At 37.1% G+C, this 72089-nt stretch overlaps 2 protein-coding genes across 2 annotated transcripts in view; both read right to left on the minus strand.

Annotated features, from left to right (window-relative positions):
- LOC103477708 (ubiquitin-conjugating enzyme E2 E1-like) overlaps positions 1-8511 on the minus strand; it is a 15706-nt gene extending 7195 nt beyond the window's left edge. Inside the window, exons 1-4 of the mRNA XM_008430992.2 lie at positions 8262-8511; positions 5305-5488; positions 1998-2048; positions 108-240 (exon numbers count right to left, since the gene is read on the minus strand). Coding sequence (XP_008429214.1) covers positions 108-240; positions 1998-2048; positions 5305-5459 — 339 coding nt within the window. The 5' untranslated portion in view covers positions 5460-5488; positions 8262-8511. The remainder of the gene's footprint in view (positions 1-107; positions 241-1997; positions 2049-5304; positions 5489-8261) is intronic.
- A 4222-nt stretch (positions 8512-12733) lies between these two features.
- LOC103477709 (ubiquitin-conjugating enzyme E2 E2) lies at positions 12734-56269 on the minus strand. The gene is made up of 6 exons (XM_008430993.2): positions 56091-56269; positions 51939-52122; positions 50195-50245; positions 22465-22597; positions 18204-18351; positions 12734-13573 (listed from the first exon to the last, which is right to left on the minus strand). The coding sequence occupies exons 2-6, from the start codon at positions 52112-52114 to the stop codon at positions 13476-13478; spliced, it is 606 nt and encodes a 201-aa protein (XP_008429215.1). The 5' UTR covers positions 52115-52122; positions 56091-56269; the 3' UTR covers positions 12734-13475.
- Between the last annotated feature and the right edge of the window lie 15820 nt (positions 56270-72089).

Here is a 72089-nt window from a genome sequence, read left to right on the forward strand (position 1 = left end):
TCACTCTGGAGTCGTTTTATTTGAGAGGTTTGTATCGGTTTTCATGCCCTGCGGCCTCTAACTGGACTGCCGTTCTGTCCTGGCGGACGATTAGCTGCAGTTTGTACCTTTGGGGGTTTGAATGGGTAGTCGGGTGTGAAGGCGATGTCCAGGAAGAAGACTCCTCCCTCGTACACGGAGCCCGGTGGTCCCAGGATGGTCGACCTCCACTCGTAGATGTTGTCTCCTTTTGGACCAGCACTGCAGTCACAGAGACGATCAGAACCATCATTCAGATAATCTTCAAATTGCACTTTGGTTTCCATCTGTTAACTCTGGTATTTATCAGCAAGATTGATAAAAGAACATGATCATTCTGTTTAAATTAGGGCTGCAACTAATTATTATCATCGTAAATCGATTATTCTGATAATTAATTGGATAAAAAAACTGGCACATTATGTAGATTTATCATGCAAGCCTTTTTTATACAATTAAAATACATTATAAACAAATAACTAAATTTCCTTTTTAAATAACACTTTAGTGCATGCTTGATTATTTCTAGCAAAGATTGCATCTGAAGTTAAAATAATACATCAATATGTGTATAACATGATTTACAGACAAAATGGTTTCATCTTCAATGCAAGACGGTTCCATTTTTGTACAGTTTTGGTGTAATTACTGCTTTGAGTATGTTCTTTTAGCAGATGGCCATTTTTTTAATGTTTGTACTCCAGTTAACAATTAAACATTTGCTAAATTAGTTGACTTATTTCAATAATCGATTCATAATGATTAATATGATTAATCGTTTCAGCGCCAATACAGAATTTATAGGAAATGTGACCTTAATGTGATCTGGCACCGTTTAGAAAATAAGGTGAATAATTCAGAAAAAAATTAAAGGACACAAAAATATAAAAATATGTGAATCTAACATTCAAAAGCTGTAGAAACCAATAAATTCATAGTAATGTTGTATTTACTGCTACATGAAGGACTATAAATGTCACCTTTCATTTAATATTTCCCTGATCAGTAATTAATTAAAGATAAGAATTGTTTTTTTTTTTCATTGTACGTGTCCTTTAAATAAAAAGGAATATGGATGTTGGTATCCCCACTGAGCTTTATTCATGGACGCTGAAGTTCAAAGTAAATCCTGTGCTCTGGGTTTAGTGATCCTTAATAATCTGTATTGATCTTTTCCTCTTCAAAGCAGCTGAACATGCAGTTTTGATCGCAGCGATGGGGGAGAGAGGGAGGGATCGTTACAATCAGACATATTGATTTCCTTGTTTTTGATCATGTTGACATCGACCTCTGGCTGTTTCATAATCAACAATGTCTGGAAATTTCAACACGCAACTCTTTCAAATACACAGCAGAAGCCAGAGGTTAAGTACAGTTATCTTATTTGGATAAAGATTTTCATTATACTGCATGATAGCATGCAAAAGCCGACAGACCGCTTTAGGTGGAGATGATGCCAAGCTGATATTTTAGAGGATTGGTAATATTTAATAGGATTTTATCCATCATTACAACATTTTTTCACACTAATTATGAATTAATTTGATGTTCGCTGTCTCAGATGCACTAAATAAAGAACAAAAAAAGAAGACACTTTGAGAAAACTTTCAGTCATACACAAATAAAGATTTAAGTAAACAGTTACAATTTTAAAATTGATGGATTCAACAATAATTTATCTATTTGCAGTATTTTGTTTATTTGAAAATCTATTGGTAGAAATAAATGTAACTTGAAATTGGCGCAAGGTGGATAAATGTAAACCTGAAAATGTCAAACTTTTACAACCAACACATTACAATTAATTAAACCTTTAATGATTTCAGTTACTTTGCATTTGAAACTTTCTTGCAGTTCGGTCACATTTCTATCAGAGTTTAGGAATTTAAGTAGATGGGTGTGTGAGAATGAGTTACAAATAATTCAGACTCATTTGGTATGCATTAGTAAACAACTGAAAACAAAAAGAAGAACCGTACCTGCAGTTTGGTGGAGGGTCCAGTGTAATGTCAGCCAGCTCTTTCTGAATCCTGCACACAGAAGGAATAGCTTCAGAAACCCCACAGATTTACTACGAAGCAGTGACACAAATGTTTCTCTGCAAACTTTGCCTTTTTTTTTTTTTTTGCACCGATTCAATTACTACAAAGAAACAAACATAAACCTACTATCATTGTATATTTTTGCACTGAATCATCAACTATCTTTGTTTGGTTACAACCTCGGCACAGATTGCCTTGTGAAATCAGTAACTGGTTTCTAAATAATAGGAAGAAATCACTGTCCTCTTGTGTCAGGAACTGTTGCCTCCGGTTTATCGGTTTGCATCAAAATGGCTTCACATGCAGGAAGCTGCTGCTAAAAACGCCGCAGCTGAAAGAAGACGTTCTGGTTCATCAACAACTTCAAGAGGAAAAGTTCAGCAAGATGAAGACTTAAATATGTTCAAAAGAAACTTGTAGAATCTTGATCGTAGATTAATGGTTTATCAGACTAAAATTAGCTCCAGTTAGTGTTGTAGTTTGGCCGCCATCCAGCAGAGGGCGATGCTGGTCATCCTGAAGCTAAGCCGTTCGTCGAGACACAAAGATGGCGGCAGAGCCAGGACAGTAAAGAACGGTCCAAAAAGAGTTCGGTGTGGGATGCAAATTGCACTTTATGCGGTTCTGTTTCGAAATAAAAACACTCAGACTCCTTAAGTTTCACTTTAATAGAGCTTCATTCAGCCGAGCTTCGTGGCGGAGCAGCTTCAACGTCTCTTACAAAAACTACAGACATGCTACGAAGGCAAGGATAATATCAGAAAAGCGGAGGGGAAAAAAAAACATCCGCCATTAAGGGCGGCTGATTTTGAGGGCGGTAAGTTTTAACTTTCCTTTGAGAGCAATTACAGATGGTAGTGCTATATCGTCACCTTCCTAAAATGACAGCGGTACGTCATTTTTTGCCAAATGCGTTTTGTGTATGTGTGGGAGTGTGTTAAAATCACTTTTGGAAAAAAAAACAAAAAAAACCTATATTATAAACAATATTATCATTTATTGAAGTAATTTCTGGGACAATTTATTGTCCAGCAAAAGTTTATCTCTGCTTAGCTAACATAAAATGCTGAAATTTAATATTTTTTTAATGATTTATTTAATGGGGAAAAAAATAGTCCACACTCTTGATACAAGAGAAAACAGATTTTTAAGAAAATTATTAATCGTTAGTTGATCAGTAGGATCAGTCAACTTTAGATAAACTCATTAATCAATAAGCTGCATCCCTAATTGAAGCAGACCTGTAGTGTGAACAGAAAGCCACCAATCAAAGCAACTTCAGGATATACTGGAGTTCTGGGGCAGGAGCAGAGATTGGCGACAGAAGACTGTCATCAGAGTAATTTTTTATATTTTTTTTGCGATCTTCCTCCTGAACATCTGGAATCCTGATTCAATCCATGTGCGGTGTTGCTTTTCCACCGAGAAATCCGATTTCCTCCCAGTTCTGCTCTTCAAACACTACCAAGAATAAAGCCAGGAATCGGATATGGATCCAGAAACAACCTCGTGATGATTTCTCATGAATCTAAAATAAGATGTCACGGCGATCAAAATGTAAAAAAGAATTGGAAAATTTCCCAGATTTTAGCGCCAATGAGAACCTGTGTTCAATTCTCAGAAGGTTGAAGAAGAAACTAAAGCAAACAAACGGATCAACTCCAAGACGACAACAGAAGTTGTTATCCAGATTGTTGGAAGAAAAAGTAAAGAGAAACATACATATTCATATATATCTATCTATATATGCTTAGTAGAGAAAAAAACAAAAACAAAACACTGAAGCCACAAAATACAACTGTTAACCATACACTGAACACTTCAATAGTCAGAAGCAAAACACTAAAAAGCTCTTTGTGCAAAAAGAAACAAAAACCACAATGGAGAAAATAAGTGGTGATCGGTTTTATGTTTTCTATCTGAAAAGGAAGCTTCTGTGTTTCCTTTAAAAACACCACAGATCTCACACTGCAAAAACACAAAATATTACCAAGTATTTTTCTCTAGTTTCTTGGAAATATTTTAGTATACTTAAAATAAGACAAACTTAGCTCATAAGTAACTTTTCAGCAAGATATAGGAGCTTCTTTAGAGTCAATAACTTCTTGAATGAATAAAAGTACTGGTTCCACTGGCAGATTATTTCACTTATTACATGAGAAAAATGTCTTGTTGTAAGTGAAATAGTCTGCCAGTGGAACTTATTTTTTCATCAATATTAAGGATTATTCTATATCTTTATTGCAGAAAATTACTTCTGCAAGATATAGGAGCATCTAAATTAGTATTGTTTTATTTCAACTGTACTAAGATATTTGTACTAGAAACTCGACCAAAAATACTTGGTAAGATTTTGCATTTTTGCAGTGTACTGTATAGTTCTTGCATGCTAAACAGACCCGTGTCTTTTGTTTGATTTAATAAATAGTTTTATCATCAAGCTTTGGTGCACTGTCCATTGTAATCTAAGATTTCWATGCTTTTAGATGAAATTGCAATTTTAGTTTGTGCCTGGCCCCCTTAACGTAAAAAGTCTGGACACGCCCCTGGAGAAATCCATTGTTTAACTGACTCTTGTCCTTTTGCAGTTACAGAGCAAAATGTGAAGAAGTTTTTTTACACCTCAGCTCAGAAAACCTGGAGTTCTGCTCAAACGTACTGCAGGGAAAACTACCTTGACTTGGCAACGATTGAGAACCAGCAGGAAAACGCCGAAGCTGAGGGGACCATACCAAACTGGTTTTGCACTGGCAGATTATTTCACCTCTAACATGAGAAAATGTCTTTTTACAAGTGAAATAATCTGCCAATGAAACAAGTACTTTTTCGCCAATTTTAAGGTGATTCCTTAAATGAATAAAACAACTTCTATCTTGCTGGAAAGTTATTTGCAAGTTAGTATATTTAAAATAAGACAAAACTAAGATTTCCACTAGAAACTAGTTCAGAAATACTTGCTAAGATTTTGTGTTTTTGCGGTGTATGACTAACTTAACTCTACTGGAGCTACCGTTTATGCAAAAATTAATCTGCCTATCATATTTTCCAAATATATGACAACTGCAGGGTGGAAGTGCAATAAAACTCCCCCACTCTTTTCTAATTTACTCAGGGTAAATCAGATTTTACAACTTCTCTGCCGTCTGCAACATTAACGTCTCCGATTTATGCCCAACATGATTGGTTTGGATTAGAAATATCCTTCAGAATGAGCGACTTTACGACGCCGTTGTGTCATGTGAACCTTTTGGCGCTGGTGGAAAGCAGCTTGGAGGTCTTGCTCATGCTGGCTTTGCTCTCCCGTTTCTTCTTGCCCTGCGCGTCCCGATGTCTGCTTTGGCTGGAGGAAGGCGGAGATGAGGAAGAGCTGGTGCTGGCTCGGGAATCCTCATCCGACATTCCGGTTTGGATTGGAGAAGAGGCGCAACCTGAGAATAAAAAAAAAGACAGGAAGTAAGCCAGGGCAAATGTTTCACCACATGTGGGAAATTTGTTGTTCATTTCTACCAGAAAATCTTAATCTTTCCACTAAAACATGTGCTTCCATCACTTTAACATGTGAAATTAAACTTCATAACACCTGGAAAATATTAGCCAATCACAGGGTTTGGAGCACTTTTCAAGTTTTCAAACTTTTCCAGCGCCACACTTTGGAGATAAAAACAATACAGACGTACCTAAAAACACAGTTTCAATTCATACAATATCATTTGTTACTGTTATTAATCATGTATTTTGACTGTATCACAAAGGGAGAAAGTGAACTGGAATATAGCTACATTTTATGTTTTAAATACCTAACTGGTTCAAGAACAAAACACTAACAAATTAAATCCTTCAATTTTAATAAAGCTGTTAATTATATAAAATATGAGAAACCTTTTATTTCAGTTGCACATATCAACAAGTCATTGAGCCATTAGGAATAATAAATATTCATTACACTGAAACAATCCAAACACATCTTAAGGTAAATTACCTTCCTGCTCAAAGACAACAAGGAAAGTTACAAAAAAGATGTTCTTTTATTTAAAGAAGATAAATAATTTTCTATATTCTGATATAAAATAAAAGTTTAGTCTGATTTAACTTCAGACACAGAGATAAAAAATGTCTGTCTGATGAGGTGTATGAAAATATCTGGTTCCAACTAAATGTTTTCTAAAAGTTGGCTTTTAATCAAAGCCTAGATTTGCACTTTACGACAAAACTGTTCAGTTTGAAAATCAAGCACTTTCAATGACTTTCTACTTTCCAAACCCAATTTCCAAGGATTTCAAGCACCAACCCTTCAGCAACTGTTGCACGGCAAACGATTTTTTACCATATAAATATTACACAAACTGACGATACAGTCGCCGCATATCCTGCAGTTGACGTTAAAAATGACTAAAACGACAACAATCTGCGTCTGCGAGTGGCACAGTGTTACTGCGCTGACAGTAAACGTCTGAAACGCGGGACGCTGCAGCCTTCTGTCAATCAAACACCAGATCTGCACACACAGAAAAAAAAGCTGCTGCTGCTGCTGCTGCTTCAGCTGCATGCCCTAAAAGGCTCCTTCACCTTCCACCTCAACGGACAGCTAAAACTAAGGTAAACTTTTAAGATTACCTCTTATAAATAGATATTGGTATCAGTCCTGACGCCATTTTTTCCTACGTTTCTTATATCTGAATGCAAGATTGACTCTTACATTTAATTATTTTCCAAAAATGTTTTATTCTACTCAATATATTTGATTAAATTTGTGACATTTTATCTCTCATTGGACTTGGAGGAGTAGAATTGAAAACTTGTTAATTGAAAAAGAGGCCACTGGCTACACCTCAATGTCATAAATTGTGGATGTTTTTGTTGGCAAGTGAGAGAAAATATTCAATATGCTGTATAAATGTCAGTGCCATCATTAGAAAGTAAACTTTGTCTAATTTCCAGAATATTTTAATGTTTTTGTAACATGCAAATCACTTTTTCCTACTTTTTGCCCTGACAATGTAACATTTTCAGCCACTTAGTGTAGATTTTTATTCTTTCCGTAGAAAGTACTCCAATAACTGTATTCTTCGTCATAGAAAGTACTCAGTGTCAGTGGTAAGGTCGCCTTTTTCCTGGACAAATGTAATGGAAAAATTTCATAATGTGCTCTCATCCAGTCACTTGTTAAAGTAATTTCTTCAATGACAACAAAGCTTTTAATTTCACTGTTATCATAAACTATTGTTCTTTTTCATAGAAAGCAATCTTGGGTGAGTGAATGGGAAAAAGTCTGGAAATATAAATACCTCTTTTATTCTGGAAAATACTTTCACCAAATTCCATATACCTTTACGCCCACCTACCTTTACAAACCACACTGAAAAATTATACGACCTATTCTGTTTTTAAGTGAATTTGGATGACATTTGTTGATTTCAGCTCCATTAATAAAGTGAATTGAACCAAAGGGGCTACAGGTGTTTGACTGCATTCATTTGAATTCAGTGCAACTAATTATGAGGACAAAGCAATGCGCTGAGAAGTATCCAGAAGATTGCACACCTATCTTCAAAACTTCTTGAGTGCAGTGGTTTCTCTCTCTCTCTCGCGAGATTTGTTAACAAAATTAGCCTCTGCGGTTTTTTAAACGTTAGGTAACGTCCTCCGTTACGGTTGACGAAGTAGCCGAAGAGCTAGCTTCAAGATTTAATAAAGTAACCCAATCCATAACTGAATCCTCGGCGTATATCATCGGGATTTAATTGGTGATAAGTGTAAATAACTGCTGGTTTACCCTCACTTTCTTCATTAGCGGTTATTAATGCTAACAGACCCTTCAAGAAAACAGCTTACTCTACTCAAACTGGTAGCAAAGACTTAAAAAACTAGACTTCTGGGATGACATGTATATAATACAAATAGTAACTTTACCTCACTTTGTCGCCAAGTTCATAGGAATATAAATGAATACGTAAAATATTTAAAACCAAACAATATTCATTCCAGGAAATATACGGGACCGGTTCCACTCTCCAGCACGTAGCCGTGGCCCTTCCCCCGTGCGGCAGACTCGTTTTGTTTGTCTCATTTCTCGGTTGTTTGCGCAGCTGACCGTGACATCAACCGAAAAGAAAAACAGCCAGCAGATCGCCCAAAGAAACCAACACGGAATGTCTGGATGTACACGCCAAACACACCGTCGGTTTAGCAAACAAAACTTACCCAGTCTTATTGTGTCTGGACCTCCGCCACAGTCGAGGCTGGCTGCTGCCTGTCGCCCTCTGCGGAACGGAAGTAGCCTCCCGCGGCTGCAGTAGGCAGTGCTGCACCGGTCCTACCGTGGAATCGGCCCAGCCTACTGCACTGTTACAAGGTTCACATTGAGCACATCTAATTTAATTGGATTAATCCTCCTCAGGGACGTTAACATGTTGACCTCTTGGCGCAATGTCAGCATTTTAGAAGGAGAAGTCAAGTTTAATGGTCTCAATGAATCAACGTCATGTTAATCTGGAAACATTCCAAATTCAAAAATACGTTATTTTATCAAAAATGGACATTAGATGTTGTAACTGGTATCATCCAAGTAGCTACCAAGAGTCACTGGAGATGGAGATGCTGTGGGTAGGAAGGGTCTGCAGCAGCAGTCAGTCTTGAAGCGAATCTGAAGAGACCTCTGACTGAAGACTTTGACAGTCTTCTATCCTGAATGACCCCACCGGTTGTATGAAACCTCCTTTTCAACTCCTCTGGGATTTGGAGTTGTAGTTAATTTATAATTTGAGCTTTTCAGATGCTACTCAGCTGCTTCTTGTAGTAAAAACAATACACTGTTGAGAAAGACATCATGACTATTGCTATGGCAATAGTCATGATGTATTGCCATAGCAATACATCATGACTACTGTCCAAAAGTAAGAGCAAGAATTCTTCCAATCTTTGATTTATGACTCTGTTTTTTTTTTCCTTTCACTTTTCACCACTTAACTACTTCTGCATGCTTTTTGCTATTTCAGCCATTCAACTTTGACCATATTCTGCTCATTCAGGGCATTACATGTCTTTTGGTCTTGACATCTTCTCTGGTTTATGAAATATTCAGAGTTTTGTGATCATCTTGGACCTCATCAAAATGAATGGAACATCCCATAATTTCTGAAAAATTCTAAAAACTTGTAGATACTTTCATCTAGAAACTTTAAAATGTACTTCAGCTACCATACTTGTTTATTTCCGTTTTTTCATGTCTTACAGATGTAATAAAATCCCTGTTCAAGTTTTTGCTCACATTATGCTCAGTCTTAAGGGGGGGAAAAAACCTAATCTTCCTTCCAAACCTAATCCCAACCCTACTTCAGAAGTACTGCAATCCCAGCCTACGAAAGACTAAACTTAATATGTGGTTGTGCCTCCTTTTATTAAACTGGGCTCAATAAGTTTTTTTTTTTTTTTCAAAAGAACTTGTATCATGTTTTATAACTTAGACACAGGTTTGTTCTGTATACAAATGTTCATTAACATATTTAAGTTTCATTAAAATATTATGTCTTCAGTTTATTTTTACAGTAGATTTCTCTGCTTTTTTCATAGCAAAACATTTTTTTTGTGGCCCATGACTATAGTTTTAACATTTCAGACATTTTTATCAGCAATTAATAAAGACAACTTTTTAACTTGATATATTGTGATGTACCTATCCAGTAACAATGGACATAAATGTTTCTAGGATGCATCTGAAGTATGTTTTTTAATTTGAATTGAATTTGAACGCAACAACAAAACTACATTCAACTTGTTTTGAATATAAAAAATTGTAAATAGAGATTCAAATATAAACATCTATTCATATAATCATGTAATAAATTGTGTTAAAGTTTCTATAACATCTTAAATTGACACAACTCTAAGACTTATTAGCCTTTAGTGAGTAATTAAGATTGGCTGTAGCTATTAGTTTCACTCAATCTGGGTCAATTTACCATTTAACTCACTGTAACCTCATTTAGTCCCTTTTCCTCCCAACTTACCTCCACTCTGAAAAGAGGTCATGTTGTTGTACTCATGATCCTAAACTCTGAACATAAATAGTCATAAAATGGTCAAATCCCAAAGATTGTAAATTATTTTTGAGGACTTTATTATTACACCCTATTTTGGTTTTTATTCCAGTTTAAACAAAACTCATGAAATATAATATGAGATTGGTTTGGCCCTCAAACCAAACTAACAAGGCCACTTCCTGTTGGTGTAAATTATTCTTTGGAATCATAGGTGTGGACAAAGTGGCTGAAAAACGTATCTTGTTATAAATGTTTCATATCAGTCGATATCAATAATTATTGATTAGTTTTTGGTTTAAATATCTGAAATACTTCTAAACTGGTGACGTGACCTTTCCTGTTTTATCCGGTTTCCACTCCTGGAAGCTGTTGTTTATATTTTAAGCAGTTATGAGGCTCAGTGGTGAAACCTTAAACTGCTCCTGGGCCAGTTACTCAGCAGGCCGTTGCTAGGTAACCAAAGAGTGAGTGAGTTGCTAGGTAACCAAAGAGTGAGTGAGTTGCTAGGTAACCAAAGAGTGAGTGAGTAGTTAGGTAACCAAAGAGTGAGTGAGTTGCTAGGTAACCAAAGAGTGAGTGAGTTGCTAGGTAACCAAAGAGTGAGAGAGTTAGTAGATTCCACCAATCTTACCTTAGTTGCAGTTCTGAATCAGAGTTCAGTTAATATTCTATATATTGAATATTAGACGTACTATGTATTGATTATTGTTAATGATTTATTGTCCAGCACTGTGGAATCGCGCAGCAGGACATGATCAGATTATAGGAAATTATTTTAAAGCAGGTAGAAAACATGGTTGTAGTAAACATCCCGAGTCAAACGGCTCCATTTTGTTTCAGAAAACGTCTCTTTACCAGTATAAAAAGGATTTACTTGAGAATCCTTACTGGACTTTGTAACATTCATAACAATGGGAAGGAGACAGTGGTTTGCAATTTATGCACCAGATTCTAATGACATCAATTCAAACATGTTAACATACATGTGGCTTAATAAACATTAAAGCTAGAGAAAATTTAATGACCAAACTAAAAGCCTGAAAAGACACCAGCTCAACTGTGTAATTTTCACCCTGGTTCACATAAATGTTTGTAAACTTCTAGAAACTTTGTAGACGAGAAGAGTTTTACTGAAAATATATACCCAATAGTTTCACTTTTTAAAAAATTTCAAAATGTCCCCTTTAATAAAATATGGCAGCCTATTTAATAGAAACTGAAAGGCTTAAAAAGAAACAGAATTATCCAAAACAAATCTTCAGCTGTGGGTATTTTTTCTCCTCAGCCGCAGGAATAATAAAAAAATATGAACCACATTAAGAACTGACCACATGTCAGCAAACCGATCTGAAAATTACTCATGTGGTTTAATTACAAGGTCATGCGATGGAAAAACAGCAAAGCGAGTCTCATCATCCTGAAAGTGTGGTTTTAGTTTCATGTGATGAATCAGCAGAGTAACTTTCTGCTGTTGTCTTGTTCAAACAAACTTCTCAGAATTTCATTTCAGCTGCATTTGGGGCAAATTCATGAATTTCTAAAGTTTAAATTACACATTTAGATGAGTTAGTAATCTATTGTTACATTTTGTGTCGTACTGACATGGATACAGTTTATTATTCCAGTGTAATCTGGATTTAGTTCCTCTAGAGGCAGATAGAAATAGTTTAATCTGATTTATATCAGATTAAACAGCATCATATTTAAATCTGTGGGAGAAATCCTGTCGTTTTGATATATTTCTGATTTTAAAAATTATTTTTGTAACCTTTTAACTGATTTCTGCTTTTTGTTCCAACTTGGATGGAGAAATGGTTGGTGTAGGGCCAAAACTGACATAATTAGGAATAAATGCATAAATAAATAAATGCTCAATAAATAGGTATATGATTAATTGGCCTACTTTGTAATAATTACCCTATTTATTCATTCATTCAGTTGTAACACAGTATGAAAGAGTGTTACGACCACACTAAGAAAATAATACTCCAACTCTTCAGTCATTACTGGGTCGGCTGCGTTTTACTTTCACTGGGTCATTTTATAAAGAAGTATTTCTACTTTTCTAGATTTTCAACCCACTGAAAGAAAAACATTTTAACCAAAGATCCTCCACACTCAGACACACACCTGCAGCTTCTGTTTAAGTTTATGAAACTTTCTATTGAAAGAAAGTGATTTGGAGAAATGTTTCTTTTGCCCGTTATTTTTTTATATAAATCGTTTAGTCTTTAAACTACCAAAATGTCCTCATAACTTTATATTTTAGTCCATCTGATGACTTGAGTCGCCTTTTTACCAAATACTTTTTCACTCTTTAGTAATTTCTTGGACGGCTGCATTTTGCTGTTGAGTTGAAGTTGTGCTGACCTCACTTGAGAATAATTTTCTACCCTCTCAGCTGAGTTTATCTTCAGTCCTGTACATCCTCATAACAGTAAAGACTTTCCCGATATGGATCACTGCCAAAACACAAGGATCCATTTTATTCCCCCCCCCCCAGAGTCTTTTATGGAGATCCATTCATGAGTTCCTCATGCGATCGGACAGATAAGATCACATCGCCTCGACGTTGGTCGCAAGATAATCATCCATGTGTGTTTGAGTGTGACTGTTTAAACACATAAAAAAAACTCATTTTTTTCTCACGAGCCAACCACGGAGTGTTTTATTGGGTGCTTCAGATATACAAGTGCACGACAAACCACTCTGCACACGGCAGAGGTGGCGGGTAGCCAGTAAATATACAAGTCCTGCCTCTTTCACAGGCAGACCCAGACTTTTAGTGGTCTGCCTCAAAAGCCTTTGAAAAAATACATACAGTACAAACAAAATCAGAAGAGGTTAAAAGCAAGAAGAATCGACTGGGGCTAATCTTCTTCCATGCAGTTAACGTCACTGATGACAATTACAAAAAAAATCTCCAAAAAACGAGCAAAGAAATTCAAATCAAAAGCATACTCTGCAGTTTTGTTCCAGGTGCCACTAAGAAAAATGAGAATACATACTGTATAGTCAGAGGACAATGCAAGTGATAATAATGATATTGTTTTTTTTCTCCAATACAATACTTCCAACATTCAGATATTGGAAAATAAAAATCCCAATCTACTCTTTGTATAAAAAAGAAGCTTTCAAGTCAACAAGGAACAAAGAACAAATTTTTTTTTTTGTTAAAAATTTTCTCGTTTTTTGCACAGAAAAGGTAGATAAAATGGGGAGGAACAGCAGGAGGGCAGTAACAGGAGGGCAGGTTCACCGTTGCACTTAGTGAGTGTGCTTTGACGTACGAAGGATGAGAGGTAGAGAGAGGTTCAGAGATGAGGAGGGAGGACGGGGCGCCGCAGTTGCTGCAGCAGCAGCGGCGGCGACAGCTCTATGTAGCGTATCTCTTCGTCCATTGTTTAGCTATTCTGTCATGCTCTGTTCTGTTGGTCAGGTACTGTGTGGCGATGCTTCCCACCAGGGGGTCGGCTGAAAGGAGACAGAAACACACCAAATTAACTCGTTTCTATTAAACCAGAGCAGCAAAAAACAATAAAGAAAACTTGATCTAATCATATTTTATAAGGTGTTTATATGACAAACCGACACAGATGGTGCATCATTTTGAAGCAGAAGGAAAATTATGCAGAGTATTTAAAAAAAAGTAAAAAATAGTGTCCTTTAAAACTGAAACGATTAATCAGATTAATCACGATTAGCCGTGATTACACCAATATACCCCAATTTAAATAACTAAATTATAAGCCAACATTTATATCCCTTACACAGATTCTAAACTCATTGAGCCATTAAGAGTTGGGTTGAAATGATTAATCAGATTAATCACAATTAATCGATTACTAAATTAGTTGACGATTATTTCAGTTATCGAGAATTTAGACTCGATATAGAGCAAAATAGAACAAAACCATACCAAAATGTATACATTTTCCATTTAAGATAAAAAAAAAAAACACATTTGTCTGTAAATATGTTCTACTCAGAATTCTTTAAATCAGATTAATTGATTAATCTTCAGGATAATTGATTACTAAAATAATCAGTTGCAGCCCTATTAACGGTATGCTTAAAGTCTACTTTTTTAAAAACGTATGTGTCCCAATTTAATCCGTAGTAGTATTAAATTAATATACATTCCAGTATAGTAAAAGTACGTGGTGCGCAGTATACTGGCTAAACTTATAAGTATTCTAGTTTTTGCAAAAGGAAAATTTGAAGTTGAAGGAAAATGTATCGTTTTTTTAATGACCACAATAAAAAAAGTAAAATAGGGTCTTTAGGGCTGATATTATTGTTATTAATGAACTAAACTAATGATTAGTCAATCGATTAATCGTTGACAGGAATATTCAGACAAAAAACAGAAAGTTTGCTAATATGGCAACACAGTCAGAGCAGTAATTCAGCCAAAAACTACACAAAAAATATAAACATTTTGCATTTAAGATAAAAAAAATAATCCTTTTTCTATAAATGTATTCTACTCATAACTCTTCAAGTGGTGTAGTTTTAGCTAAAGTAATGATATATTATTACATTTTAGGCAATAAAATCTGGTTTAAGAAAGGAATTGAATTATTTGCATCCTTCAATGTATTTATAAAAAAGTAAAAAATTTTTAAAATAAAATCTTAAACTTTTTGCCGATTGAATCAACAGATCACTAAAATAATCATTTGTTGTAACCCAAATGTCAGTTGATAAGGTTGTTAAATGTTTTTGGTCCAGCTTCGTCCTCATGAAGCTTCAGACGTTTCCACTGAGAGGAGAAAGTAAAACCCAACTGTTCTGATGTGTCACATGGAAATAATTGGAGAGAAAACCAGCAGCAGGTCACTGGGAGCATCGCTTCGATCGCAGCTGGTTCCTGTACCGATTATTTATTCAAGCAGGACTGCCAGTAGCAATTTATTCCAGAAAGTGTTTTACAAAAACATCTTGTTACTGCATTACTGGTGAATATATCTATGGTGGCTTATTGGAAAAATAATGGAGAACATTTCTGCCAAAAACTAGAAAAACTTTGAGTTTGAAAAATCTAAAATTTGCTATAAAAAAAACCCAAAAAAAACAACAACATTACAATATTTTGAGATTAATCCCAGAAATTTTCTAAAAAAAACAACAACAAAAAAAAACATCGACATTTCTGAGTTTGAAAAGTTTAAAATTTGCAAGAAAAAAATATCTAAATTTGAGATTAATCTCTGAATTTTTTTTAAGAAAAAATTGGGAAATTTCTGAGTTTGAAAAATTTTAAATTTACTGAAGAAAATTCAGATTAATCTCAAAAATTTTCTTAAATCGGAAGTAAAAAATGTCCGAAAATCTCCAAGTTTCAAAAGTACATTTTTTTTCTTGAAAAGATATTTTAAGATTAGTCTCAAAAAATGTTCTAAGAAAAAACTAAAATTTCTGATTTTGCAAAGTCAAAAATTAGCTAAAAAACATTCTGAAATTTTGAAATTAATGTCAAGAGTTTTCTAGAATTGCTGAGGTTTCAAAAGCCAAGATTTGTCTAGAAAAAACTCTGGTGTTCTGGCTCTGCATCCAAAACCAGAACCAAACATGGAGAAGCAGCATCCAGCTTCTATGCACCACAAATCTGGAACAAACTTCCAGAAACCTGAAAAGCACCCGAAACACTGAGTTCCTATAAATCAGGACTAAAGTCCCAGCTGTTTAGAGTTGCTTTTGAAACATACTAAATGAAACACTGATAAACATATTAGATGTGTGATGTTGATTTTGATGATGTTTAATGTTTACCGGTTTCACAATTGGTGATACAAATAAACATGATTGATTGATAAAGTACTTTCAGAGATTGGTTCTATTTAATGCAACAGTAACAAAAAGGACCCAGAGGTTATAACAAACCTGGTTTGACTGAAACAATGTGTTTCCATTTACCCTCAGCTTGTTTCTCCCTGCCTAATAAGAATCTGCATCGGTTTCACAGAGTAATCGGCGCCGTCGCAGCTGCAAATGAATAGGAATCATGACTGTAATGGGTTCGGACACCGCGACCCGACTTCATTAAGATGTAAATACAGCCTGGAGAAAAACATCCACCTGCATTCAGGCGCCTCTGCTAACCAAAACAAGAGCAACAGAAGCGCCGAGCTGCAGCTGCTGCGGTGAGGAAATGGACCAAAACAGATTCAGCGGAAACAAATCAGAGAAAAATCAGAATGATCATTATTTGGTTCATGTTTAGGAAGTTTCAAACCAGGCGACATCAAATCTAAATTAGCCTGGAAATTGATTTAGCTTGGTGAAATCAAGAAGACGTCCCTCCAGGAGCAGCGCAGACGTTATGAATAAACGAGTTAATGAAACAAATAAAATGAGATTAAAGCCATTACTTTTTATTCCCTGTGCTTTTAAATTTAGTCTCTTAGAAAACCACAGCGTTTTGCTTCAAGAAGAGGGTTTTGTAGCTTTTACCTCAGGTTCATCTGTACAGCAACAACAAGGTTCAAAGTGTTTTAGATGATAAGAAAACAAACATTATTGTGGCAGGATAAAAAGCAGTGATAAAAAGTTGTAACCCAGACCAGAATTAATCAATTTTCCATTTATTGTTAATCAAAGGCAACACTAAACATGCTCGTTTTCAGCGTTCATTTAAATTAACTCAGTGTTTCAGCAGTTTTGCAGTTTTCTGGAAGCTGGTTCCAGATTAGAGAAGCGTAAAAACTGAGTGTTGCTTCTTTTAGTTGCTGTGTTTCTGCAGTAATTCCTGTTATATTTGCAGCAGTTTCAGAAAAAAACCCTTAGCACAGTGAATACCGTGGGGAAAAACAAAAGCTATGTTTACACAGCAGACCTTGATGATTAATTCACCTTTCTTTGCGTGTTTGATCATATTACTAATTAAACCTGAGCGTAAAGACACTTCTGTGTGAACGGTTTACGACCCCAAAGTGACCCGGATGCACAGAAGAACAGACGTCACAAAGCAGCACAACGTTTACACAAGTAATGATGGATGGAGGCTTTATGAAGCGGTTGACCCAGAAAACCTGCAAGTCTGTCAACGTCGACATTCGTCCAAGTTAAAAAAAATGTTTAAAGTTGAAAATATAACAAGGTAATTGATGCGTTACTGGAAGACATTTTCTACAATACAAAAAACTACAGACTACCTAAAAACTACCTAAACACCAACTATAAAGCCGTAAAACAAGCAAACATAAAAACTACAATTAAAATAAATAGTTTTGCAGTTGTTAGTTGTTTCATCCTAATTAAAGTTCTTCATCCATTACTTGTCACTTTATTTGCTGAAATTGTTGGCATAGCGACCATATAATGTTGCCATTATCCTAGCAAAGAGGCTAATTTACCAGTAGCATCGTTGCTGGTGTATAAAAAACACTATAAATAAATAAACAATGATGGGGCGCAAGCAAAGCCTGGAGGCCCGCCAGGCTTATAACACACTGATTTATGGATTTTAAAGTTTATTCAGCAATTGGAGCTGGCAGTATCGTCACAAGATCATAACAATGTGAAGGAAGCAAATGAAAGAGAAAGTAAAACTAATAGTGACGAAATTTTGGCAGTAACATCTGCAGAGAAATCAGTTTGGATTTCTGGAAGTACTGACAGGCTTCCTTCATAAATTCATAAACATAATTTGCAGCGGTTGTTTTACTGGGTCTGACTTCTTCTGGTGCAGAATTATGACTTAAGATTCACGTCAATGACCGTTCAGACTGCAGACGCTATGAAACAATCGGATCTGAATTAGAACCACATACTGATTTTTTTGAGTGCTGTGAGAAAGTTGGATATGGGTCACATTTGGGCCAAAAAAGAGGATTTGGTTCGCATTTTCCTGCTGAGTGAATGTAGCCCAAGTCCAAGCCAAACAGAGAAAACAATGAAGCTGCTATTTTTACCCCAGGATAATATCCATTTTTGCTCATCAGAGTTTTCTGCACTGAAAATGTAGGTGTTTTTTTTAGCAGAAACATTTACATGACCTTGAAGATTTGGATTCGTCACAAGTTTGTTTTGTGAAAGCAGTCTGAAAGATCGCATTGAAAATGAATCAACTTCAACTTTAGCATCCAGAGGGTGGCGTTACCTGGGTTGCAGTCTGTGAGCAGGGAGCAGATGGACAGCAGCACCTTGGAGATGGTGAGGGCGGGGCTCCAGTTGTCCTTCAGGATGTCCAGACAGATCACTCCCTGACTGTTGATGTTGCAGTGATAGATCCTCGTGCGAAACGTTACCTGCAGACAAAAAAACAAACAGAAAAATTAACGCTGGTGTGAAGAAAATATTTTTAAAAATCACTTATTATGCTTCCTTGAACAGGTCAGGATATTTTATGGCCTATACAAAACATGGCCGTTACACTTGTTGGCATGAAATCMTTCTTCWATAATGAGGGCGTATGGGAGTAAAACTAGATGACCAAAAGTCCTGGAGTTCCATTGGGGTTCCTAGGTAACGGGCGGGGCCTCACTGGGGTTGCTAGGTAACGGGCTGGGCCTCCCTGGGGTTGCTAGGTAGCGGGCTGGGCCTCACTGGGGTTGCTAGGTAGCGGGCTGGGCCTCACTGGGGTTGCTAGGTAGCGGGCTGGGCCTAACTGGGGCTGCTAGGTAGCGGGCTGGGCCTCACTGGGGTTGCTAGGTAACGGGCTGGGCCTCACTGGGGTTGCTAGGGGTTGCTGTTTTTAGAAGCAGCCGAGACCCAAATAGAAATAGAAAAAACATGTAAAATATGAATTTTCCATAACACATCACTTTGTAAAGTCAACATATCTGCATTAGAAATAATACAAAGTTAAATAAATAAGACTGTGTACGTCTCATTTTATTTGAGCTGTACTGTAGAAAAATGTTGATTTATTGCACTTAAAAGCTAATGGTGATTCAATAAAAGGCAGAAATCACCTAAAATTAAAGATTTCCCAGATAAATAGAAACCAGATTTGCAGAAGGTGCAAAAATACCAGCAGCAAATAAAAGACAATATGATAAAAATGTATTGAATTTTAGGCAGTGCATTACAAAATAACTGTGTTCAGATTGCATCTTCAACTTAATGACAGCTGGCATAAGAAAATGATAGTATTAGGGTAGTTACAGCTTAAATTAATGAAACAAAAAATACATTTAAAACTTTTTCTTCGATTTAATGGTTTTTAAGACAATTGCATTGTACTTTGTTTTGTATTTATTGACAAAATTAAGTCATTTAATCTCGTTTCATAGAATATTTGTTGTAGGAAGTCAAATTACTCATATCAGTCCATGGATAACAGATGGAAAAATTACCTTTTGGCCAATTCTGGCACATTTACATACATCTTCATTGTCCCTGTCAAATAAGTTAATCAAAAAAAAAAATTTTTTAATGCGTCTTTGTTGTGAAGTCATACTAAAAAGAGGTCATCTTATTATTCTTCCATTGTGAAGTTCTGAAATAACAGGAGAAATAAATTAGTTTTAGAACAGCAATTAAATTTATCAATGAAATGTAAAACGTAGAAAAACACAACGGGCAGGAAATGCTAAGCAACATTTTGTGACATGTTCCTGGCAGTTTGTCAGGTTAAGGGCTTTGTTTTCATTGGCAGCAGTAATAAGTGAGACATTGGGGACGTCTTAAAGCTCTCTCAGCTTCTTCACATTACCGCTGACTTTCCAGCATCAGCGCTGCTGTAAAGGCTGATTGAGAGCTCCACTGAGGGCCGTTTGCACCGTTCGTCAATGTAGCCGACAAATTTACAGATCTTTAAACGACTGTATTTTATCAGGACTTAAATCTGGGATTTCTTTTAAAGGGATTATGCAAAATTCACATTTTGCATGGCTTCATGCTTTAATTTGACGCTTAAGAAGACAAAAAATAACAAACATCCGATCGTTTTTTGGCAATAAATATGTATTTTTTGGAGTCTGGAAAATTTGCCGTTTCAAAAACCTTCCTAAGGCACGGCCCCGTTACCTAGCAACCCCAGCCAAGCCTGGCCCCGTTACCTAGCAACCCAAGCAGAGCTCTAGAATGTTTGGTCAGGTAATTTTATCGCTGTACATCAGCTGCTGGAAAAGACCAGTGTTTTACCGCTGAACTACTTGCTGCATCCTTGTTGGTTTACACAAAATTCACATTTTGCACATTTTTGTTCCTCCATTTCAGTTCCTATTGCTCCTAAAAACAGTCCAAGCACTTAAATAAACACTCAAATCATTTCAAGACACTAAAAAGCATTTGCCAACATTTTGCCATTTGTCAAAAACATCAGTTTCAAAAACCAAATCAAATCAGCAGGGACTAAGGCACCTAGCAACTCCAGCAAAGCCCAGCCTGCTGCCTAGCAACCCCAGCTGAACTCTACTTGCTGCATTCTTGTCAGTTGTGCATGAGGCTCTATTTCTGCTTTTCAAAGATGTAGAGTTGCATATTTGAGCATCTGTTTTCAGTCATTTTCAAGTGTGAGTGTACATGTTGAGATGGGGCCAGCAGCAGATTATTTGGATTTAAAGTGACAATGGGCTATAAAGCAGCTCATTTTGAAAGGAGCCTAAACAGAATAAAAATTAAATCTCATTATCTAAGAATGATTTAGTGTAATAAATGCAATGAGCATGTTCTGTATAGACCTGTTCTGACCTGTTCAAGGAAGCATAATGGGTCACCTTTAAATTCTGCACCAGAGCATTACTAAATCTGGTGCTTTTAAAAACCTGACCACCAGAGGGCAGCGCGTTCTAAAAAGCACGACACCTCAACAATATGAGCTCTGTTAAGAAAAACTGGACTCCAGCACCCAAGTGTCAATTAGTTCTTCCACTTGTAAAAGTAAACAGCCTCCTGTGACGGCGCGGGCTCCAGCGGTGAATCATAAGGACAACACACTCCTTCCTGACAGCTCAACCAGCTAATGACCTCCCACAGAAATCAGGATCTGACCTCCTGACCCTGAGGAAAACCTCCATCCAAACCCCCGCCACCCCAAGAAAAAGACTCTAGATTCCTCGTTTTAAAACCAAACTACACATTCATTTCTGCAGTGAAGGTGTCTGTGGCTGCGCCACACCTAACGCTTTGTGTGTGTGTGTGTGTGTGTGTGTGTGTTTGAAGGGGGGTTTGGCTGCAGATCACAGTGTGCTGGATGGGGTAAGAGGTACTGAAGGGGGCGGGAACACTCAATCCCTCTGGCCACAGAAAGCTGGGTCGGAGCCTGTGGATTTGTTTGAGTCTTCTGTCAAACACGGAGCTGCTGGTTTCACAGCACAAAGACAGAAAAGGAGGTGTGTGTGTGTGTGTGTGTGTGTGTGAGAGCGCGCGCGTGTGCGTGGAAAACCTCCGGACAGGTTTTTTTTTGCCGCACCAAAAATATCTACGAGACTTTCCCAGACGGCGAATGTGTTCAGAATAAACAGAGTTTGATTTGCTAATAGAAACTGTGTCAAAAAGCTACAAACATAAACCGAACAGATTCACACATTGTAGATTCTCTACAACCAGAGTTCGTTAATCTTCCCTCGGTAAAATTCAAGCACTTTTCAAGCTTTTCCAGCACCACTTTGGAGATAATGACTACCATTGGTTTTAGCTGTTAAATTATCAATATAATGCGCTAAAGATTAAATGTATGCCTGATATTTAAAAGAAGTTACTCAGTGCTTTAGTACCAATTGTCAACACTACGACAATAAGATAAGGACAGAAAAAAGTTTTAATTAAGAAAAAAGAAACGTGGGAGAGGGAAGTAGTTCAGCTATGCTAGCTTGACTTTGACAACCTTAATTAGGATGTGCTGTGGAATTAGCTGGTTTTCAGTGCAGTTATAAAATAAAAGAAAGCAACCTAAACAACAACTCTGACAGATCACCAGTAGAGCAGGTGTTTAAATTAGATAATCAACCCCTGCTGTGTTAGTTTAGCTAATAGCAGCGGTAGCTAATCTACCACAGCGATCATTTAAGAATAGCAAAACATTACAAACGATAATGAGATTTTAGTCTTGTATAATAAGTCTAAAATCTCATTATATAAGAATGATTTTGTGCAAAGATGTAATGAACATGTTGTGTATAGTCCCAACCAGCTCAAGGAAGCATAACAGGTCACCTTTAATAAATAACTAATAGGCTCCAGTTATATTGAGCATTTCTGTCAATTCCATCATATATAGACGATACAATACATTTAAGGTCAGCTTATTATGCAAAATGGTAAAAAATGTCATTGAGTCACCGACTTTGCAGCAGTGTATGTGGTGACAGTGGAAAGGAAAACAAGAACAACAAAACTCATCCGCTTTGACTGACTGGAGATCATAAGTTTAAATTGTTTAATTTAATTGAAAACAGAAGGACGTGTCCACTGACCTTGGGGGGTTTGAATGGGTAGTCGGGTGTGAAGGCGATGTCCAGGAAGAAGACTCCTCCCTCGTACACGGAGCCCGGAGGGCCCAAGATGGTCGACCTCCACTCATAGATGTTGTCTCCTTTGGGGCCGGCGCTGCGAAATCGAAACAAGACATGAGTTAATATTAATGAGAAAAGAGACCCAACAGAGATCTGTGTGGACAAAATGTCTCCTGACAGGACAATGATGAAGATTTGTAGAAAGATGAAACCAGGAACAAGGTTTGTACCACAACAAAATTCAGGCACCAGAACCACACTTTGAAGATAAAAACAATACAACTAAAGTTAGATTATTGCGGTTATTGATAATGTCTTGTGGTTGCATTCTGCAGCAGGTCTAACAACAACACAGAAAACAATAAGTAGTTAAAAAGCTGCCTGGCTACTAAATCATGACACTGAAACCACAGAATATTAAGGTTTTGTGAAGCTGAACACCACATCTGCTACATATGATGAGTAATTAATGCCCCCATCCTGTAGTTTGTGATGAGACCTTGATCTGGTGTAAAGCCAGAAAAACACCGAGACAATAAATAATCCCTCCGACGTCGGGTAACTACAACGCCTGGTGTTCATGTCGGAGAGTCGCCTGTGGCCAGATGTGTGGACACACTGGGCTGCTTTCAGCCGCGGTTCCCGTTTCACTGAAACCAGTAATGATATTTCATGAATGAGACCGTCTGGCAACAAATGGCCCTCTGTGATGAGGAATTAGACATCTCCCTGTTTAGATGGGTTACAATTTAATCTACTTTAAAAGAACAACACTTTAAATCAGTGGTCCCCAAACTACGGCCCCACATTTGGTCCGGCTCCCCCAATAATACCAGAGAGCACTCAGATCTTTTTCATATATTGTATTTTCCAGTTTATATGTGGATTTTTCTTCAACCACCAGGGGGCTCTTTAGCAGGAAGTGTGTCCCATAAACTGTGGGTGTTTTGTTTTGCATGGTGCATTGCTGCCATCTGTTGGACTTTTAGGGAACTGCTTGACTTTTATGTTATTTAATCAGTACGGTTGTTTGCTAGCGGTAGAGCAGATGAACACACGTGTTTATTATGAACGCAACATTCCAAGTTTCCCTCAATGAAATATATACTAGTCAGTCCCAGTGACAGTTTCACTAACGGTTTTTGCCCATGTGCTTTCTGGGTAAAAATCAATCGAGAAACGCGTCCCCCTCCCCCCTGCTGAGCAGTTTCAATCTTCAACCCCCCACCCCCGTCAACAATTTCCGGCAGCGCAGGTGATAAACGTGTAACACTTTTTCTGTTACAAACTGACTCCGGCCCCAACCAGAGAAGGGAAAAGTTATGTGGCCCTCACAGGAAAAACGTTTGGGGGACCACTGCTCTTAAATATTCTGGGTCATGTTATCGAGATCCATCCTGAAACACAAGCAGCAGAAAACACCAGGCGATTAAGACGAAAACGATTAATCGGGAATAATCACAATCACAATAAACCCAGTTAAATAATCATCAACTAATTTAGTGATGGATTAATTATTAATCGGTGTACAGACAAAAAAAAAAAGCAATTTTCTGAAAAAACATACTCAGAGGAGCCAAATCTGTACAAAATATGTATATATTTTTAATTTAAGATAATAAAAAGATATTTTCTTAAGTTTTGTCTTATAAGTTAGGAGTAGCTTTTCAGGAAGATGTAGCAGCTGTTTTAAGTAAATAATTCCTTAATATTGATTTAAAAAGTACTAGCTCCACCGGCAGATTAGTTCACTTGTAACAACACATTTCTCATGTTAAGAGAATTCATACTTTTTCCATCAATATTAAGACATTATTGACGAAAACAAGCTCTTATATTTTGCTGAAAAGTTACTTGCAAATTAGTTTTGTCTTATTTCAAGTGTACAAAGATATTTTCACTAGAAACAAGACAAAAATACCTGGTAATTTTGTGTTTTTGCAAAGTAATATTGACTTTTTTCAGGTTTTAAAGCTAAAGGTGATTCTACAAACTTAGTTTTCCAAGCAAAACTTAATATTTATTAAATAAAAATAAGTGTAAACAGTTGTAGATTTAAGTGTTGCATAAAAACCTTAGTATTGATGGGAGGTTCCCTCTCTTTTCCACTACACATGTGTGAACATAAGCCTGAGGAAAGACGTCTGAGCCAAGAACACAGCGAGAACACAGAGTTTAGAAAGTTTATTTGGATAACGAGATCTTTACATCACAGATTTAATTTGTTTTGGCAGAACAGAACTCTGTTTGAACAGTTGCCAAATAAACTCCATAATTGCATGTTTAGTTTTTCCTCCAAACAAGCGCTGCCGCATGTCATCCAGACGGAGAGAAACATCTGAGCGCAGCAAAGGAAACGAACCTCCGAATGAAAGGATTTGCGGGCCCATGTTGACATCTGATAGCCAGCAGTTTGAGCCTGTCATAACATCATAAAGTAAGAGCAAACCGCACCATGAACTGCTCCTGGTGTTCGTGTTCCTACATGATTCTGCTGGTTCCAGCAGAGGGAGGCCATTTTTCCTCCTCAGCAACCGAAGATGTTTGGATACTTTTTGGGTCGATGCAGATTAAAGACGTCGTGGATCTGGATCGATTAAACCAAATTTTGTTTTTTGAAGATTTAATTTTTAGAAAATCTAGATTATACTTTCACCAATGACTGGTGTCAGGACGCCTAGAGCGGCCATCTTGGCTTGGACTTTGAATCCAGGTCAACTTTACGACAGAATTTTACAGTTGTTGATTTACTATTCAGAAACCAACTGCTGTGTTATTGTTGGTTTTGCAGGAGGCTCCACTTCTGCTTTTCAAAGATGCAAGGTTGTATAATTGCGCATCTTTTTGAGTTGGAGGGGCGCAGTCATTATTTGGATTTAAAGAAACAAGAAGCTCTCTCAAAACAGGCAGCGCTGATCAGAATACGATCTCATTATAAAAAAAAATTTAACAAACATGTTTTGTATAGGCCAGTAGATCATTCCTAACCTGTTCAAAGAGCTATAATACGTCACCTTTAAAAATAAAAACTACCTGTTATTCTGATACCTGATGACTTTCCACATATTAGACACTGAAACTAAACTTCTTAGAATGAATTGAGTCTAATTGGTTGTGGTTTTTATTCATTTCCAGAGTATTTTACCCATCTGAGATAAACATGAAAGCAGCTGTTATTGTCCCTGAAACTCCGAAGCCGTTTTCACACATAGATGCTGGACAATAGAGAGAGGATGAGGTTCGGCTGTTATCAGGAGTTGCTATTTCACGCATGCAGCTCGCAGCGGGAGGCTGTTCCTGTCGGCCGTATCTGCTGGGTTTAGACAAACGATGGTGCAGGAGGCTGAGCACGACTTGGATTTATCTCAACCTGACCAAACGTTTCACAGACTTCACATTCAGGACGCCGCCAAGTTTGATGACCAAACACATCTGACTCTGAACTTTTATTTTTATACTTTAAGTTACAAGGACAAACTCCAATGTATTTTTATTCTGATTTTAGGAAAGGCATTCAACGTTTTCGAAATATTTCATCATTTTGCAGCTTCTTCCAGAACTGTCCCGTATTTATCCAACAATCAATCATCAACTGAGCAGCTGTTCTGTAGCAACAGAATACACTGATATTCTATTGTTTGAAACATTGTTTTAGAAAAGTTTAAGGGATGTGAATACCTTAAATGCACCAACACTGCAAGGCCTTGCCAGTATTAGTACTTTTAAAGGGGCAGCATTGTGTTTTCCATCCGCATAGCGTCATTTTGTAGCACAATCAAGTAAAAATATATCAAAAATAACTTGATGAAACACCTTGAAATGTCTCTTTAAGAAGCTTCTGCTCTTTCTGAAGCTCCGCTTTCAGGAATTGTCACAACATGGCTCCTTCTTTAACTCTTTAAAACCAGTTTAACCAGCATTCCCCGAGAAGTAGCTCCTATAATGAGCCTAACTGATGCTCAGTTCCACCAGGTATTCGCTAATTTCTGCTGGCTAGTCTGAAGGAGCAGGGGAGGTGCTGCTTGGAACCTGCAGTTCAGAAGAAGAGCTTCGTCTTGAAGGCGGAGCTAGGTTCAACAACTCGTTTTGTACAGCTGAATGGTTGCCATGGAGATTAAAGCATTTTTCTCCAAGATGCATGGAAGAATCAAAGTAACGCTCCAGATACATTTTTGATGAGGGAATCACAATACAACATCATGTAAAGCTAAAAAAAAGCAGATTTCACAAAATACTTCCCTGTAAAAGCCGCCATCATGGTTGACGCATGTGGCTTGTAAAGTGCTGCAAAGTCTCCCTGCGGCACCGATGCATGAAACCTGCTCGCTAACCTCTGCAGTGCCGTCGGCCACTCCCCACATACCACATTACATACTGTGAGACGTTCAAGAGCAGGAAGAATACAGCTGCAGCGAATGAAGCTGGTGGCACGCCGCCATGACTACAGATAAGAAGAAGAAACCAAACTTTGGAAAGACACCACAGCTTCAGCGTGTGACGACAGGCAAGGCAGCATCAGGCGCTGAAATCGGTTAAACTAGATCAGACGGGGCGCCTCTGAAATGCTTCTAAATCCACAAAAAACAGAACATTACTAAGTAGTTTCTGCCTGGTTTATAGTACAAATATCTTAGTAAACTTGAAATAAAACAAAACTAACTTATAAGTAACTTTTCAGTGAGGTAAAGGGGCTTGATTTAAGTAAATACGATTTCCACTGGCAGGTTAATACACTTATAACATGGAAAAATGTGTAAAGTGAAATAATATGCCAGTGGAACTAGCATTTAAAAAAAAAAATCAATATTAAAGCATTATTTACTTAAAACAAGTTCCTTTATCTCTATGAAAAGCTACTTGACAAAACTAAAATTTTCACATAAAAATGGACCAAAGATTCTTGGAATAATTTTGTATTTTTGCTGCGTCTTCGATGAAAAAAAACCCCAAATCAACTTAAATATGTATTATCTACCACTCATCTATTGCCTTTAATCGTTTCTTCTTGAATGTTTTGAAAACAAATTCCAATATCTGACCAGAAATGTACTTAATAAATACAGATAGCCGTTTTGAAACACTAATTTAATTTGCTAAAAATGACAAAAAGCTCTCCAGCCCAGCTCTATGCTGCCACCTTTTTAAAAATCACAAACTAACCACATTTTTGTTCAACCCTGAACTACTGCTAGTGACTCAGTTTTGCCGTCTTGAAATGGTCGTATGCAAATCGCAGCCAGAAGTTAAAACATTTAGCACCAATAAACAACGGAAACGCCACTAAAACTTACATGCAGCGAAAAGATGGAGACGTCCCGACTGCTGCAGGGAATCTCAGCCACACAGGGGCTGAGCGTAAACGCCGAGTCAGTAAGTGAGCGTTCACGCCATCGCCGACTGTTGCTCAGAGACGCGGCCGGCTGTTGATTTGTTGCAGCTGGTTCAGAGCTCATTAACGCCCCAACGGCCTCCCACTCGGCTCACAGTTTAGGGAGAGGCGAACAAATAGAGCAAATGTCAGCCCTTCTAAATGTTTGGAAAAGATTTAAGGTCAGGATTCCTGGAGATAAAACTCTGATGGACGCCTTCTTTTCTCAAAGTCACTCATTTCTTCTAAATTACAAATTTACAGTGTATTCTGAAAGTATTCACTCCTCCTGCCAAAACGGCAACGATTATTATTAGGGCTGCAATGATTCATCGGATGATTAATCACAGGCCAATTATCTGCCTCCAGGTTTTGTTATGTTTTACTGTTTAGTGCCGGATAATTATTTTAGCCATAATTATGAGATACTTTGTTGTTCATATATTACACAACATCCCATAGAAAAAATTAAAGGTGACCTGTTATGCTTCCTGAACAGGTTAGGATAGATGTGTGGGCTTTTACAAGGCATGTTCATTGCACGTTTTGCACAAAATCATTCTTAGAAAATGAGATTTTAATCTTATTTTGAGCTCCTTTCAGAGTTAGCCGTTTTAGGGCGTCTGGTCACTTTAAATCCAAATAAGCTGCTGCTGGCCACACACCCAAAAAAAATCAACATTTCCACTCACACATGGAAATGGCTGCAAACAGTTATACAACTACATATATTTGAAAAGCAGAAGTGGAGCCTCCTGCCAAACCAACAAGAATGCACCAAGTAGTTTCTGGATGGCAAGTCAACAACAAAACACTTATCTTTTCCAGCAGCCATTGTCCAATGCATGCAGCAGAAAAACCAGCTGGGGTTGCTAGGTAACAGGCGGAGTAGTTTTATTTAAGCACCAAGGCTGCTTTTAGAAAAAGTTGAGACCAAAATGGAAGTACAAAAACATTATTGATATTGTGAATAATAAAAAATGTATTTAGTTTTTTCACCTGAACTGAAATTTATCACGATAAATTGAAATTCTTATGACAACAAATTTATTACGATAAATGATAAACGATACGATAAATGCTTGCTCCTACATCGTAATTTACAATCTACTGATATTTGAGTCTCTTGTGAAAAAAATAAAGATTTCAGCTTCTTTTTTTTTTAGCCATGATGTAAAATGTATAAGAATACATTAAAATTCTCATCATGACAAGAAATTTATCACGATAAGTAATAAACGATACGATAAAGGCTCTTCAGTGTACAGGACTTACTGTCCTATACATTGTCCTTTTTTCTGCTGTGTTGAAAGTCAAAAATCTATCCAAAGTCAAACAAACACCAAAGAAAAACAAACAACGCTTATCTACCATCTGAAGGAGACTGATGATTATTATCCATCAGCTTTCCTTTCTTCACAAATCCATGACACCATGAGCTGGATTAGTGCAGACTAAAGACTTTGGTTTCGGCTCAAAACAAAAAGACAATAACCTCTGTGTAAATGGAGCTCCATGTGCAGCCGAATGTCAGCCGAATGCCTTCATTCAGCCAGTATTTGGGTCATTTGTTTCAGGGGTCGGGGATGCATTAGAGCGCGGGTGTCTGTGAGAATCTCACCACGGCCCTGTCCTCTGAGATTACACTCATGCAGGAAACCACTTCGACAGCTGGGCTGGCTCCTCCACAGCGGAGCACCAAAAATAGAGCTTAACCACAAACACACACTGCTCCCCTTTCTCTGCGCCTCTGCTCCTTCCTCTGACGTCTGTTATCTTCATCTAGAATCACGGATGCAACCAACGATTAATCGGGTTATCGGTTATTCTATCGATTAATCGGATTTTTAAAAAATTGTGCACTCAACAGATTTTTTCATTGAACCACTTAAGCTTTTTGTAGAAATATATTAAAAGATGCAAATCAAATATGTAATTCCCATTTTTAATTTAAAAACATTTTATTGCCACTTGAGGAGTTTTAGCTAAAACATATTTACAGACCTATGTTTTCCCATCTTAAATGCAAAATGCATAATTGTTTTGTACAGATTTGGCTTAATTACTGCTGAATAGGTTTTTTCAGCAAATGGCCTCGTTTGAGTCTGTATACTCCAGTTAACGATTAATCGTTTCCTAAAATTAGTTGACAGTTGTTTCAATCATTGATTCATCTGATTAATCGTTTCAGCCCTAGATAGAAGTACTTATATTTTCACCCTACATGATGGGATGGATAAAACATTTAAAATGTAAAATAAAAAAGCCTCTTTCATTCGCAAAACCAAACAATTTAGTTTATGATGGCAAATTTGGTTCGACAATCCAATTTTATTTTTAGAGACCAAGCTCAATAAAACCACCCTCTCTTATAATAGACACTTAATATTAAAGTTATTTTTTATAGTGCTATCAATAAATTAAAAACTTTAGTCAGATTAATCACACTAGCAGTGTGGATAACCACGATTAATCACTATGCATAACTCTAAGCTTGAAATTTAAATTTTGTGTTTTATAAGTAATAAGTTTTATATTTCCAACACTGTAATCTTTCCCTGGAAAATAGAGTTTTATTTATTTACTCATCTCTTAAGTTTTGATATTGTGACTATATTTGTGAAACTTGCTTTGTGGTGAATGAAAGATAAAAAAAAAAGATTGATTTTTCAACTATGTGCAGCAGAATCATTTTGTGCAGCCAGCTTTATACAATGTGTGTGTAAGGGAAGCAAGTCATTTTATGTCACACCAAAGTTGTTTAACAGGCTTACATTGTCATATATGGTTATTTTTTTTACCTCCAGTCTCTAAATTACCCGTGTCATGCTCCATAATCACAGACAGCAGTAATAATTTCCATTTATATTAAAATGACCTTTCCTTTCCCAGATGCAGTACTGTATCCCAGACTGAAAGGTCCTTCGCTCGTTTAATCATCCACGCCGTCTTATTTTATTGTCAGCCCGATCTCCAAAAGATAACCTTTATCTAATCTCCGCCGCATCGCCGACACATCTCAGCGTTACTGTCACCCTGAACCAATTCCCCCAGACAACACGGATCAGGTTAAATCGATGGCAGAGACGCAGTCACGAGGTTGGATGAATTCATTCCCTGTGATCAAATTTGCAGAGAAAAAGACTGAATTTAATGTCTTTAGGGGGAAAGATAATTTAATTTAGAAATGCTGAGATACAAAGTGAAAATGAAACTACACAAACCCAACAGAGATGACAAAGAAGCAGCAAATGGCAGAAATTTTTTTTATTTTTTTTACCATCAACACACCAGTCTTCAGCGGAGATAAATGGTGTTTTTATGAGAGTTTAGCTGCAGTTTTGACATCAGCTAATGTTTCTCTGCAATTGACATGACACCAGCTCCGCTGCCATGTGGAAGTACAGCAAACCTCCGACAAACAAACAATATAATGTTAGAGGTAGTGGAACTCAATGCGTTACCAGTCATTTTTGCCTCATCCCCCAACAATGAGGCAAAGACGACAGGCAAGAAAATTCTCAGAGTCGTCCATCAGATCTGTAAGGGTATTTGCAGAAAACAACGGAGAAATCAACGTTAAAGTCCAAGGCAGAGGAAGAATGAGGATGCGAGTGTGAAAGCTGTTGGATGGATTTTGTTCATATAAAATGGTTGAGTAAAGACTTGAATGACATTGGCTTGTGAAATCTACCTTCAGAAAAAAGCTTAAAAATAAACAATAGCATAAAAAGGTGCTTCGATGTAAATACCGCAGTTACTGCAGCACATGTTTTCATGCAGCGACAGCGCTCCCATTAGAATTTACGCACATAAATCTTTGATTTGACTATCAATGTGTGTTTGTAACAAAAAATGAGATGCTTACTACCAGTTACCTTCGTACCGATTAACTTAGGATCATTTTGGCAGCTAGACCTTTCACGACAACAAATTTTGCCGGATAATAAATTGAAGTCATTGCGATAAACAATAATATTGTTCAAATTGTGTTTCAAATTTGGTTTGGGATATTACTTAAAACAAGCCTCTATGTTTTACTAAAAATTTACTTCTAAGTTAACTTAACTCAAGTTTGCACTTGAAACTAGACCAAAATTACTTTGTATGGTTTTGTTTTGCGGTGCTGAAAGTTGCATTTCATGTTAAATATTCATTTAACAGAGAGATTCTTATTGCTTTTTAAGTTTTAATTTTGTTTCAATCGAATACAACATGGTGCATATTTTTAATTTACGAGTTTATTTCCCAACTCAATGAGAATTGATAAGCGAGATCGATAATGGAATCGGTATTGATAAATCCTCATCAATTCATGTCGCACAGCTAGCTGTTCATAGTGAGTAAATAGCTGCCAGAGTAAAACACTGCACCCTGATAAATAAAACATACAGCGGATCAGTACGTTCTGCAGCTTGTAAGCACAAATCAAGCCATTATCTGCATTATTTGCACTTCCAGTTCGCTCCCTGCAGCTTTCTTTCCATCTTCCTGAGAGCGCAGTCGCTCGGCTCAGATCAGTGCGGCGGCTGCGGCCATCACAAGAGGAACTTTAATGAAGCAATCTTCTTCTCCCCCAGCCGTGAAAAAGCCCCAAGACCAATTAATGTGCAGCCCAACAGCTGAGGTGACACCTCCTTCCTCTGTTCCCTCGTCTTATGCTCTGAAATGACACGGTTTGTTTTATAATCAGGCCTTTCGCTGTTAAACAGCACAATGAATACCGCAATTACAGCCCGGAAAGTTCATCCAGCTTCCAGGGAAATGGTTGAGGAGGTGGATTCATGCTTCCTCAGCCAAAGGGAATAACACAATTTCATTCCCATAAACGCTGCATGCTGGGCTCAGTCAATCTAAAGAGCAGGGTGTATTGAACTGAGGCAGAATGTGTTGTAATAGAGTTTAAAGAAGCGGGCTTTTATTGAGGAAGTTTGCATTCAGTGAGGTTTAAAGTCGAGCTGTAAATAGAGCAGAGGATCTGTGCGTTATCCTCTGCGCTTCTTTTGCAACTTGGAGTTACAACAGATTTTACTGCGGTAAGCATTTTCCTCTGCAGCTGAAAGCTTCCAGCGTCTGATGCAGCGGGCCTCCAGCCCGGGATTTAATCATTTAACACACATCATTACCATAAAAAAAAGAAAAAATACACACTGCTAGCATGAAGAAAGCACAACTCCAAAAGTCTCACTTATCAAACCAAACAAATAAATAAATAAATAAAAAAAATAAAACTGGTAAAAAAGCACTTGAAACCTGAAACTGTTCATGTTTTATTCATTGTGACGTAATAGAAATAATAGAATTTCACCTCATTTGATAGTCTGGTAGATTTGGTTCGATTTGGGACCAAAATTGCAACATTTGTTTCACTTTCAGCTGCCGTGTTTTGCTTTCTCACTGCACTGTATCAAACTAATTTAGAAACCTGTTCCAGTCCTCACCTCTGGTGGCGCTACACCAAGAACCACTGAAGGAAACGACACAAAAACCTCAGAAGAAAACATGAGCGCAACTTCCTTCTTCACGAAATACAAACAAAAACAAAGTACGAGCGTAGGGCGGCGTGGTAAATCAATATATCACAACAGAGATAATATCAATATTAGTAGATAATACATTTGATAGAATATTCAATATATTAATAATTCTCTGAACTCCGATCCAGAACCGCACAGCATTCTGGGAGATGTAGGCAGAAGAAAGGCTTTAGGTTGGCTAAGTAAGGTTGGTGGAATCAACCAACTCACTCACTCTGGTTCCCTAGCAACTCGCTCACTCTGTGGTTGCCTAGCAACAACTTGCTGAGTAACTGGTGTAACCGCAGTTTAAAATTTCCCCACTGTTCCTCATAACGGCTTAAACAAAAAACAGCGTGGAATGAAAACTGGTAAAACAGGAAATGTCGTGACACCAGTTTGGCAGTATTTCCGATATTTAAAACAAAAAACTAATCAATAATTATCAATACGAGGGGGTAACCCAAAAGTTTCCAGAATGACGCTGCTGCACGCGCAGTTTTCGTAGTACACAATTCTGCCGCTAGGTATTTGTTCAACCACGCCTTCTCAATCAGTGTGCCAAGCGGCGTTGATGTAGAAGGTTTTGTCTACCCGCAGTGAATTTTCTTGTAAGAGCCGTTTTGTCCAGCCGTCATTTTTCTTCATGGAGGAGTTCGATGAGCAGCGTGCGGCTGAAGCTTTGCTTCCTGCTCGGGGAAAAAAAGCATCGGAAACCATTCAAATGTTGAAGACCGCTTACAAGGATGATGCTATGTGTCAAGCTCAAGTTTACTCATAGTTCACCCGCTTTAAAAATGGTGAAATGTCAATTGATTAATTATTGAATTGATGAAAAGCAGTTAACTAAATGATACAAATGGTCAGGCTTTCAAAGAGTGGTATTTGTGTTTGTGGGGCTATAATTGGATTGCTAGAAAAGAAATCAAGGAAATACCCATGTCATTTCCTCTTCAAAAACAACCCAACGCTAAAAAAAAGTAAATTTTGCATAATACTTCCCCTTTAAGGAAGTTGTATTTGGTGTCAACTGAGGTTGTCATTTATTTGTGGGTCTGAGACATTTAGGTGCGACTAAAGAGCAAAAACAGGAGAACTAAGTGAGGAGGCAGATACTTTTCTGCGCTCTCTAGGTCTAAATCATGATTAATGAGCACACAGTAGATTTTTCTTCTTCCTGCAGAAAGATGAAAGCAGTAACAACCTGCTTCTGTCAGTGAGTAATTACACACATTTTCTTTCCTAGAGTAAAACAAGCTGGTATTTGTGCAGATATGTTAAATGGTTTACAGACCAGGAATCTTCAGGCAGAAAACCCCCACCAAAATGCCTTAGAGACAAAACTCCAGCGTCTTACAATTCATGAGCTGAATTAGCCACAAGCAGGATGTTAATATTTTTTAATTTTAAAGGCTTCCATGAAAGTCAACTCCACCATAATTACAAACAGCCCTCTCAGCCTCTCGGGTGCTTCTGCAAGAGCAATCTGTGCAGCCATTTGGTGTTGTGACCGAGGGAATGGACTTATTAACAAAAAGGTCAGTGATCAGAACAAGCTGAGCTGCTAGATCTGCTGCAGAGCCCTGCATGTTTTCCCCCGGCGCTGCATTAGCCCAAAGGTTTGCAGGTTTCTGAGCTGCCAGACACAGAGAGCGGCTGGTCATCTGGGATGTTCTTCACAGCTTAGTTTTGATCACATTACTAAAAATAATAATTTAAGAGCATTTATGATTCAATCCCCACATGGTAAATGAGCAATTAAGATATTTTTAAACCTATTGATACAAGGAGGTGTGAATTAGGGCTGCAACTAGTGATTAGTGTGATGATTAATTGGATGAAAAACACACTGCGCACTGTCTGCAGATTATTCATTTAAGCCTTTTTACACAATATGAGAAATTAGGGCTGAAACAATTAATTGGATTGTGATTAATCGCGATTAATGGTGAATAGTCGTGATTAATCCAATTAATTAATCAAATTAATCGGTTACTGAACTAACCCATCAACTGATTTTGTAATTGATTAATTGTTAACTGGAGTATACAGACTGAAAAAGGTAATTTACTTAAATAAAAACATATTGATAGCAGTAATTAAGTCATAACTGTACAAAAAATGTATCCATTTTGCATTTGAGGTAAAAACACCTTTGTGTGTAAATATGTTTTACCCAAAACGCGTGAAGTGGCCTATTTTTGGCTTCATCTGGCAAAAATGCACTAAAAAAATAAAATGCTATTGCGTAATGAGCAACAAAATGTTTTTTTCTTATCTGAAAAAGAAATTTAATAGTTTATTTGCATATTTTAATATATGTATAATACTGAATATAAAAACCAAGAGGTTAAATAAAAAAGCCTCTAGAATGTTTTTATCCAATTAATTGATTAATCATCAGAATAATCGATATAATTAATTACTAAAATAACTGCTAGCTGCAGCTCTGCTAGAAATACATTAAAAGATGCAAATAATAAAATGTTACTTTCTTTGCATTTTACTTCCTTAATCGCAATAAAATAGCATTCCTTTAGTCTACGCTTGCTCATTTGTAGATAAAAAAAATACTTCTAACGATAATATATCTAACAATTTCAGCTCTTTCTACTTGAATTATCAATTCAACAAAGAGCTACTCTAGTTTCTTAATAGCTGGATAACAAAAGGTGCTGAACAGGAGAATTGATTAATCAAGGGAAGCTAAATATGCCACTTGAAGAGTTCAAAATAGAATATATTTATAGATAAAGAAGCTTTTTATAATCTCAAATGCAACATGTTTATATATTTGTGCAGTTGTGTGTTTTGTTCCATCTTTTTTGAGTTTGTATACTCCAGTTAACGATTAATCAGTTACTAAATTAGTTGATTATTTCAATAATTGATTAATCACGATTAATCGTTTCAGCCCAAGTGTGATTTAAGACTTTAAGAGTCAGAATCCACTAGGATTACCAAAAGACTCGACTATTTGCCCTCACATCTGCCTCAGGTTGCCATTCAGTCGCTCCAGAAGCGCTTAAAGTGATGCTTCTCCACAGACTCATTAATAACACCGCGGACAAATGTTTGCTGGAAAATTACCTCACAAACAAGAACACAGAGAATTCAATGACACGCATGAATCAAGGCGGACAGCATTCACTGCCACAACGGAAATCACTGTGGATCAATCAAAACGCAGGTTCCTGTTGGCGGCTCGGCTTCGTTCCGTTGGGGAACATTCGTTTATTTTCCATCCAGGAAGGCATGAGAGGAGAAAAACGGTCCAGTTTACTAGAGAAGAAATTCGTTCGACGCACATAAACACACAAAAAGGTACCAAAATTGCACCATTTCTTCTGAAAATGATGTGGAGAAACAGAAACTTGAGGTCTGAGTCAAATTTATGTCAGTCAGATATGAATATGGTTAATTCATGAAAAAATGTATGGAAAATAGGGCTGTGTAATAACATCGATTTTGCGATATATATCGATATTTTCTTTCCTAGGAAAAAAAAAAATCGATATTCATCCGCAAGTATCGTAACATCCAACTGTCACCTTGCTCACTAACTCCTTGCTTCGCCAGGAGAGTGATTCAGTCATCAGGCTTAGAGTGATTCCTTCAGATGTTAAGGGTTAAAAAGGTATCAAACTATTCAGAGCAGGTACTTGGTGCACTTTATTTACTTTATAAATGCATGTAAGCTACAGTTTGTACTGTTTCAATTTAAAAAACATGTTTTCTCACCACTTCTTTGATTCATTTTGTCCAGCTGTCGACTTTAAGTCTGTGTCCAACCAGAGCCAGGTGTTGTGTAGTTGGTGCTTTTAATCAGTTTTCAGTTAAATTAATTCAATCCAACTCTATAACAGTCACAAAATGTCACCAAAATCACTCTGTCCCTCTAAAATCATTCAGAAAATCGCAAAAGTGTATTGAATCGTATCGTGAGCAGAATATCGTGTGTGTATCATGTCGCATTGTGAGAATATTGTATCATTACAGTCCCAATGGAAAATATGTAAAATTAGCTTCATTTCAGGCAAAATGTCTACCAGTGTTTGTTTTGTTAGTTAAGCAACAAATCCACAGGTCTGCCACGATGAGAGCTAAAAAATCAAAAACACTGACAGTCATTACTTCACAACAGATGGGAGAAATTAAAACTAAAGTTCCAGATTACTAGGAAGAGAGCACAAGCTTTTACTTTGTGCAGGTTTTTTTTAAGTGTTTTGCATTTTAAAAGGAAAATACTGTTATATTAAAACAAGATTGTTAGTTTTGCACATCATGTTTGCTTTGTTTTTAAAACTATTGCTCTGTTGAACCACAACAGTTTGTTTCATTTGTGTATTTAAATATTTTTATTTACATTTGGTAGCTGATTTCAGACTGTTTTTGTTACCCAAATTAGTTTAAATTTCTATTTATTTGCCTATTTTGCACTGTCTTTGACGTACTAAATGTAATGTGTGGTTTTGTATGTATTCATGTATGAGTAGTTTTTAAATCTAGTGAGTACTTATAAAATAAATGTTTAAAATATCACATGCCCCCAAACAAAAGAAGCAAAAAATATGGAATATACATATTTTTGCCTATTTTCTAATGTAAATACCTTACAAGTAACTGTTCAGTAAGACATGGCAGCTTGTTTTAAGACAATTCCTTAATATGATGAAAAAGTACTTGTTCCACTGGCAGATTATTTTATTTAAAACGTCTTGATCTAAGAGAAGTAATCTGCCAATATATTACAATTATTTTTTATTTTGACTATGAAGGAATTATTCACTTAAAACAAGCTCATATTTTGATGAAAAGTTTATAAGTTAGTTTTGTTTTATTTCAAGTGTACCAAGGTTTTGCACTAGAAAACAAAATACTTGGTAAGATTTTGTGTTTTTGCAGTGTAGTAGAGACCCAAATGGAAGAAAAAAACATTAAGAAAATGTTTTACAGTTTGGCCTGTTTGCACACCCAGGCTTGAAGCGGACGTTTGTTTCACAGCTTCTGCCTCTGACAACACGGCGATCACCTTTAACAACCAGGAGGTATTTCTGACTCTCACCCCAAGTCTTCCTCTTCCTCCCCCCTCATGAATATTGATGGCCTCCACCCCCTGCTGTGCTTAATGGTAACGCTGTGAAAAACGATGCCGGCTGTGTCACTCACACATAATCCCCCCAGGGCCTTGCACAAAACTAATAAGCAGCCATGACAGACACAAAGATGATCCCATCACAACTGAAGGTCAGAACCTACAACAAAGGAGAGCCTCGTTTCTCTCCTGATGAAGATCAGAGATGCATATTCATGTCGCCACTAGGAGTAGGTTAGCATGCGATGGCCGCAGCATGCGATGGCCGCAGCATGCGATGGCCGCAGCATGGGTGCCTGCAGCATGCAGCTGAGCTGTGGCAACTCTTAAGAGCATTGCATCACAACTGGAAATCTGCCGGAGCGTAGCCTAGCGCTTCTTCACAGCGAATGGTCCTTAGGAAACTTTATCACGATATTTTGTGATACTGATACAGATTATGATTAAAAAAACAACTACTTAATTTTTAGGTAACTGTATGGCTGTGACCACAGTTGGGTAGTAACTATTTATATTTACTCGATTACCTTTACCTGAGTAACGTTTTTGAAAAAAAATAAATAAATTACTTTTACTGCGCTGTACTTTTTACTTTTAATTGATAAATATTATTATGAAGAATTTCTACTTTTACCCGAGTAAATTTCTGGATTTTCTACCCCCAGAATGAAAAACAAACATGTTTTAACCAAAACTTTACCAGACACACACCTGTAGTTTCTGTTAAAGTTTCATACGTTTTTTAGTGAAAGAAACTGATTTGGCAAAAATTACTTTGCCTGGTTTTATTTTTTGTTACTTATACAAATTGTCACTTTTGTCCTTAAAATATCAAAATTTCCTCTTAGCTTTATATTTTGATCCATCCAATGATATACTTTTTAAATGTTAAGTGATTGATAAGTTACTCAGTACTTGAGAAGACATTTTGCCAAATATTCTTTTACTCGAGTAATTTCTTGGACAGCTACTTTTTACTTTTACTTTTGTAAAAATATGTAGAAGTACCTTTACTTGACTAAAATTTTTGAGTACTTTACCTACCTCTGGTTGTGACTGCATGGCACAGCTTTCGCAGCCCCATAAACAAATATTGTTCTTGAAAAGCATTTGAAATAGTCTTTCTCAAGACAAAACTGACTTTAAAAAAGTGTGATTGATATCAATAAATGCACACAGTAACTGCATTTAATCCTATTTATGCTGAATTTGCTAATGTTTATTGAACAGAAGCTGCAGAAAATAGAAAAAACAATTTTTCCGATCATACGGTCAGTTAAATTTTTATATTTAACATCAATAACAGAAATGTATCATAACAAAAACTTATGAGAATTTTTCACGCTAAATGACACACGATATGATAAATGCCCACGATAAATGACTGCTACACATTTTCAGGTCACAATTCCAAACTTTTCCAGTCTCTAAGGGCTGAAACAATCGGACTAATCGTGATTAATCAACTATTGGAATAATCATCAACTCGGTAAAACCAACTTTAAATAAACAAAATGCTGAACATCATAAAAAACATCAAAATAAATCAAAAAATTTCATCAAATAAGTAAAACAACTTGACAAATAAGACCTGATTAATTGATTTAGAAAATGATTGTTAACTATAACTTAAAAAAAGCTAAAACTTCATAAAGTATATATATGTTTAAGATAAAACTACTTTTGTAAACACAAAACTTTTAATTTTGGTTTAACCCAGTTCAAAGTCACTAAAGGAATGCTATGTTATATTATAGCAATCAATAAAATGTTTATTTTGTTATTTTAAAAAAAAGAAACCGACTTGTTTGCATATTTTAATGCATTTCTAACACCGTGTAAAAAAGGCTTATGCGATTAAATGAAAAACCTTAATGCATGCCAAATTTTTAGGCGATTAATCGCCAGAATAATTGATTACTAAAAATAATTAGTTGCAAACCTACTAATTTACAGTGTTCTCTGTCCTATAACCTCATTTTTATAGAGATCAGCAGTGACTAGATGAATGCATGGATGACAAGCATGCAGATTAATGAGTCAGTAAATTAAATATATAAATGGAAATTGATATGCTAGGGAAAAAAAAACATCTTTAGTTCTATATTTTCTCTTTTTTCACATGTATCCAGACCTGATAAATACTCAAAGCAGTTTGGGTTTTATTCCTGACTTTTCCTGGCAGCACCTTTGTATTTTGTAACCAAACAAAAGGAGAAACTGCAAACAAAGAAGCCAGCTGAAGCTTCAACCAGAGCGAAAACAAAGCACCACGCGGCGCTGCAAGACGGGATTATTTTCACAATCAGTGAGCATTTCCTTTTTTGGTTAATCTTGTAATCTATAAAATGTCAGGCAAAAGTGAAAAAGGCTCAAGGATTATTTAGTTTACCGTCAGGGAGCAAATCCTCACATTTAGGAGGCTTCATGGGATCAAACGTAAACAGCTTTGAAAATGACAATTCGCTCCTAATCCAAACAGTTCCAGATGAAACGGAAAACCTGAGCACCAACTCAATGAGATACGAATCATTCATGAGCAGCAAGCTAAATACCAAGCCGGTTCGTTTAGTTCACGTTAAACAAGGCCGCCTAATGAAATTAGTCATGCTGCTACAAAAACGTGACTCACCAGGAACAACGGCTAAAAAAACAAAAAAAAAATTTAAGGAAGCAAATTGGGTGAGAAGCAGGAAAATCTGGTCCAGGCGGAGCAAAAATTTGAAGCAGAACGGTCATATTTTACCACATCAAGACGAAAATGATGGAAAATCATTTCTGCAACCCATCCTTTTTGCACAAAACCATCTTAGATAATTAGATTTTAGTCAGATCTGTTTACTTTGAGCTCCTTTCAGAATGAGATGTTTTAGCTCGTCTTGTCACTTTAAATTCAAATAAGCTGTTGCTGGCTTCGCCCCCAACTCAAAAATTACACTCATGCGTGAAAATGGCTGCAAACAGATGCAGCCATACTTCTTGAAAAGCAGAAGTAGAGCATCCTGCACAAACAGCAAGAATGCAGCAAGTGGTTTCTGGGCGGAAAGGCAAAAACACTCGTCTTTTCCAGCAGCCATTGTACAGCGCATACAGTGGTAAAACTAGCTGATCAAACGTGCTGGAGCTCAGTCTGGGTTGCCAGGTAACGGGGTGGGGTCAGCTAAGGTTGCTAGGTAACGCCGCAGCGTTACCTAGCAGCGATTTGTGACGTTACATTCTGCTGGTTTTTAAAAGGGATCATTTTTCAGACCAAAACACATTAACTTGTTGACAAAAATGGCAGCGTATTCTTTAAGTGCTTTGTTGATTTTAGAGCCAGTTGAGACTCAAATGGAAAAAGCACCTTTAAGGAGCTCTGAAGTACTAATATTACTACATTAATGGTAAATGGTTTATTCAATAATAAAATCAGTTTCAAACAGATGAATGGTGTTAATCCTGGTTCTAAAAAGTTGCACCAGAAAACGGCGCCTCAAATAAAACATTCAACTGAAATAAGAGAACACATGGAAACAAACAGCAACTTTGGATCATTTTGTCCAGATATTACTGCTTTTAAATTTGAGTGATGAATCACAAACAAATAAACAGGCTGAAATATTACTGCCACACCAGTAAGTGGCAGCAGAATCAACATTAAAACATCAAAGCTGAGTAGGAATTATGACAGATGAGGGGAAACCCTGTAAAAAAAGCTTTGTGGTTGAAGTTTCTAACACGAACACGTCAAGTCTTTTCATTTTCTATTTTTAAATCATTGAAACTTCCATTGACAAACAAGTGACTCAAACGCAGCAGGAATTATGCTAAATATTGTTGGGCAGAATTGTAAGCTGCTAATAGAACCAGGTTTATTAGAAAAGACGAAATTATTCTTATTTATTTGGTCATAAAATCCATATAGCAACTGTTATTCCAACTTATGCACAGATTTCTGCCTTGATTGAAAGTCGTGTCATTTCCTCAACCGCACTGCCTCAGGTTTAGATGAAGAAGAAGTGAGCGACACTTTCATAAATTAAAACTTCACCTTATCGATGTTGCAACTTGTTTTCACATCACAGGAAGAAAAAACCAGCAGAAGCAGAGCTGATAATACAGAGAGCCTGTGATCCAAAGAAACAATAGAAAACCCAGCTCTTCTAAATAATATAATTCAGATGGAGATGCTAAATATGTAACATTCAATGGTGACATCAGGGTGATTTTGAAAAGTTTAAACACTTTCAAAACATTGACACTAAATCAAAAGTCTCGTTAAGACAAATGATGGGCAGATTAGCCAAAAATCTTAAGTAAAAATGTATTTGGTAAAAAGTCTACTCAAGTACAGAGTAACTGATCAACTATCAATTAATTAATACTTAAAAATTACATTATCAGATGGACAAAAACGCAAATTTAAGTGGAAATTTAGGTATTTTAAGAATGAAAATAACTCATAAGTAACAAAAAAAATAATATCAGACAAAAAAAAAATTCCAAATCAGTTTCTTTCAATAATAATAAAAAAAACAAAAACTTATAAAACTTTAACAAAAACTTACAGGTGTGTGTCTGTCTGGTGGCTTTTTGGTTAAAACGTGTTTGTTTTTCATTCAGTGGGTAGAAAATCCAGAAATTTTACTCGAGTAACAAGCACAGCGTAGTAAAAATACTCCTAAAAGTACATTAAAAAATACTCAAGTAATTGAGTAAATGTAACCAGTTACTACCAAACTCTGGTTATTACCAAATATAAACACCTTCCTAAAATATTGATCCAAAAGTAATTTTTTCACCTCTTTCTTTAAAAATATATTTTAGGCAGACAAAAAACACTTGATAAAAAAATTACTTTATATTAAGGAAGGGATAATCCAGCATTAAAACAGCAAACACACTAATATTTATTATATTTTAAAGCAAAACAAATCTAAATAAAATACTAATCCCATTATTGGTTGAATTTATCACGAAACCAAACCTTTTCTCTAATTAACGTCACATAAATTAGCCGGAAAACTTTCCCACAACCTTATCTACTTTCACTTCAGCTGCTGGTTTCCTCTACTTTCAGCAACCAGAGCTGACAAAAGAAACGGAGCAGCACTTGCTACCAAAGCGCAGCACAAATTGCAGCCTTGTTGCATTTAATTTTTCCAAGTTGCTGCAGGAGGAAAACATTTAATCTCCATTTCTGGAGGAAGGGATTCCACTACTGCCAGTGTTGAATATCAGTGACCAAAAGCAGCTCTAAGAAATGCCCTTTCCCCTCCGCTTTGAATCTGGACGATCCGAGCCAAAAACCTGCCACTTACCATCGCATCTCTGCTGCTGAACATTACTCTGCTCCTCCTCTCCGCAGACATAATGGGTGTTCGTTTGACCATCCGCGGCGGGAGATGAAACGGCTCAAACCGGAAAGGTACATCACCATTAACTACTATTTTAACAAAGTGTCTGTTTGGATCATAGCCTGGAAATGTCAGCGTCTGCAAATCAGCTACACCGCTGCAGAAACACATGCAAATGACACACAGGCGCAGATTTTAGAGGAAACGCAAACTGGGAGGCGGAAAGGTGTATTTTTATGACAAACCGAGGAGAGGGGGAGGATGGCGGAGAGATAAGATGAGAGATAAAGAGAGAAGCCAAAACATTTGTCTACACCGGTTTTCATTGAGATGTTTATTCCAGGCAAAATACCAAAGTTTTCGAACCCTGAAGCTCCTCAGATTTCCTCTTTTACAAGGTTATTATAATCAACTAAAACTCAACAGTTAACGCAAACTATAACTGAGAAAACATTGTCATTAACTGAAATAAATAAAAAACGGTGATGGGGAAAAACTAAGAGGAACTACATCACGTGTTCATGAAGTTATAGGTATAATAACCTTAGTCTTTGTGTTTATCAATCCATTTATTGGCCTTTTGATGTGATGTGATTGTTTTTCCCCCAATACGAACAGTGTTGGAAAATTAAGTTACTCCATTTTCCACCTGGTGGCAAAATGGCAACAGCAACAGTTGGGAGAAAACGGCGGAGTCGGCTGGTTGTTCAATAATTTAACTTTTTTTTTTAAATTGTATCTTCTGTTGAGTATTCATTATACATAATCACAATACAAAACTTTGACCTTTTTGAATTCTGCACCTAAAAATCAACCAAAGAATGAAAAACTAAAGCTACTACTATAAACAATATTTAACCAATAAGAAAAATGAGCAAACATCTAAATACCAATTAAAACTATCTGAATTTGTCACACAAAATGTCACAACTAAATAAAACTAAACAATGAAACAATGAATTTTTATAACCCAAAACTGTTATAACTCTGTTTTTGTTTTTAGATTGAATGCAGATGAACATCAACCAAGGAATTCACTTAATTGGGAAAAAAACTAGCAAAAACAGGTTCTTCAATTAGACTGGCTCATTTGATACAAAGCAGTGTGGAAGCGAATTTCCAGCTGGTGTGGTTCAATTTTACACTGTTTACACTGAGTCAAATGAAAGTGATTGAAAAACCTGTTCCCCTCCTCGCCTGTGGGGGCGCTGCACCACGAACCACTGAAGAAGACATGAGCACAACTTCATTCTTCACAAAATGTAAGTAAAAAGGGAGTGGTGTCAGATTTTATCGACTGTAGGACTTTCTTTAGCCTTTGGTAAAAGACCACAACTCATTTCACTCGCTAGCATTAGGTTCTCATGTTTGTTTTGGTTGCATTTACCCAGAATGCCCTGCACTCTGTATAGTCCACTTCCTGCTGTTGGAGCAGTCTCCTGTCTGCCTACATTCAGATATGAATTTAAACCGTACCAGAGTTCACTTCAATCGAACCGAGACAGAGGTTTTTAAGGGGACCAGATGGATCACACATTCACATCTCCCCAAACAAACCAGACTTTCTAGATAAATGATCTAGAGTTTGAATTTAAGGATGCATTCTCCCCGTTTAGTCCGCTTTAACCAGAGGTGAAATTCTGTTTAAACCCGATTAAAACTAGTTTATTTCTATTGTGTCTTGATGAATAAAACTAAAAAAATAAAGTACTGGGATACCAGCTTTATACATCCAGCAATAAAGATAACAAGGCCTGTCACAATAACAAATGGTGCTAGATGATACATTGCCGTCACAAAGTCGAGAGAGGCAGAAGTTATTGTAATAATCAATAATATTGTTGTTTTGAGACCATTTTCAAGTAATATGGTAATGGTGACAAAATAACGCAAGAACACATTCAAAAATGAATAAACTTTAAATTCTAATGAACATTTAAACACTGGAACTGAAAGACATTTTAATTATCACAAATAAACAAAACAAACAGCAAATAAAATGAAATATGAAGCCTAAGGAGACAAAAAAAATATTCCAAAGGACTAGTTGAAACCAAAGCATCAGACTAAAGCGAAAAAGAGAAAAATGACAAATCATGCAAGTGAAAATTACTGAATTTGTACCAATTCATCATGCGATTAATTGATTATATTGCAACAGGCCTACAGATAACACTGCAAAATTGTATCCGTTATAGCATCAAATAAATGTATTTTCCTGCAAGACCGAAGCAATATTTGCACACCCAGCAAAAAAAAAAAAAAAAACAGCCACTAAAAAGCAGCTTGGTACGCTTCAACAGGCGAGGAAGCACAAGCTGCCTGTGCAATTCACTTGGAAGTGTATGACAGCGAGAATAATTGCTGTGTCAAATCCTCCGGGGCTTCGGCGTGTTCCTGCTCTTCTGATGCGCGACAACTGCCAAGGTGACGAGCAAGCCGTCACAAAGCCGAGAGGCAGATAAAACCTGGTGTCAAGTGGAAACGGCTGCTTGTGATTTTAAGGTAAGTGACACCACACTTTGTTACACAGATTTGATGCTTGGAAATGTTACACAATGCATTACTGTGCTCGGTTTATCCAAACAGGCAGCATATGTAATGAGGAAATAATGGCTTTAAATGCAGCTAAGTGTTATCATAGTGACTTTAAATAGAGGCCTGATGAAAAAGCATTAGAGTTTTATTACGCTTATGAAGCTGGCAGCTCCTGTCTGGCAAGCTTTAAATTAGATCATCAGCAAAACTCTCCATTCATTACAGCTTTTATCAACAGCATGAGGAAACTGAAACCAGAGCAGCTCAATTCAGAGGAGAGAACCTGCACAGAGCATGCAAGAAGTATTTGCACCCTTTTAAATCTTTGGTTTCAAGATGTTTTAGATCTTTGACCTGTCGTAATAAATCACTTAATCCCATGATACATTAAAACAAACTCATTAGTTTCCATTTGAATGCTTTGTTGTTAATAGTAATATCCTTTAGGTGATAAAATTAAACAAACTAGAAATAAGACGCAAATAGTGGGCTTCTATGTTTAACAATATAGAAGAGGATCCATTACGCAAGATTCACATTTTGCTTGTTTTTATGCTTCCATTTGGGTTTAACTGCTTCTTTATTTACTCAATTTACAGAAATACTTCACAATAAAATTACTCAAGTAGAAGTAAAAAGTACAACATAGTAAAAATACTCCTAAAAGTAATTTTTTTCTTCAAAAAGTTACTCAATATAATTGAGTAATGTAGCAAGCTACTACCCCGCTCTGAAAACAACACAACTTTTCTGTCAGCGCATTTAAGAGCATAAAAGCCAACATAAAATAACTAAGAAACTCAAATAGGTTGGTCAAACATAAAAATATAAACTTCAACAAACCCTTCAAATGATTCAGAAAGTACAATTTAAAGAATAAAGCTTGATGTCTCTCAGAGCGCAAAGCATAGAATTAGACTGAATAGATTTACCTTTATTGTCACCGATATAAAACGTCTCTATAGCTGAATCCCTGCCTGCAAATGAAGTTCATTTAAAACAATTCTGCAAAAAATAAAGGATCACAACTCAACAACTACCCAAAAGATCCATTATCAAGTTATTAGAAATGTTGGATGGCAGCAGTTACTCAGTTCCAGGTTGATTTTTCATTACTAAATGACAAAAAAACCAATTGAAACAGATTTTTCTATTTACTCTGGTAATCTTTCTGTCTCAAGGCGGCAGAATGCTCCAAAGCAGCACAATGAAAACGCATGAATCTCTTGAACGCAACTCGAGGAAGGGCGGGAGGTGGGGGGACAGATTGCGTCTCCATTTGTCACCGTAAATGAAAAGAATAACCTTTCAGGCTAACCTAACCGCAAGCATGTGGTGCACAGGCCTCTGCGGTCCGTGCTCGCTCATGTGAGCATGTGTAAAATGTGCCGTGTGATATTTTTATGCGTCTGACCCCTGTAGTCATTAATCGATTGGAGGAAACATCACAGAAGACACGTCGTTAGATCCAGGAATCATTTTAGAACGTAGGAAAGGGAACACACGCAGGAATAAAAGGATAATCCCCAAGAAGCTTAATTGTTTCCCGGGCAACTAGCTCCCCCGCCAAGACGACGGCTGTGAAATATCAGATGGCGATTATTTTACTTTCAAATTACTTACTTATGTCCTCCAGCCAAATCCTTCATGTGAGCCTACCTGGGTTTTTTAGGGAGGTGGAAAAGATAAAGATTAGAGTCCTGGAGGAAAACAACATCTCCTCCAGCCGTCAGCAGAATAACAAAACTGGGCCATGAGCTCAAATGAAAAGGTTAGCTCAATGTTTATGGTTAATGATGGCGGGGGTTCCGACGGGAGCCAGCAGGGGTGATTAATTCAGGCAATAAAGAAGGCCGTCTAGGGTGTAGTCATTTCAAACCGCCTGATGAGTCACATAAAGCAGTTTTCCTTAATCATTTTAAGCAGGTGCCCATGATGGACGAAAAAAGACCAGCTTCCATTTTCCACCACAGCGCAGACGCAGAGTGAGACTGTTCTCCGCCAAACAGAGCTACAATCAGCGGCGGCGTGTCAGTCTGTGTTATTTGGGTTAATAAAAGCCGGTTTCTGAGTAACCCTGGCTTTACAGGGATGCACATCGTGAGCGACGCTCTTCCTCAGAAGGCTCAGAGCCGCGGCGCTTGCACACAATAACCATTGTCCTCGCACAGAGAGGTGATGGTGGGGGGTGGAATCACACCAGAATCAAAACTGGGCTTTAAAGTCACACTGCTGCTTGTTTTCTTCCACTGAACCAAAACATTCTGAGTAAAAACCAAGCTCTCTTCCCAGAAAGCGCAGGGTTCCTGACTGTTTTTCTAGCCTTTCCAGACTAAAACTTACAGTTCTTTGGATGGCTTCACATCTGATTTCCCTGTAGATTCAATTCGATTGGGGACCAAAGTTGCAACATTTGTTACATTTTCAGTTTGTGTGGTTCACTTTCACACTGCACTGCGTCAAACAAACCAAACTGATTGAAAAACCCGTTCCCCTCCTCGCCTGTGGTGGCGCTGCACCAAGAACCACTAAAGGAAACAACACGAAAAGCTCCAAGGAAGACATGAGGGCAACTGGTGTGACATAACCCTTAGGCTACATTCACACAAAAAGTCTTGATGCTCAATTCTGATTTTTTCCTGAAATCTGATATATTTTTGTGTAATACTTCATAATGCCTGCAAGGAGAATTTATGAAAACAATCCACATACGTAAAAGAAGAAGGTTGATGTCACACAACAGCTTTTTGTTTACAAAAGTAATAATGGACGGAGCCAAACTGCAATTGAAACACTTTCTTCCCATCACTTGATCAACAACCGCATGTTACTACTGGTGGAAACGACAAAGAAGACACAGGAAGTGGTGGGAGGACGATGGCGAGGCATGTTTCTTAATGACTTATTGCACGAACAAACTTATTCACGTGTGATTTTAATGGAGGAAGCCAATAAAATAAAGCACAACTAATAGCAAAAGGTTTTGTAGAGCATTGACAGAAAGGCATATGGAGTCAGAACCAGGCCTGATTGTGATGTGGTGCACTTCAGTGACCCATACTTCTTTCATAATCATAATTTTCAGCCACTGTTTACATCTGTATTTAGCTCATCTGCCTTCTTCAGGTGCAGACGTATGTTTCATGTCTCACATCCATCACATAAAAGTCATATAAAATAACCATTCAGACTGCAGATGGCTTGAAAGCAATAAGATATCTAAAGTAGATCCACATATGGAAGTGGCAAAGATCAGATTATTTTGGTGGAGAGGTTAGAATCGGACTGTTCAGACTCGTAAAGAAGCTCATCGTGGGTCACATTAGGACAAAAAAAAGCGCATTTGGGTCACATTTGGCCTTCATCCTTTTATCTGATTTTTAAAGTTTAAATACTGAAAGCTTGCAGTGAATTTTTAGCAGATATTTCTACGGCGCTCAATCTCCAATAAACAAGACGATGAAAAGACCTTGTAGAAAAACGGAGAAGAAATCCAAATAATTTTCCATACGTGTCCAGATCTGGAAAACACATTACCGACTTTTCCAGACTGCAACGGAACCCTGTTGTTTTTTTTTCCTTCTGTTTGCTTTGTGCAGCAACAACAATGCAAGAATGGGTTGCAGTCGCTCTTTTTCACCTGAGATTACCCCCTCAAACACACACACACACACACAAAAACACACACACACACGAGCCGCAGCAGAATAGGAGCCCAGACAAAAGGAGGAGCATTACAGCGTAGCCATGAAACGAGCATGTTTCTGCTGCCTGCGCCCATTACAGCTGCTCTGTGCTCCCACTTCGCTTTACACAAATAAAAGCAGAAACTCCTTACCTGCAGTTTGGAGGTGGGTCTAGTGTTATTTCTGCCAGCTCCTTCTGGATCCTGGAAAGCAAAGATTTTCTATTCAATGTGAGGTTCAAACACACAGAAAGGCACCTTTTGTATTTTTAACCTCGTCCTTTTGAAGGCACAGCACAGAAAACATGAAAATAGATGTTATGAGTTATGTTTATTCATGATTTTAGATGAATTATACATCAATGATCTTAGTGTTGTCTGACTGCAGGGAAAGCAGAGGAATAAAATGTGCTGCTAACACATTCTTACGAGGCCTGACACAAATAATAGGATTAATCCATCATCAAAATAATCATCAACTAATTTAGTAACAAATTAATCATTAACTGGGGCATACAGACTCAAAGAAAGGCCAAGTTATGAAAGAACAACACACTGAGAGCTGTAATTAAGCTAAAAAAATACAAAAGATACATGTATATTTTGCATTTAAGATAAACAAATGTGAATATATTCTACCTGGAACTCAATTGTTAAAGTTTTAGCTTCAGCTGGTTCAAATTCAGAAATAAATTCCCTATTAAGCACCTTTTGAAATCCAATTATTGATTAAAAACAATTGATTAGCTCAACACTGCACCAATGTTACATCAAGTAGAAAGGCTGAAAAAGTATTTTTTAAAGCTTTAGATTCATCCTTTGTTACAAAAGATGAAGCATAAACTAAAAGAGTGTTGCTGCATTTTAGGCAACAAATGTTTATTTTCATACTTAATTAAAAATAACTGATTTGTTTGTTTGTTTCCTAATGTGTTTCTAATACTGTATAAAAAAGGCTTAAGTGAAGAAACTGCATAATGTGGGTTTTTCTTATCCGATTAATCAACTAATCATCAAAATCAATAGATTAATCGATGACTAATTGCGACCTTAAGTGTTACTATGTTTCCTACACATTTTATGTCAATTAGAGACTTTTCCTGTCTCTAATTTCTAGAGTTAAAACAATCATTCATTAAAATAATTATCAATTAATTTACAAATCGATTTATCGTTAACTGGAGTATACAGTCAAAAATAAGTCAATTTCCTGAAAAACAACATATTCAGAGCAGTAATTAGGTCAAAACTGTACAAGATGATAAAAAAGCCACTTACACTTTTTATTTATCTGCATATTTTAATACATTTCAAATACTAGGTTAAGTGAAAAATCTATAAAATGTGAGAATTTTTTACTGAGATAATCGTTAGTTGCGGTCGTACTTCTTACAGACAAAAAAAAGAGCAAGTCAGAGCAGAAGCTGCTTTTTATCCATTAGTGTCATTAACACCTTCATGATTTTTGTGCTGGAAGCTTCATGGCTTCAAGAGAAGCACAGGAAATGAAAACGCTCACAGCATCAGTCACTTTTATAAGAAAAGACTGCATGTCCTCAGCAGACTCTTCGCTCACATGGTTGCATAACTCTCATCTGTCTTTTTTTTTTTTGGGAAGGACCGGCGGACTTGGAGTTAAGTGTTGTGGAGCATGAGGCGTATCCATTAAAGAACAAACAAACGGGAATGGGGAATATCGCTTTCAGATGACAGCAGTGACACTTCACAGCTGCAGCATCTGAAACAACAACGCCTGTGGGGACCAGAGGCTTTTTATGCAACCTCACACCCCGGGGTACGAGGAGACAGAGCTTTGGTCTAACAAAACAGCTCCTGTGTAAACGATGATGCCGAGGTTGTTGGTTTGTTTTTCGTTTTTTGGGGCTCCTCGGCTTACCTCTTGGCACTAGTTGAAAGTTTAGCAGCGGTTTTACTTGAGATCTTGGTCTCCTTCTTTTTGGGCTGTGCCTGCTCTCGATCCTGCTCAGGCGGTACAGTTTCCCTTTGTTCGATATCCGAGCTGCCCCCGCTCGTGCTGGGGCTGTCGTCCGGTCTCTGCACTTCGCTGGACATCGTGGGCCCTAAAATAAGGAAAAAAAAAAAAAAAAGTAAGTCACAACTGCTAACGTGAATGGAGGAAATTGCCACCAAATTTCTGGTTCGAGCAACACAAGCTTCCAGTAATGTACTTAATATCGAGGTGAATGAGAGTTAAATTGGACTTTTCATACTTCTATTTGGGTCTTAACTGCTTCTACCAACAAATCAAGTGCTTAAAAAAAACAAAACAAAACAAAAAAAACATCCAGCAGTTTTTTGGCAATAAATTAATGTTTTTGGTGTCTGGAAAAAGGTTTCAAAACCTCTGGAAAGTAACTTCACAAATCACAAGCTAGCCCCATTACCTAGCAATCCAAGCTAGCTCCAGCAGGTTTGGTCAGCTAATTTTACAGTGTTTTCTGGTTAACTTACCATCCAAAAACCACTTGTTGCATTTAGGCCTGTCACAATAAATCAATTAATTGTATAACAAATTAAAATGAGCTCAATAATTTGCACGATTTATCGTTTTTCTCTTTTGTCTCTCTTTCTACCAAAAACTGGATGATAAAATGTAAAGTTTATTGCGCTTTGAGTATGTGTTCATGCACCAATATGCCATTAGATTACCAGGAAATGATCTCAAACAAAAATATTGTCATTTATCTCAACAACTTCGGGGACAATTTATTGTCCAGCAAAATTTGTTATGACAGGCCTGGATGCATTCCGGTTGGTTGTCCAGGAGGCTCTACTAATGCTTTTCAAATAGCTACAGTTGTATAATTGCACATCAGCTTGCAACCATTTTCACGGGCGAGTGCAAGCGTTGAATTGGGGGCCGCGGCCACCGGCTGCTCATTTGGATGTAAAGTGACAGAGGCCCTAAAACATCTCATCTGAAAGGAGCTCAAAATAGGCAGAACTGAGCAGAATAAAAGCTCATCATCTGACAATTACTTTGCACAAAAAATTTAATCAACATGTTTTTATTGCCCATAAAAATATCCTAACCTTTCCAGGGAAGCGTAGTAGGTTACCTTGATAAAAGATATGCAAGAAGAATAAAGACAAACTGTATTTTCAGATGCAAACATTGGGATAAAAAGTAAATATGAGCCATGCTGAAGAGCAGCCTTGATATGACTTTAACTGAATGACTTTACTGACCCAGATTTAAGGCAAACAAAGCTGCTGCTGCTCTAATTTGTCTTCTTTACACACACAGTGGATAATAAGATACTTAAGATCAATTTTATCTCTCATCTGAATAAACGCATAAAATGGTTTTTTCCGCAACTGCAAATAACATTTAGGAATGATTCCCTTTAGCTGTCCTTTTCTCCTCTTTGGTAGCTCCCTGTTTCACTTCATTTGTCCAACACAACCACTATTCGTCCTCCACACCTGTCCAAATCATCTCAAGGTGTTTTCACATCTGATAGTCTGGTAGACTTGGCCCCACTGGGGACCAAAATTGCAACATTTGTTACATTTCTAGCTTGTGCGGTTCGCTTTCACACTGTGTCAAACAAAACAAACCTTTGAAAAACCTGTTAACCTCCTAGCCTGTGGTGGCGCTGCACCTAGAACCACCAAAGGAAACGACACAAAAAAACCTTTTTCATGAAAGGTAAACAGAAATGGGGTGGCGTCTGATTGGAGGATCAGACGACTCCTGTATTTTTTGGAGAAAAAAAAACAGGAGTAATTTTTCCTGCTAACGCTAAACTCTCACGTTTGTTTTGGTTGTATTTACCCAGAATGCCCTGCGCTGTAGTTCACTTCCTGCTTTGGGAGCGGTCTCTGGTCAGCTTGCATTCATGCGCATTCTTATCGCACCAGATCCCGCAACTGATCTGAGATCGAGGGTTTTAGATGGACCAGAATTCACTTTCTTGGTCCGCATCAGAGTTATCTTACGCATTCACATCTCCAAAACAAACCGGACTTTCTAAACAAATGAATTAGAGTCTGATTAAAGCGGACGCATCATTAATGACCCCCAATTTGTGAAAAACTCTCGTCTTCAATCACTATAGCACAAAAAGACAAGTCAACATAAATATGTTGTGGTTGTAGCGTAATAAAAGATGAGAGATATGTATTAGGTGTCTGATAAGCGAGGAGTTCTTCTGAATGAGGTTTCAGGTTGCCTTTGCTTTCCCTGAAGAGCAGTTCATGGAAAGGCATCAGCTACCGATCAGATGAGGGTCGAAACAAGGACGAGGAGAAAATTCAAGATAAATCTGTGGTATTATTAGCTAGAAGCCAGTGAGCATATATTTTACTGCTTTTAAGGAATCTAAACCACTTTAAATCCACTCTAATATCTACAAAACCCTCAGATGAATTACTGTACACCAATTATAGAGTGTGATTTGGAAGCACCACTTCCAAAACTAAGGTTTCACACATTCCACGCCATATGTTGAAGATTTTTCACCTTATCTGGTTTTGGTTTTACCAGCCTGCAATTTCCACATTTGATTCAATATAAATAGAAAGTATAGAAATCATCGTTTTTGGTATTTTAACAAATAGAACAAACAATTATCAAATGACAAGCTGTCTATAAAAGACCATCAGTACAGAATAATGTTTTCCATTGTTAAAGTTTTAAAGTAGAATCAAATCTAGATGACTAAAAGAATCCAATTAAAATCCTAATTATGTGTCTCCACAAATGGATATATCAAACTCAGCTTGAAAAATCTGTCATTACTGTAGGTTTGATAATATTCTCAATCTGGATCTCATCTAAGGTGTAGTCAAAACGCAAAAATAATACAAAGAAGTCAATTATATGTTTTTACTAACAGAAATATTGTTTCATGAATCAAGTCGCATTTAAAATTAGGGATGAACCGATGTGAAAATTTGGCCCGATATCGATATCAATATTGCTGTTATAGTCAATAATCGATATTATATATTATCACTACTGTTTCAACACCTTTGGAAATAACCATCAGAAACAGAAACAATATTTATAAAAATAAATGTCGGTTCATATCTGCCCAGTTTTATTTATCGGACCGATAAACGCCTAATATCGACCGATACCGATGTTGGTGTCAACATCGATATCACATAGCACCTACCACTGTAGGTGGTAACTTACCCCAACAACTTACCCCAGGTGTGGTCAGTCTAAATAAAGTGATTTCCAAACTAAGATATATTTTAGGACCAAAAAATTTATTTTTCTTTAGAGTTTCAGCAAATAAACAAAACAATACTGTAGTTTTCAAAGTGGACATTATTGAAGTAGGTCTAACAGTCTAAACAAAAATCAATAAAACCCAGCTTTACTCTGGTTTGTACAGTAAATTAATTACTCATCACAAACTATATGTCTAAGATGTGTTGTTATAAGGAAAAAAGCTGCAATATAGACATTTTCGTGTGTTTTAACCAAAATTACAAACATTTTACGAGTCAGACAAGGTGATTTAAAGAATCTTCAGGATGATCTAGTAAATGAAAGGGGGGTTCAGATTCCCCTAAAAGCAAAGAAATGTCCCTTTAACTGGGAGCTAACTTCACCACCGAAACGTTTACGGGGATAAAGCCCACACAATAGGGGGTCGGACCGGGGGACTGCAGCCGAGCGGATCCACAAAAGCGACCGTAAACATTATAGGGAGCTAGCTAACATTACGAGGCCGGGGGGAGGAGGCGGAAAGTAGGGTTACGGCTGCGGGCTGCGCCGCTGATCAGAGAAGATGAGCAGGCCTGCTTTGTTTTATAACTAATTGATAAAAACGACGCATAGAGGGAGGCGTTTCTGTCCGGCGGAGGACGGTCAGCGGCGGCGGAGCTCCGGGAGAGCGGTGACCCTGCTTCGGCACAAAGGGAGACTCTTCCCACCGCCTCCCCCGTCCTCTCTCTCTCCTTCCCTCCTCCTTCTTCACTGGAAAACGACACTTTTCTTTCTCGGGAGATTTTTTTTAGCTACTTTTTTTCTCAATCTACTCCCCCCAAAAAAGGCGGTTGTCGAGCTCACCTAGCCGGTTGGCCGTCGATGCTGCAATTCGGCGTCGTAATCCCCAAGGTACCGAGAAAAGTATATCCTCACACGGCCGTCTGCTCGCTCCCGTTGTCCTTGCTATTTAACTGGAGGTAGCAGCGGCAGGAAAGCGATTACAGCAGAAGCGAGGCAGTCCCCGGACCGCCTCCACGCGCGCTCCCGATCTGCGCGCGCGCGCCTCGTATGTGCACGTGGGCTGCAAATGGTGAGAAGTGGCCCGCGTGAGCTAGGTTATTAAGACCTAATACAAATCGATCGTGATGCTTTTCTTAAAACCGCCTTTAAAAAATGAGTAAAGGAAATTAATACATTTAGATTTAATTAATTATGACGAAAGAAAAAGTGAGGGTTTTTGTCTTTAGTGAGATATTTCTTGTAACAATTAGCAACAGCTTGATTATAATCGCCTTTCTCCCATTCACTTGGATTCCTGCAGTAGAATTTCTGTGACGTCAGTTGCTGGTTTGGAATTATATTCTGCCTGTAGTTTTTGTAATGGTAGTCGTTCTGTCCATACCTGTCAAGATTAGGACTTGAGACTAGTATGAGAAATATCTAACCACTCAGAAGAGTGAATTCAGTTGAGAAGAAAACTACCTTAACAGGTAAGTGGCAAGAGCAGGGCTGAGTAGGGGGTGTCTACGGTCAAGGGGGTGGGAGGGATTGACAGGTATGATTCTGTTGGTGTGGTTGGTCACACATCCAAATATTGAATTAACATTAAAGCTGCAGTATGTAACTTTTATTAAAAAAAAGATATCTATATATATTCTAGATCATACTTCTGTCTACCTTTATGTGTCTTGACTCAATAGACTTGTTAGCATTAGCAGGGCCACCGATAAACAGTTTTCCTGTAACAATAAGTTGTTTCTCAGACATTAGCTAAATGTGAGTACATGAGATAGATTGACAGTGTTTAGACCCTCCTCCAGGCTCTGACTGGTTGTTTTTGGTCAGGAGAGGTGCATTTCTAAAGACGGCAATAGTAGCTCAAAGACGAGCTACTATTGCCGTCATTAATGAGAAACTATTCTCAAGCTCCTATATCTTAATAAAAAAAAATTTGAGTTAGTTTTGTATTATGTCAAGCACTGATATTTGCACAAGAAAGTAGACCAAACTGTTTTGTTTTTGCAGTGCATTTCAGAAAAACATTATGATTCTGACAAGAAGATTAAAGAAAATGATACATAAAGTCAAGTAAAGAAGTCAAACAGAAGCTCGCGCATCCACTGAGTAGCTTTCATGCGGCTCTCTCAGCTACATGATTCAGTGAAGAGGACTGTGAAATGTAAGAGCTGCAAAGCTATTAGGTTGATATTTCAGCTTCTTACACTCACTGTTTCCTAATACCAAGACCGAACATTCATTCATGCTTGAAATTCACGGTGAGTATCTAGCTTGCAGTTGTAGTCAACAGTTCACAGCACATGATGTGCCTGCAGAGAAGCAAAACATCCCTGTAGTCAAATGAATATGACAAGATTAAGCGACGGTTCATTGATGATCACAGTGAGGTGCAATTCAGTAAACCTTAAAAAGTCACAACGCTAAAGGGATTTTTTTTTTAACGTTTTATTTTTTTCTTCATGAGGCAAGGAAAGCAGAATTTTCTCACAGAATTACCAGCTTCTCTGCTGTGATGAGAAGGCTGAAATTCATGCAAAAGAGGTACCATTAAATGTGAAGCATCAGGCAGCCACAGGGCGTCATTCACATAACACTTTCAAAAGCCTGAATTTCACATTCTTACCAGCTGACTGCTTTTTTTAGGCCAGGCTTTCTTGCAGACTTTGCTTCTTCATTAACCCTTGTCATCAACGCTGGCAGCTCTGAAAATATATTAGCTGAAACATTTGTGGGCTGGACCTGGGGCTCCACAGAAAGAAGAATATGTGTTTTTCCCACTAACCGGAGCTGAATATCTTCTAACAGAGACGGTGCTCTGGGTTGTTTCAACTGCGAAAAGGTCAATGAATGAATAAAACACTGTGGTCAGGGATTCTCCACAGGTCAGATAAGTCTGTGTTACTGCAGCACCCTTGTAAAATATTTAACGCACTCAACCATAAAACTCTTGCAAGGTTTTGACAGCTATGTAGTTCCAGTACTGTAGAGCAGAGCTAATGCTTGGTTCTTAATTGGATCTGTTAAAAGACAGAAAAGGCCGTGGTGTGCCTCATTTGAAACATGTCTTCCGTTTAAATGATGATTGTCCTGTGGTCACAACTAAAAGGTGTTCTTATAAATATTTACACATTTAGAAAACCCTTTTTAAAATAGTCTCCTTGCTTCTGACAAACGTCAAGTTCTATTATGCTTTGCTTCCTTAAACAGGTTAAGATAGGCGTATGAACTGTACAAAACACGTTTATTACACTTTTTTGAAAAAAAATTGTTCTTATATTGAGATTTTATTCTGGCCAGTTCTGCCTATTTTCAACTCCTTTCCGGACAAGCTCTTTTAGAGACTCTGTCACTTTAAATCCAAATAAGCTGCTGCTGGCCACGCCCCCAGACTCAATGTTTACACCAAGGCTATTATAGTTTAACTAAAACTAAACTGAAATTGAAAAAACATTTTTGTGAACTGAAATAGGTAACTAGGATAATTAATGGGGGAAAAAGTATAACTTACCGGAACTATATTGTATAAATTGAACCTAAACATACTGAAATTATCAGTATTATAATAAGTCAGCAAAACACAAAACTCTTGTGTTTAAAAAAAAAAGCCATTTACATACTTCGGTAAAATTAACTGACCAAATGTCCTGGAACTCAGCTTGGGTTGCTAGGTAACGGGCGTGGCTTCCGTGGGGTTGCTAGGTAATGGGTTAGGCTTCCCTGGGGTTGGTAGGTGAGGGGCGGGGCTTCCGTGGGGTTGCTAGGTAACTGCCCCTCACTTACTTAGTAGGGGTTAGTAGGTGAGAGGCAGTACCTGCTGATTTGCGACGTTACATTCTGGAGGTTTTTGAAACTGGTCGTTTTCCAGGCACCAAAAACCATTAAGTTATTGTCAAAAACCAGCTCGGCGTTTTTTCTTAAAGCACCTGGGTTGTTATTTTAGAAGCAGTGGAAACACAAATGGAAGTACAAAAATGTGTAACATATGAATTTTGCTTAATATGCCTTCTTTAAAGAGTAACTGATTCACAAATCAATTTTTGTTTTTAGCAGATAAACTGTATAAACTGTATTTTAAAAATCAACAACAAAAAACTATTTATGGTTTAAATGATAGATTTGCCCACCGGTAATCCACAAACCAACCCAATAATGTCGATAGTCTTACATGTGCTGTATTGACCATTTATTACAAGGGATGAAAATAAAACAAACAGCAGGAAGATGGGAAAATTATATTGTGTTATTCCAAATAAAACTGGTAGTTTTGAAAATGGCGGTCCGTGTTTTCATTGGTTGTTGATGTCAGCGCAGATAAATGTTTTTTTATGAGAGAAACAGGAAAATTTGGTGTAACTAATCCCTGCTGCTGGTTTGGCTCTGCAAGCATTTAAACAATTAAAAGCATTGTGCCAAATACCTAAATAATTGGACAAAACAGAAAAACAGCAAAAAAAATAATTAAATAAGGGTTACGCCTTAATTATTATAATGATTCGTATCCCACAAATGATACAATCCTAATCTGAAAAGCTTCTCATTCCGGCTCAATTCACACATTTTCCCATAAATGTTTACTATTGCATACCTCACATTAGTAACAATAAAATTAAAGCTTATGGGCGCCGCCACATAGTTTTAAGTGCTTGTCAAAACCGCAAGAGAAACCCGTTTGACTCACTGGGTTAGCAAAAAAACAACACCCTCATGCTGGCAGCTAAAGCATCATAAAGATTCATTCAGCTTTCAGAGCCAAGCACATCCCAGTGGGTGAGGAAAGGACAGACACCAGGAAGAAAAAAACCGAAAAAAAACCCCGCTTCTTTAAATTAATGACACAGACAGAAAAATATATTTTTCAGTGTTTCTCTGGTTCTTTATGGCTTCAAGGCCGTATATATCTTAAAATCCAGCAGCCTTTTTCTCAAATGTTTAGATGTAACAGTTGTTTTAGTTTGTTTCTGTAGGTTTGAAGCCGAGTCAAACATGGAGAGTCTGTAAGTCTCTTACATTTAATAATTATGCCAACACCAAACACCTGAAATATAGTAAGTGAGACCACACCAATGTCTCATTGTGTGGTGTTTGTGGTGGTTTAGATTCAAAAGAAAAACCAAATAATTACTTAAAATGTAAAGTATGTGGAGTGTAAAGAATGTCATTTATAGTTTATGAATAAATATTATGTTCTTCTCAAAGAATTGTTAACATTTTTAACCATAATAAATGGAACATTAACCAACATATTTGATTTTTATTGATGATTTTAAAGATGACAAAACGTAACGTCTGTTACTGGCTTTCACATATGTTGAAGCACTTTGAGCGACCATGTTGCTGAAATGTCCTCAACAAATAAGATTGATTGATTGATTGATTGATTGATTGATTGATTGATTGATTGATTGATTGATTGATGTCAAAACTCTTATTTTTCCATTCATCCCTGAAACAAAATGTAAGCACCCAAACTTGGCCTTGTTTAATTCATCAAACGGTAAATGTCAATAGAAATTTGTTTCTATCTGACAAAAAGTGTCATAGATGGTGCCTTAAATAACATCAGAGGTACTTTTTATAGACATCTACAAGAGTCTGAAATCAATTTGAAGAAAGTTTGCCAAACTTTTTATCTTTATTAGACCAAAATTTGGGATTTTGATCCAGCTAAGACATTTATCAATTTTGAGCCAGTCGTTGGGTTGTTGTCATTTTTTAACATAAATTTTCTGCTTTTCCTTTAATTTATGTCACTGCACTGTGTGCTTTTTAAATGATGAAAAATTAAATTGCAAACCTGAGTGAAATGCTGAATATTTAGCTAGATAAGCTAGAAGCTAGAAGTGCTTTTCTTTTCACTGCTTGTTAAAAATGTTTTTCACCACTATTAGATCTATTCATTTAATCAATCCGGTTCTGAAAAAATGCAGAACCCTTTCAAATCTCTCAGCTGGAGGACCACACAGTGAATGTAAAACAGACTTCTGAGAACTGCAGCCTTTATTGTCTGGATTAATAACAGCGTACTCAGAGAAAATGACTTACTGAGAGCTCTGCTCTTATCTCTGGGCTTTTCAAGAGTCGATGCACTGAGATGTGTGTGAACGCCTGAGGGCGAGCTCACACCAAAACCACGAGGCATGAGTCGCACGATAACTGCCTCCAAACCAGGAGCTTCGTCCTTCTCAGTGAAGAATCAGTTCATTAGGTCCAAATGGTTTTTATTTAAAGAATTTCCGCAAGAGTAAAAAGTAAAAAGGAATAAATCACGATCATTTAATATTCTGCACAGGTGCACATCTTTGTGGGATTTATTGTTTTAAAAAAAAAATCAATGAAACACAAAAAAGGCTCTGGCTGCATTCAAGTTTTCTTTGCAAAGAGATTTAGTGAGTACAGAGTTTTTTTCTCTGAGATTTATAGCCTCTGTGTTTGCCTTGTGGTCTAAGGTGTGTGGCGGCATAACAGGTTGGATTACTTTATTGAAAAGAGCCCAGATGAAAGGTAAACAAAACTAAATCCCGGCAGGAAAACATTGTCTGAATGAATCAAAGTCACTTGTTGCAACTGCACTTTGTCGCTATGGCGATTTCTTTGTGTTTTCCTCCCAAGAAGATAAACTGTTGATTTTCTTTTGAGTGATCGTAATCAATAATTCTCCAGACTGTCTGAAGGTCTTTCAGAAATGTTCTTTTGCAGCCTTTTCTCTCATTTTTATTCCGGGAATGTTTTTTTTTTTTTTTTATCAAAGCTATTTCTATTAAATTCAGCTGAGTTTATAAATGAAGGACAAGAAATACTGTCTCAAGGCTATTTAACAACAAAAATAGACTATTACAGCGAGTTAATAGCTGTGTGTCCATTACAAATGAGGGCAAAACTTTGTCAATATTCCACTAATTTGGAAAAAACAGAATTTTGCATTTGCAGTGTTTCCATTAAAAAAGAAACGCATCTAAAATCAAGTGAATAAGTTTGTTCATATAAGTCATTAAAAACCATCATCTTCCTGTCATCTTCTTCATCGTTTCCGCCAGTAGTAACATCCAGTTGTTCATCATATGATGTGAAAAAGTTTTTACGTTGCAATTTTACGAAATACGTCTTTATCAATTCAGCCGAAAAGCCATCATATCCTAGCACAAAAACTTTTTTCAACACTGCCGTATTTCCATTAAGCAAATTTATTTTTGTAACTCCAATTTGAGCAATTATATTACCAATGGAAATGCAGCTACTATGTATGACTACCTGTCTCGACCAACTGGGAGTTTGAGAATACAGACAAAACCAATGAAAGAGAAGCACTGATCCAGGAGTACTTCCAATGTTTGTCACAGTTTGATTTACAGAAAACAGGATTTTAATATTCTCATTTAATTCAGAATCTCAAGTGGTTCTGAAAACAGTCCAAAAACTAAAAAAAAAAGCAAAACAAAAAAACAGATAGTTGTTTTTGAGCAAAAATTTAAATAACTTTTGGTGTCTGGAAAATGAGCCGTTTCAAAAACCTCTGGAGTGCAACATTACAAATCATTGCCTGTTACCTAGCAACCCCTTGGGAGTGCCACATGTTGTGTTCTTGTTAGTTGTATGTGTTAGTCATTTTCATGTGTGGGGGGCGTGGCCAGCAGCAGCTTATATGGATTTAAAGAGACAAGGCGCCTTAAAGCAGCTCAAACCAGGCATAACTGACCAGACTAAAATCTCATTAAGAATAATTTTGTGCAGAAAATGTAATGAACATGTTTTGAATACAAGCCTTTAAATGCTAGATGACTGCAAAACGGGTGCAGCTGGGAGAGGAGGCAAACAGAAGCATTAAAACTAATCTGCAGCTTATGTGCACAAAAAAAAGAGTTGTTTACAAATTACAAAATAATAAACTGATATGACGAGACATAAGCTCAACACAGTTTAAAAAAGAATCAAAATACAGATGAAAATGAAAACACTCCAGAATCACAGCAAGCAGCCAACAGCAACGCATTCTTCACACATTTGTTGCTGAAATCAGATTAAAACCTTTAAATGACTATTAAACAGCCTGTTTAATAGTCCAAGAGGCATATTGGGCTTTTATTCTACAAATTCTGCCCTGACTACTAAGAACAAATTGGAGAAAATGTGATTAAATATTAGCCAATTTTTCTATGCTGGGGTTTTTCCATAACAGTGGTGATATAACATTGGAGGCAGTGCTATATGTACGAGGAGGCAGCAGGCGAAAATATTACTCAGGTCAATTTGTACAGTAGATGAGTCCTGTTAGCTTGGTACCTTTCTAATCATGTTCCTTTTGCCATATAGGAAATTAATCTGCTCTGCCATTTCCTTTTATTGCATCTACTCGAACTTACCTCTCACTTTGTGCCGTTTGTGTTCATTACGAAAGCAGGGGCAGACCTGACAGAGTGCAGGAGGAACAACGTAGATTTTTATCACCTAATAATGGCTCCTATGCTGTCAGTCAGTATTTTCTATCTATGATGCCAAGTTCACATTTTCGATGTTTTTATTCTTCCATATGAGTCTGAACTGCTTCTAAAAACGGCACAAGCACTTAAAAAATCACCCAGCTATTTATTTATTTGCTTTGTGGTAAGTTAAAGTACTTTGGTGTCTGGAAAATGAGCCATTTCAAAAATCTCCTGAATGTAATGTAACAAATGAGTAGACATTTTCTGGTGAACCGGACTACGTGGTACTTCCCGTCATTGAAGAACTTGGAGCTCTCCTCGATGTTGATGTCGTCTGTGCCGACATTGAACACCACCCTAATGTTGCCCTTGTCCTGAGGAGCAGGACAAGGGCTCCTCAGGACAAGCAACCCCAGCAAAGCCCTAGCAACCCCAGCAAAGCCCAGCCCGTTACCTAGCAACCCCAGCAAAGCCCAGCCCGTTACCTAGCAACCCCAGGAGAGCTTCAGCACGTTCAGTCAGCTGGTTTTACTGCTGTATGTGCTGTAGTTGAAAAGACAAGTGTTTTCTTTTGGACTTACCATCAAGAAATCACTTGTTATATTCTTGTTGGTTGTGCAGGAGGCGCTACTTCTGCTTTTCTAAGATGTACGGCTGTATAATTGTGCATTTGTTTGGAGTAATTTTCACGTGCGATTGTGCAAAAGTGAAACAGCTCAACAGTAGCTTATTTGGATTTAAGCAACAAGAAGCGGAACCGATCTCATTATCAAAGAATGATTTTGTGCAAAAAATAATGTAATGAACGTGTTTTGAATAGGCCACAGACCTTTCGTAACAACGTCAAGGAAGCATAACAGGTCACCTTTAAACTGAGTTTGGTAGTAACTTGTTACATTTGCTGAATTACATCTACTTGAGCAACTGAAAAAATGTACTAATTAAATTAAAAGAGCCTGGTTTTCCTCGGATTCTGAATTTCTTACTGAGGCGTTTCCTTGGAAAAGTTGGACGAAAGGAAACTCTGACATGGTTTGAAAACATAAAAAAAAACTCAAACTGAGCTCATTATTGAATCTGGATCAAGAAGATTAGCAGAAAATTTAATATAAACACATTAAATTCAGTCAGTAACAAAATTTACCAGCGTATTGTAAAAATAACAAGCAACAGCGTGAAGTTCGGCTGCTGCAGCTGTTTGCTCCAACGCTCATCCAAGTTGGTGTGGCAGCAGATAAAATCGGGCCACTCGTTTTAATGAACATCTCTTGGATTACCCTCCACAGTCATTAGATCAGCATAACAAAGGGACTCGGGCTGGCGAGAGGAGCAGGAGGTGCGGCGCGGTTCGGGCTCTTGGCCTGACAGATAGCGACCTATTAGGCTCACACGTGAATGGGGGAAGCTTCGGTGAATTCATTTCCCCAGTTTGTCCCTGACAGGTCTCAGGGCCACGGCTGCTCACTGCTAAGGAGGCTTTTGTGATGGAAATGCTGTGGATAAAGTTTAACCCCTGCAACAATCCGAAACTTGGTGCCCCGTGTTGGCGAGTTGCTCAGGGTCACCGCGGCTCTGATCCAGAAAGACGCAAGTTCAGAGGCAAATAACTGATCCTGGAACAGCTGGCCGTGCCTCTAACGTTACACTTCTATAGAAATAATCACCCAAACTCCAGCAAGAGGAGCACTGCTTAAAAAGTAAAAGTAAAAAGTAGTCGTCCAAGAAATTACTCAAGTAAGAGTAAAAAGTATTTGGTAAAAGTTTACTCAAGTACTGAGAAACTGATCAAATTATCAATCATTTAATATTTAAAAATTGCACTATCAGACAGACCAAAATATAGAGTTATGGGTAAATTTTGGCATTTTAAAGACAAAAATGACAATAATTTATATAAGTAACAAAACAATAACAAAAAGAGGCAAAAGAAAATGTTTCCTAATCAGTTTCTTTAAATATAAAACTTACGAAACTTTAACAGGAACTGAGGGTGTGTGTCAGGGTCTGGTGGATTTTTAATTAAAACATGTTTCTTTTTAATTCAGTGGGTAGAAAATCCAGAAATTTTACTTAAGAGTAAAATACTTCATAGTAAAATTACTCAAGCAAAAGTAAGGAGGACAGCGTAGTAAAAATACTCCTAAAAGTTACATTTTTCAAAAAAGTTACTCAAGTAAATGTAATTGAGTATGGGTAGCTAGTTACTTTTAAAGATGACCTGTTGCGCTTACTTGAACAGGTTAGGATGGGTTTATGGGCAACACAAAATATGTCAATTACATTTTTTACACAAAAAATTTAATTAGGTAACGAGATTTTACTCTGGTCAGTTCTGACTGTTTTGGTCTCCTTTCAGCTGTTTTTGGGCTTCTTGTCACTTTAAATCCAAATAAATAACTCAATGTTTACACTAATACATGGTAATGGCTGCATCAAAGATGTTACAACTGTACACCTTTGAAAAGCAGAAGTGGAGCCTCCTGCACAACCAATAAAATGTAGCAAGTGGTTTCTGGATGGTAAATCAACAATAAAACACTTGTCTTTTCCAGGAGAAGTAAAACTATACTGAAGCTCTGCTTGGGTTGCTAGGTAACGGGTGAGACTCCACTGGGATTGCTAGGTAACGGCTCAATGCCCGCTGAATGTGACTTAATCAATGGCTCATTTTCCAGAAACCAAAAACCAAAAATAACTTGTTGTCTAAAAACTGCTGGCTGTTTTTAGAAGCAGTTGAGAAAACATGGAAAATGTGAATTTTGTGTAATTAAACCCAAAAATTTTTCATTTACATGAACCAAAAGGACATTTTTGAGTTCAAATTGTGTTAGGGTGGGAAATATCCATTTTTGTTTAAATTTTTATGGCAAATATAATTTGTTTTAAGGGAAAGCAGAGTTTTCTATGAACAGATACGTAGATAATCTATCATGAAACGTTGACAGTGTGACATTAAACTATTGTAGTAAAAATGTTCTGCTAAATTGTAATGATTCTTCCGCAGCAGCAGCTGTAGACGGTGTTGTAAATCCTTCCAGAACAGGAAGGATTTTATTGATCTCTTTCGTGATCAATAATAGAAAGAATTTGATTTGTTCTGTGAAACATTCAGCAGTTTCCTTCAGAAGAGAAATACAAGCTGCTTGAAAACAAAAATCTAAAAATGGACACGGAGGAGTAAAAGAAGGAACGGTTTGTTTGGTGCTCCGAGGAATTTCACACGTTATTTTGCAAGATCAAACAATCTGCACTCAAACCTGAGGCAACATCTGTCGATAACGGGTAGAAAGAACATGTTATCGAGGCTTTATTTACGATTATCCACGGAGATTATAGACACACTGTCTGAACAATTATTAAGCAAGTCTTATTTTTAATTTAAAGCGCTAACAAACCTCAAACATGAGCGTTTAAGAAGAGAAAAGTGGTTTTCTTTAGAGAACATAAACATGTGCACAATTATTGGGCAGAATTATTACACAACTAAATGAAAAACATATTTTTGACATTTTTGTTTCAGTGAAAATTATAAACAAATAACTCACATTTTTGACAGAAAATAAACAAGCTGCCTTCTTTACAGCTTCCCCTTCACCGATTCAGTTCAGTTTCTTGGTTAAGTTACATGTTTCTGTATTTACTGATGTAAATGCTGACAACAAAACACCAAATATCACATTTTTGACATTAAACTGATGTAAATGCTGACAACCAAACACCAAATATCACATTTTTCTGCATTATGTTCTAATTTGTTTGCAGTTTGGCTCTAAAGATATAGGAGCTTATTTTAAGTACATCTTTCCTTAATACTGATTTTAAAAAGTACTAGTTTCACTATTTCACTTATGACATTTTCCCCATAAGTGAAATAATCACCAAAATACCACCAAAACTATTACTGTTTAATTAGTAATGAGAAATTATTTACTTAAAATTAGCCTGTATGTCTTGCTGAAAAGTTACTTGTAAATTAGAACATTTCAAATAGAAATATTATGAAATAAAACAAAACTTATAAGTAACATTTTTAACTGAGCAGATACACTGCAAAAATGCAAAATCTTCATAAATATTAAGGAATTATTTACTTAAAGTGAGCTCTTATGAATTGCTGTAAGATAGTTTGGTGTTTTTTCAAGCAAACTAAGATATTTCTACTGGAAATGAAACCAAAACTATGTTTTCTGCAGGTTCTCATGTATATTTTCTTATTATTTCGATGATGGCTTTTGGCAAAATGTGAAGTTTATCACTTGTTTGGTAACTGGTCATGTTTTTAGTAAAGAGCTTTGAACTGCCTTGTTGCTAAAATGTGGTTTAGATATAAACTTGACTTGTAAAACAGGGAATAATTGCATAAAAGCAACAACTGCATGTCCAAAAAGATTTGCCATGTAGAAGGAGTGCGAAAGGTAACAAATGGTTAAAGGTTGCGGAATGAAAATTTAAATTCTGATCAGAGAAAAACTGTAAATACCTTTGCCTTGGCTTGAACACCAGGGGGAGCTGTTGCACCTTCTTTCCCTGGTTCCCGAAGGCCCGATGGCGCTGCTGTCATCTTGATGTCATGGCAGTGAAGAGAAGAAGGTGCCTGAGATGGTGTGTGTGCGTGTGTGTGTGTGTGTGTGTGTGGATTCCTGAGGGTCCTGTTTTCCGTCTCTCACACAGAGAGATGGCAGCAGCTGCTTTAGACAAGACCGCCGCTTGTGATGAGACAAAACTCAGAACACCAGGAACCATCAGCGCCATACGGGCTGAGCAGCGGGTCATGGGAAGGACATTTTTTCTTAAAAACACTTCCCTTTTAGTCCGTTAAGCATGGAAAAATGAACCTCTGGCCCAGAAACGTTTGATGCTCAGTGATCCCTCAAGGCTTTAAATTGTTTTACCAGGTGTAATCGTCCGTCTGAAATGTCACAGAAAGGCATTTGCTCCCGATGGGCTTTTTACAGCATTTCTTTTATAGGACTGACTTCTTAAAATCGACACTAGGTTGGCATGAAAGTGGTTTTACTTTGCAGGTAATGGTGGGGAAAAAAGGAGCACATATATACACATCTACAAATATATGAAAACAGATTAAATGAGTAAGAAATTGCTGTATTTCCATCACAAATGAGCGCAAAACTTTGAAAAAACACAATTTTGTAATTGCAGTGTTTTCATTAAATGATAAATTCAATTGAAATCACGCATGAATAAGTTTGCTCACATGATATGTCATTAAAAACACACGCATCTTCATCGTCCTCCTACCACTTCCTGTCTTCTTTGTCGTTTCCACCAGTAGTAACATCCAGATGTTGGCCATGTGACTCGTGTGATGCAAAAAGTGTTTCCATTGTAGTTTTGAGAAATAAACCAATTCTGATTTAGCCACAAAAAAAAATCAAACAAAACACTTCAACCAAGAGCTAGAACTTTTTATCGAAAAACGTATTTTCAAAGTTGGCATGTTTCCATTAAATAAATTTATTTTCATAATTCCAATTTGTGCAGTTTTAAAGTCAGTGGAAATGCACTTAATAGCTTTGTTTCCATTACAAATTTGAGCAAAAATTTGAGATTCCACGAATGTCGAAAAAAAATAATTTCACAATTGTGGTGTTTCCAATAAATAAGAAATACAGTTAAAATCACGTTAATGAGCTTGTCCAATTGTAAGTCGTTAAAAAACACGTGGCGCCAAAATCCGTCTAGCACTTCCTGTTGTCATTTCCGGCAGTAGTAACATCTGTTTCTTGATCATGACTTGTGTGATGTAAAAAAAGTTTCTGTTGCAGTTTTGTAAATATATACAGCCCACAAAAAACCACTTCATCCTAAAACATTTCCATGGAAAAACTGTTCAAAATTAGCATATTTCCATTTAGCAAATTTTATTCCCAATTTGTGGAATTTTAAAGTCCACAAATTGCATAAATTTTTTTGCATTAAATTAGAAATATGTGAATAAGTTTGTTCACACAATAAGTCTATAAAAACATGTTGCGCCGTCATCTTCCTACCACTTCCTGTTGTCTTCTTCATCGTTTCTGCCAGCAGTAACATTCAGTTCTTGATTATGACTTGTGTGATGTGTGAGGAAGTGTTTCTACTGCAATTTTGCAAAATACACCAACTGTGACACAGCTGGAAAACCGCCTCATCCTGGTGCCAAAACCTTTTATCAAAGAAATCAAGTTTTTTTCAAAATTGGTTTGTTTCCATTGAACAAATTTATTCTTGTGATTCCAATTTGTGCAACTTTATGATGAATGAAAACAGCTAATTAAAGAAGTCTAGTCTGAGTTTACGAGCAGCCGCTCTGCCTGTTAAACATTTTCTTACTGATGCTGAAACATCTGGGCCCATAAAGGACAGGCAGACTTGATGACGGGTCCCTTCAGAACCAAACATTTAAATCATGAAAACTGGAGAACTCCTGCGTCTTTCCACTCACACCAGAACCGATCCCATCCATGCCTGCTGGGGAGGTCCTTCTCTTGGCTGCTCTTGGTTTTTCTGGGATCATTTTTCATAGAGGGCTGGACAAACTCCAACTCCCTCTGAGTCACGACTGAAGATTCAGACCGGAGGAACCGCTTCCAAACTCTCTCCTCTGGAGACGTGTGTGTTTTTTTAAAATTATTATTATTTTCACCACTTTTCCCTGCAGCTCTATTAGCAGAGTAAATGATGCTCTTTCTTCTTCCTCACCTTTAAGCATCTACTGAGCGGCTTTGTGGTGCACATAAGTCATGTTTTGTTAGAAACAGACCAGTGTGTTTAACATGGTATCTAAGTGCTTCTCCTGAGAGCGGCAATCTGACCACAGTGACATTCAATACAGAAAAAAACATCTGTAATGTTGAACTGCAGCAATTTAGGCCTGATCCCATTTCCTATGGCCCCCTACCCTGAGATTTTGACAAATCCCTTCGAGGCCAAGAGGGTTAATGGCTGAAAGATCCGTCTATGAAATGTGACGATGCTTCAAGACGGCGATAAATCACCAGTTGTCATGGGTTCCTTACATGTTAAAGGCTTTTCCCCGAGTTCCCGTCTTTAGTTGTTCTGATCCGCCTTTGAAGGTGATGTATTATGTTTCCTCAAGAATTAACATTTTGTACATTTTTTTACTTCTAAAAGCAGCCCAAGCGCTTAAATAAAAACACCTGGTCGTTTTTTGGCAGTAAATTTATGTTTTTTTTTATGTCTTTTAAAATGAGCTGTTTCAAAAACCTTCCAGTTGTTACATCATCACATTCTACAGGCGCTGCACCGTTACCTAGCAACCCAAGCAATGCCCAGCCCATTACCTAGCAACCGAAGCCACACCCAGCCCGTTACCTAACAACTGAAGCTGAGCTGTACAATGGCTGCTGGAACAGACAAATGTTTCATTGTCAACTTGCCATCCAGACACCGCTTGCTGCATTCTTGTTTGTTGTGCGGGAGGCCCCGTTTCTGCTTTTCAAAGATGTACAATTAAAGAATAAAAATAAAAAGAAGAAGAAGAAGAAGAAAAAGAAGAAGAAGTAGTTTTATTTATGCAACATTTTTTCATCAACAAGGCAGTTCAAAACACAATAAAAGAAAAACTACATTTTAAAATGTTCCAGTTGTTCTGGGTTAATAAGTAGGTAGTATTTTCTAAGTTTGTTGTAGATGAGAAAAGTATAAAGCTAAATGTTGGTTCTCCATGTTTGATTCTTGTTCTGGGCTGCTAAGTCCTCCACAATTTATAAACTAACATTAGTTTCTCTAAGTCTTGCTTCGATATTAAAAGTACGATTGCGCGTCTGTCTGCAAGGTATGGTAACGTAGTTTTATTTTTAAAGCACATTTTCAGCAACAAGGCAATTCAAAGTGCTGCAGCCATTTTCACGTGTGAGTGTAAACATTGAGCTTATTTGGATTTAAAGTGGCAAGACGCCCTAAATTTCATGATTCTGTGTGACTAGTAGCCTCAGGTTCCTGGTCATTGTCGTTTTCTCCTGAGAAATTGTTGTACCTAAAAGTCCTAGTAGATCAGCATCAAAGCTGTTTGGCACCAATCGAGACGGCATGGTGAAAAAAGTCCTGGTTGAAACTAAGTTTGAACTTCAGAAAGTCATCGCCTCCAGATGCTGAAAGGACTGATTGGCTGATTCACAGCAGAGCAGATGATCCTGCTGACGTGGGCGGTGAGCGTGAAACAGATTAGAAACTGTATTGAGTTAAATCAGTCTCTTCATGTTTTATTGGCTCCATTTCATAAACACGTGTTGCCTCATGTTTTCTTCCTTCCATTTTGCACCAATTTTCTTAATCTATCACTTAATCTAGTAGTAAAGTATGTTTTAATGATGGTAAAAAAAATGTAATTTCAGAAAAACTGTGTAATATTTTATATCGTCAATGAAGGCCAGCATTTTAGTTAAAGTTTTTTCAGCTGCTT

This window comes from Poecilia reticulata, linkage group LG16, assembly GCF_000633615.1.
Source record: "Poecilia reticulata strain Guanapo linkage group LG16, Guppy_female_1.0+MT, whole genome shotgun sequence".
NCBI classification, from domain to species: domain Eukaryota; kingdom Metazoa; phylum Chordata; class Actinopteri; order Cyprinodontiformes; family Poeciliidae; genus Poecilia; species Poecilia reticulata.

Excerpts from the sequence above, each read along its gene's own strand:
- LOC103477709 (XM_008430993.2), bottom strand. The coding sequence starts at position 52,114 with ATGTCCAGCGAAGTGCAGAGACCGGACGACAGCCCCAGCACGAGCGGG. Across the intron at positions 22,598-50,194 it reads GACCCACCTCCAAACTGCAG|CGCCGGCCCCAAAGGAGACA; the intron begins GTAAGGAGTTTC and ends TCGATTTCGCAG. Across the intron at positions 18,352-22,464 it reads ACCCATTCAAACCCCCCAAG|GTAACGTTTCGCACGAGGAT; the intron begins GTCAGTGGACAC and ends TTTTGTCTGCAG.